General features: G+C 45.7%; 1 long non-coding RNA gene across 1 annotated transcript; it reads left to right on the top strand.

The window, feature by feature from the left end:
* The first annotated feature begins 24,637 nt into the window (after positions 1–24,637).
* Positions 24,638–52,631, top strand: LOC109895049 (uncharacterized). Its single transcript, XR_002255931.2, has 2 exons — positions 24,638–25,096; positions 52,049–52,631. It is a non-coding gene; the product is annotated as an uncharacterized LOC109895049 (long non-coding RNA).
* Positions 52,632–72,089: the final 19,458 nt, after the last annotated feature.

Genomic DNA, 72,089 nt, shown 5'->3' with positions numbered 1-72,089 from the left:
TCCTTGCCCTGGTGCATTGTTCATCAAGCACTCCCACTGGAGAGACTGGAGTCCCTGAACAAAATAACCTTGGAACTTTTTTGTTGTTGTTTGTTTACATATTTTCGACGTTTTCTATTTTCTTGTGTAAAAACTCGAGGTGATTCCATGAAGTGAGACATCTGAGCAGGCATTCTACAGGACTAATCTCCTCTTCATCACGGGATGTGATTGGTCATTTTTATAACATTAAAAATGTGCTCTCATTGACTTACCGTGTTAAAATGAGGTTGCTCATCACTGCTGAATTGAACCTGAAATGGACAGAGATCTTGCCCAGGTGCTGCTGAGAGTGTTTGGTTCGGTCTGACTGGGTTCCCGACTGGGTTCTGTTCTGCTCAAGCAGTCTGTTTCGGGAACTAAGATGGTGGGTTCAGTACTGTAGTTGTTCCTGATGTAGATGTCTTCTGCTCTGTATCTTTGTAAGTGGCTGAGGGTTTTGGCCAGAGCCCTCTGCCTTATCCGATTTGAGGTTTCCTATACATCACAGTCCAACCTGTATAGGCTTTATAGCCTTTGATGAGCCCTCAAATCGCACAGGCCATAGGAGTAGGCAGAGAGGGAAAATAGGATGGAGAGAGAGAGAGAGCGAGAGAGTGAGATAATATTCTACCTTAGTGTGTGGTGAGAGTGTGGTCTGTTTGAGTCTAGTTGAGTGATTTTGCCTGAGGTTTCGAAAGCGATTAATCCCGATCAAGGCCTCTTTCGTGCAAATGTCTTTCCCCTCCTGCCCATACCAAAACGCTCCCCTTATTGCTGTCAATACTTCTTTCTACCTCCATCAAACATCACCTGCTAGTGCCTAGTATACATGTCGTTTTTCCCCCCATTGACCCCTGTACATGACAACGTAATGCTATCCAAGCAGTGAATTAAGTTGACATAAATACTTGGTATGTCACAGCAGGCTAGGTACTGAACACCCTCTCAATGCTTATCTCGCTAAATGAGAATCTGTTTTTCGACTGTAATGAAAACCATGTTGGTAACATCTTTACATATCACATTCACTCAAACACGCTGTGAAACTCGATCTTAGTACCGCTGTGTCGAGGAGCTTTTTATAATGGGGGAAAATGTGGTAGAACGCAACGTTTTGCCCAAAGCACAAACCGCTGAGTGCACACAGACTACAAAGTTCCTTTTTATTTTAATTCTTTTCTCTCCAAGCGGACCATTTAAACAGACGATAACACAAGAGTTTTGTGCTTTAATGTTCGAAGCGATGTGTCTCTCTCACGTTTCCCGACTAGAAGAGGTTCCGATTACTTCAGGCAATTTGTTTCAGGTAACTGTAGCTTTCAACTGCAGCCGAGAGTATCCTGGGAACTATTAGGAAGAAGACGAAAAAAGAACGGTGTTCAAGCTTTTCAAAATGTTGATGGGTCCCGCATAGTGAGCGTATAACTGATCACAAAGATAGACAGATAAAGGGGGTGTTTTCTTGAAGAACCGAGCGCTGTGACACTAGAGAGTTTGGAGGGGAACACAAGGATAGCCAGGAGTGTCGTTAGTGAATAGCTAAAGAGGCTTTCCATCTCGCTCTGTTATTCACTTACTGCTCCTGTTGGGATCGCCAACGGGCTGAAAGAGACCGATTTCCCCGTCCCAACACTTGAATGAGTACAATCTCAGCGCAGTCATCGTGTACTGTATACTTTCAGCAAGAGCAAACTAAGTCGTCTGTCTCAAAGAAGTGGGCTCCTCTCACTGTCTCCACCTCTGGCTCAAATGCTTACCTGCTCACTGTACCAGTATCCATTGTCCAGATTTGATGTGTGTCTGTTTGCATTCTGTACTGTAACTTCACCTTTAGCTCTCCTTGTTTTTGAAATGGAGATTCATTGCTATACCGATAACCCCATTCATCTCCACTCTATGTTCTTCTGGGATCTGAGAGCAGGATGGTAGGAGAGGAGGAAAAGAAGGAGGCCTGCAGGTAAAACAGCTCTATTTAGGCCATGGAATCCATGGAGGAAGACAGACAGAGAGGAGTAGTAGGCAGGAGGGAGGAGAGGCAGGGAGGTTCTGTAATACAGACAACTTTCATTTAGCCGCCAGTCCCACCCAGACGGAGACAGTCATGCCCTGGTGTCTGTGCTACAGAGGACAGATGTTGAGTGATATTCATGGGACTAAGCCGCAGGGATCCCCACATAGACAGGGGCACATTTAAAACAGACTGTGCCACGAGTCATGTCGGGAATAGATACCATGGTTTCCCCAGGAGCTGATCCAGAGCCTGCTCTGTCATTGTGGTAATTATGGCCATAGCTAAGGCATCTGTAGGGAAAGCTGATCCTAGACCCGTGCTCTTAGGGTACCTTTCTTGTTCAACCATCCTTGTGGATGACATAATTTAGATGCTGTTGTTTTTTTAACAAAGCATAGACTCTCAGTGGTGGTCACATTGAGTACTCCAGTCCTGCAGGTTAACTGTGAGGTGTGGAACCAAGAAAAGAGTGACAGATTCATTGCGAGGCCAGTTTATACTTTGTCTGTAGACATTTAGAATGCGAGAAGACACAGTGTCACTGGTCAAAACGACATTCAAGTTATACTCCGGTGGAATGTCTGTGGACCGTTGCTGCGACTGTCAGTTTCCTTGTCGCACAGACATGGACAAGTTGAAGTCTCTGCGACTGCCCCAGTGTCCGTTGTTGTGGTTACCTGACTGTCACAGCAACCAGACCAAATCCTCCCGTGGCAAGATGACTTTCTCAGATAGAATGACCTGCTTTTATTTCGTCACACTGGAGCGGCAAGATTTCTTCTGTAAGCTCGCCATTACCTTTTAAATAATGATGTTGTTGTGGGTTTATTTTCCTGTAATTATGAAGTAAAAGCAGCTAAACTTATGATGTTGTCAGCTATACTCTGGTCTAACTAGATAGCAATGAACAAAACAATGTTTCAAAAATTGCTTTTAGATGCCTGGCTTGCTAGGTTGCCATTTACTTAATTCATTTTAAATGGACGGGTTTATTGGTGTTTAAATAGAGAGGATGCTATTTGGAGTACTGAGCTGCTGATGTCATGCAGAGGCTGTCGTTTTGTGTTCATACTTTTTCTTAACATGACAAGTTTGATGTCGGACGACAATAGAATGTCCATGATGTCGCTACCACATTTGTCTACAGACATGTACGGACTGTAAACCGGCCTTTAGTACACACTAGCTAGCCTCTACCACCTCTACCACCCCTACCACCCCTACCATCCCTACCACCTCTACCACCTCTACCATCCCTACCACCTCTACCACCTCTACCACCCCTACCACCCCTACCACCCCTACCTCCTTTACCATCCCTACCACCTCTACCACCTCTACCACCTCTACCACCCCTACCACCTCTACCATCCCTACCATCCCTACCACCTCTACCATCCCTACCATCCCTACCACCTCTACCATCCCTACCACCCCTACCACCTCTACCATCCCTACCACCTCTACCACCTCTACCACCTCTACCATCCCTACCACCTCTACCACCTCTACCACCCCTACCACCTCTACCATCCCTACCTCCTCTACCATCCCTACCACCTCTACCACCTCTACCATCCCTACCTCCTCTACCACCTCTACCATCCCTACCACCTCTACCACCTCTACCACCCCTACCTCCTCTACCACCTCTACCATCCCTACCACCTCTACCACCTCTACCACCCCTACCACCTCTACCACCTCTACCACCTCTACTACCTCTACCACCCCTACCACCTCTACCATCCCTACCACCTCTACCACCTCTACCATCCCTACCACCTCTACCATCCCTACCACCTCTACCACCTCTACCATCCCTACCACCTCTAGCACCTCTACCACCCCTACCACCCATACCACCCCTACCATCCCTACCACAGATGTTAGCAGATGTTAATGCGAGAGTAGCGAAATGCTTGTGCTTCTAGTTCCGACAATGCAGTAATAACCAACAAGTAATCTAGCTAACAATTCCAAAACTACTACCTTATAGACACAAGTGTAAGGGGATAAAGAATATGTGGATAAAGATATATGAATGAGTGATGGTACAGAGCGGCATAGGCAAGATACAGTAGATGGTATTGAGTGCAGTATATACATATGAGAATGTAAACAAAGTGGCATAGTTAAAGTGGCTAGTGATACATGTATTACATAAAGATGCAGTAGATGATATAGAGTACAGTATATACGTATACATATGAGATGAATAATGTAGGGTATGTAAACATTATATTAGGTAGCATTGTTTAAAGTGGCTAGTGATATACTTTACATCATTTCCCATCAATTCCCATTATTAAAGTGGCTGGAGTTGAGTCAGTGTGTTGGCAACAGCCACTCAATGTTAGTGGTGGCTGTTTAACAGTCTGATGGCCTTGAGATAGAAGCTGTTTTTCAGTCTCTCGGTCCCAGCTTTGATGCACCTGTACTGACCTCGCCTTCTGGATGATAGCGGGGTGAACAGGCACGGGTGGCTTGGGTGGTTGTTGTCCTTGATGATCTTTATGGCCTTCCTGTGACATCGGGTGGTGTAGGTGTCCTGGAGGGCAGGTAGTTTGCCCCCGGTGAAGCGTTGTGCAGACCTCACTACCCTCTGGAGAGCCTTACGGTTGTGGGCGGAGCAGTTGCCGTACCAGGCAGTGATACAGCCCGACAGGATGCTCTCGATTGTGCATCTGTAGAAGTTTGTGAGTGCTTTTGGTGACAAGCCAAATTTCTTCAGCCTCCTGAGGTTGAAGAGGCGCTGCTGCGCCTTCTTCACGATGCTGTCTGTGTGGGTGGACCAATTCAGTTTGTCTGTGATGTGTATGCCGAGGAACTCAAAACTTTACTACCCTCTCCACTACTGTTCCATCGATGTGGATAGGAGGGTGTTCCCTCTGCTGTTTCCTGAAGTCCACAATCATCTCCTTAGTTTTGTTGACGTTGAGTGTGAGGTTATTTCCCTGACACCACACTCCGAGGGCCCTCACCTCCTCCCTGTAGGCCGTCTCGTCGTTGTTGGTAATCAAGCCTACCACTGTTGTGTCGTCCGCAAACTTGATGATTGAGTTGGAGGCGTGCGTGGCCACGCAGTCGTGGGTGAACCACCTCTACCACCCCTACCACCCCTACCACCTCTACCACCTCTACCCCCCTACCACCGCTACCACCTCTACCACCCCTACCACCCCTACCACCTCTACCACCTCTACCACCTCCACCACCCCTACCAGCCCTACCACCTCTTCCACCCCTACCACCTCTACCACCCCTACCACCTCTACCACCTCTACCACCCCTACAACCTCTACCACCCCTCCCACCCCTACCACCTCTACCAGCCCTACCACCTCTTCCACCCCTACCACCTCTACCACCTCTACCACCCCTACCACCTCTACCACCCCTACCACCTCTACCACCTCTACCACCCCTACCAGCCCTAACCCCCCCTTTCAGGCCTACCACCTCTACCACCTCTACCACCCCAGTCCTGTGAAGTGTCCGTCAGTTGGCTCTAACCTTGATTATGGCAGAGAACTCTGCGTGACCTCAGGTTTTGCATATCTGTCCTTTACAATTTGCAGCTTTTGAATTGCACTGACTAAAAAGAGAGCACCCGCTCTATGATGTCAAGGGCATGCTTTGAACTCAGACAGATGCACCCCCCCCCCCCCTTTCTCTTCCCCCCCACCTCCAACATTTCATGCCTCATTGCTGTCTATCACTAATGATACTGATTTCATGGAATGTCAAAGGCATGTCAGTAGCTGGGCTCTAAAGTAATGCCAGGGCTGGGGGCATGGTCACATCTCTCTCCTGTCCTCTCCTCTCCACCTGTCCTGTGAGCAGGTGTCACAATGTTGGATCCGAGTAAAAAAGAGAAATCAAGACAGAGAGGAGAGGACGATGACAAACAGGTGACACGCCACGTCTCTCACCGTGGACTGAAATTGAAATAGTGCGAGCAGTGGCGTATCGCTGTCACTCCATCGCTCTGCCATGATTGATTCTGTGCCCGAGGCCAGTAATCCCTGAACCCTGCCCTCCGGACTCTCTCCTCCACGGGCCAATCCAACACCAGCGCCCCTCACAATGACATCATCAGCCGTGACAGGAGAATAAATCTGGGAGGGTCAGCGAGCGCGGCCCGTCAAGAGAGTCTGAGGGACGCCGCTGACAGCCCTCAATGAACTCGAATGAAGCTTCTTTTTTTTGTTGTTCGGTTTTTTAATCTCGGTGGGCAGACGCTGGAATCCAGCTGTCAGCAGAATGGGAGCATATTAGGAGGGTGCCCTGCCCCAGCACGCTGTTCCCCCATCCTCCCCCTCCCCATAATTATCCTCCTAGCCGATTCCCATTAACCTGCTCCTTTTGATCTCCATGCATGATGATATGCAAAACCAGCTGAATTGGAGACTAGCATAGCCCAGCATTCCCACTCGCACCCTACGAGTCTGATTCCCTCACTCCCATTTTTACTCTTCCTCAGATTAAATGAATTTTCAAAGAATTCTGCGAGGACGGAAAAAAGAAGAAGAGAAGGAGAAAGGGAGAAAGTAATAGTTTAGGAGAAAGAAGAAAATAGAAAATATTGGATAATTTTACAAGGGCTCTTCCAGTATAAAAACGTAACGGGGGGTGGGGGGGGGGGAGGCCCATCTCTAAAGACCAGTTTCATTCAATCCCAGCTTCCTGTATCAAGTAAAACGTCTTCATTAGGTCTGGGGGCCTAAAAGCAAATATCAGGGCTGCACAATGGTGACGGTCTGACACTGACCTTTCTTTGGTTTTAATCATTGGAACTCTTGACAGCTTAATAAGTTGAAGGTGCTGGATTGCAGCCTAACTTAATAAGGCCCACACCAGAGCCTTGGCCACCTATGATTGCTCCCATAAGTCTTGGCACATCTGGTGGTGTGTCCTTGGGTGAGAGATATTTTCCATAACTTTCCTTATGTTCAAACGGCGCCACCTCCCTTTATTAGGAGCGAGATGATACAGTGCATAGTGCTTCTCAGTGGCGGAGCCCGACCGCAAGGAGTCACACATTCATTACTCCACACCGCCTGCACCGACAACCACCACAGTAAAATGCTCTGCAGGCATGTGCCATGCCATTTTTGACTCATTAAATATTCCAATAATGTATAGGTGTACTTTGTAAATCATGCCGTCGTATTTAATTTATCCCACTGAAGTACATTGTTATGTAGGATATATTGCAGCCCATATTTTGTGGTTTATTACTGCTATAGATGAATTACCCGCCATTTATGATGAACATCAGGTGTATAATTCTATATGCAGTAAAGTCAAGTTTTATGGAAGCGTTATAGCTTTTCACATCTTCCCCTCCCAGTTCCACGCGGGCGCAGATGAATCCTTTAGGTTATAACAGTGCGTTGGTTCCTGCCACATGAGCTTCACACATTCATCCTCTGGACATGTGCAGCGATGTCTGAAATGATTGGCACCCTTGATAAAGATGAGCAGAAAAAGACTGTATAAAAGAAATGATAAGAATACTGAGCTACTCAGTATTTATGATCTGTGGTTTGAAGTGAAGAGGGCAGTACATAAGCGCACACAAAGGATATCAACAATCTGGAAACATTCTGTATGGAGGACTGGTCTAAGATCCCTCCCCGATGTGTTCTCCAGTCTCATTAAAGAGTTTAGATAAAGGCTCAGTGCCGCTAACCCTTGCAAGGCGGCCAACTATTAGTAAAACCATAATAAGAATGTATTTTTGCTGAATACATTCAATTGTAGATCCTTATATCTATTTTTTTATTTTATACAGTCTTTTTTCACGCCTCTTTGTCAAGGATGACAATCATTTCAGACCCCGATGTATAGACACCTACATGTTGTGTCAATGTTGAACATTGTTGAGTGAAACCTGAGCCCGAAACTGGGAAAGATTTCACCCTCACTCAGCGTTGACTCTCCCTGCATTCCAAATGGCACCCTATTCCCTATAGACAGGACTTTTGACGTAGTGCCCTATGTAGGGAATAGGGTGCCGTTTAGGAGAGCAGCACCTTGGCAGGATGTCTCAGAACAGAGAGAGAACAGGGAGGCAGAGAGACAACATTAGGAAACATTAGGTGTGGAATCATCATCCCCGCTCATGTCCTCTTCCTGGGTAACACCCATTGTGAGGCTATAACATTTGAGTCGGGACACAGGCGCTGCTCCCTGCCTCTGTGTCAACATAAAATGGGTAATTTAAGCAATAAGGTCTGAGGTGTGGTATATGGTCAACGTGGAATGCCTGGATGCAGTCCTTAGGTGTGGTATATTGACCATACAGTATACCACAAACCTCCCAGGTGCCTTATTGTTGTGTGGGCATTAATATGACATATACAGTGCATTCAGGAAAGTATCCTTGACTTTTTCCACATTTTGTTACGTTACAGCCTTATTCTAAAATGTATTAAGTTGTTTTTTTCCCCTCATAAATCTACACATAATACCCCATAATGGCAAAGCAAAATCTGGTTTTTCGAAATGTTGGAAAAATTTGAAATGCTGTTTTTTTTAACATTGGATAAAAGCAGAGACACAAAGCAACAAACAGGTATATAATACACGTTTTGGTACCAACAGCTCTTCGTTGTCTACACCCATTCAGCATCGTTCACACCCTCTTATGCTTTAGCCCCACCCATCTCTTTAATGGTTGATCCGAGTGTTTTGTCCTAACAACAGCAGTCAAGCACCCAGGCTAACTGGCTAACTTGCTAGCTACTTCCAGACACAAATGAGAGAACAGCTCACTGAACATTACTCGCCCTAGCAAAGCTGGTTAGGCTGTTTTTATGTTATCCAGAGCGTTGGTGACTGCAACTGTGCTGTCTGATTGTCCGTTCATAAATTTAGAGCGTTTCGCTCTCGAATGGTTCAAAGAGCGCACACTGGATGCTCTGGTCGATAAGTAGGGTTGATTGGAGCCTTTCTGACCTCACAATGGCAGTCAAGCACCCAAGCTAACAGGCTAACATTGGCTAGCTTGCAAGCAACTTCCAGACACAAATGAGAGAACACTCCACTCTGACCATTTTACTCGCCCTAGTAGAGCTGGTTAGACTGTTTTGATGTTATCCATGGTGACTGTAACTGTGCTGCTGGCAACAATTGAATTATGCTTTTTTTTGCCAATGTTTACTGACACCGGCCATATTCAACTGGTGTTTAACATTCATAAGATCATCAGTTATTCTGAGCTCTGGCACAATCAGATGAGAGTGCTCTGAAATCAGAATAGATGGCCAGACTGAATTTACCAGCTACGTCTATCAACGTCTATCGCAGTGAAATTCTACTGAAATTGATACTTGCATAGTGGAGTCTTTTTGAAGACATGTAGCTCGCTAGCTAAACAACAAACCATAATGCCAACTCATGACGTTACCACCCTGGATGAATCTGCAGGTAGCTAACCAACCAGGTTCAATGTTACATAGCTAACATTAGACTATAACTAGTTAAGCAAATAGCACCGGGGATATGAATAATAAGATCATACATACAAGCTAGCTAGCTAACAGTACACTAACTTGAAATGAAAACGCTTTTGTCAAAATTAGAAGTGTGTAATATCTTAAAATGTAGCTAGCTAGACTATCTTACCCATATACACTACTGTTCAAAAATTTGGGGTCACTTAGAAATGTACTTGTTTTTGAAAGAAAAGCACATTTTTGCCCATTAAAACACTCAGGGACATTCAGAGACTTGTACCGAAGCCACGCCTGCGTTGTCTTGGCTGTGTGCTTAGGGTCGTTGTCCTGTTGGAAGGTGAACCTTCACCCCCGTCTGAGGTCCTGAGCACTCTAGAGAAGGTTTTCATCAAAGATCTCTCTGCACTTTGCTCAGTTCATCTTTCCCTCGATTCTGACTTGTCTCCCAGTCCCTGCTGCTGAAAAACATCCCCACAACATGATGCTACCACCACCATGGTTCACCGTAGGGATGGTGCCAGGTTTCTTTCAGATGTGATACTTGGCATTCAGGCCAAAGAGTTCAATCTTGGTATCATCAGACCACAGAATCTCGTTTATCATGGTCTGAGAGTCCTTTGGGTACCTTTTGGCAAACTCCAAGCGGACTGTCATGTGCCTTTTAATGAGGTATGGCTTCCATCTGGCCACTCTACCATAAAGGCCTGATTCGTAGACTGCTGCTAAGATGGTTGTCTTTCTGGAAGTTTCTCCCATCTTCACAAAGGAATTCAGGAGCTCTGTCAGAGTGACCATGGGGTTCTTGGTCACCTCCCTAACTAAGGCCCTTCTCCCCCAATTTCTCAGTTTGGCCAGGTGGCTAGCTCTAGGAAGAGTCTTGGTGGTTCGAAACGTCTTCCATTTAACAATGAATGGAAGCAACTGTCTTCTTGGGGACCTTCAATGCTGCTTTTTTGGTACCCTTCCCCAGATATGTGATCTTGACAAAAATCCTGTCTCGGAGCACTCCGGACAATTCCTTGGTTTTTGTTCTGACATTCACTGTCAACTGCAGGACCATGTGTAGACATATGTGTACCTTTTCAAATCATGTCCAATCAAATTAATTTACCACAGGTAGGATGATCAACGGAAACAGGATGCACCTGAGCTGAATTTCGAGTCTCATAGCAAAGGGTCTGAATACTTATTTATTTTTAATACATTTGCTAAAATTTCAAAAAACTTGTTTTCACTTTGTCGTGTGAAGATTGATGAAGGAAACAAATAATGTAATAAATTTTAGAATATGTCTGCAATGTAACAAAATGTGTAAAAAGTCAAGGGGTCTGAATACTTTCCGAACGCACCGTATCATTCACAAAGGCTCCGGACTCAACAGAAATGCACTCACAGCTCTTTAAACATCTTCATTTTAATTTTGATAGTGCTTTTCAGGTGCTGTTGGTGAATATTCTGTACAGCCACAAAGGTAAACTTCCTTTCCATTGAAATTCAGCTGATTGTCAGGACTGTTTGTGGACCTGTTCTATAATTATTTGGACCATTTTCCCTGCAGATCCTGAGTCCATAACCCTAGCATGCACTCTGTTTTGAGTATACTGGCTCCATACACACTACTCTAGAGTTATATTACAATAATAGGGAATGGCAGTCTATTATCAATAATGGTGACATTCAAACAAGAGCTCAGAAAGGGCTTTGTTGTTCTTTAATTGGGCTGTGACACAGACACCATCAAAGGCCCTATCTGGACACCTCTGTCTGGGCAGCCAGGCGGGCAGGCATGCTTTCCTCTCTCCCTGTGTTCAGAGCCAACAGTCATCTGCCCACTCCACCTCACATCTTCATTAGTGGCCTGACCCAATATGGCTGCCATTGAATGTCGGGGCGCCGCAGCAGTGCGCTTTCCCAGTCTTCGAGCTGGAATGAGGCTCCTCTCTTTGCTGTGTACCTGCCGTTTGATTTGGGCGCACGTTGCGGAGAGAGGCTAATGTGGTCGATCTGTCTCCCCCCCTCTCTCTCTCGCTCTTTCTCTCTCCCTGTCTCTGTGTTCTGCTGGAGATGTTTTTAATGAAGGTCCTTTGTTTGGGGCGTCAGGTTTCCTCAGTGCCATCGCCATAGCGCCGTGCCAAGTCCTCGGCTGATTGGCTGCTCTTAAAGGTGAGGATGAAAGCTCTTGTGGGAGACACGGGGGGTTGGGGAGGACGAGGAGGGCGTGGGGGGGGGGGCGCACTGGGGTTTTAAAATGCAGCCCCCTTGCTCTTTTAAATCAGCCCTGTAACAGAGGACAGAGGACATTTAAATGTAAATTGCCTATTAGATTTCCATGTAAAGCAACTGTATCCCTTTTGTGGCTTCCACTGGACAATGTCTGTTCTCCTCGCCTGCTGCAACAATGAGAAGGGTCTGAGACGCTGGGCTGCCGAGTCACTGGGCTCATTTTCAACGGAACAAACGCACGGCAGTCATATTAGCTTGTTATAAAAGATCCCTGTCCATGTTGGGAGACATTTGATTGAATAGGTGGAGAAGGACGTACATTAAAAACAATGAAATATGCCTTGTGAGTTGGTTTTTATATGGAGATAGGGTGAGACATACAGTACACATACAGTACCACCTACAAGAAAACTCAGCAGGCTAGCAGATCTTTACATATTAGAACATCTATTTCAAGAGTCTTGAAATGAATCAAGCAATATTTTAAGCCTCTATCCGCTGCTAGTGATTGAATAAGCATAGATGAAAATTGTGGTCATTTTCATTTTGTGTACTGTAAATTGTCTGAGTACCATGTCATTCTATTTCTCTTTCAAAAAAGTTATTTCCAGATGCAGATCAATGCTCTTTGAACCAGAAATGTCCTAGAGTCATTGATTACTGGTCACTTTAATCATGTTTACATGCTGTTTTACCCACTTCATATGTATATACTGTATTCTAGTCATGGCTCATCCTATATAACTACTGCTGTACACACCTTTTCTATTCATATACTGTCCATACTGTCTTTACACACCATTATATGTATGTATATCTACATTCCGATCTCTGACATTGCTCGTTACGATACAGTATTTTTTCATTTCGTTATTTATCATTTTTCTGGATGTTGTGTGCATTGTTTTTGTTTGTTTTATTGCTAGGTATTACTGCGCTGTCTGAGCTAGAAACACAAGCGTTTCGCTGCACCTGCTACACTGACATGCAAATGCGTGTACGCAACGAATAAACGTTGATTTGGTTTGACGAGACTCACAATAATGTTTGTAAAAAAAATAAGTGCAAAGTACAGCATACAGCATGTGGGCGTGTAATAATGAATGCACTTCTTAATGCACCTTTTAATGCACTTCTTAATGCACCTTTTTTGAACACTCCTATTTCCTTCATTCACCGAGGCACTGAAACTCCTGTATTGTTTTCCTCTATTTTTCTACACTGCCCTCTATTCTCTTTCCTCTTTCCTCCCCGTGCGAGGACCAAATGAAAAGTGTGAGGCGTCTGTTTAAAGGGCCAGTCCCCGGTCCCTGCCTCCAGGGCTTCATACCGTCAGTGCTGACAGAGAACCCTGTGAACCATGGGAAATGTTTCATCGGTCACGACGCATTATGCGCCCGGGTGAAAGAAGCCATATTCAACTTTTCACTTACTCTGTCAATGCCTCACTTTTATTGTCTCGCATGGTCGATGACAAAGTCTGCAACCCTGGCCCACTGGAGGATTTAACAAGTCCAAATGTTTCCTCCAATTTGTGTAATTCCTCAGCTCTTTCAAATATGAAAACAAATCTGCTAAGAATGTATACTTTCACACCCCAATAGGGACGGTTGCCCATCTGCTCATTTGGTAAGAGAAAACATATCTAATTGTCTTTTTACAGTCACAGAATTACATCACCTGTGTGTATCCTATACATGTATTATCGTTATCAACATTCTTTAAATACATTGACCTCAGTGCTTTACCAAGTATGAAGGTAATGATTCTATTTGAACAACACATCGTTTCCCCTTTCATTAAAACCAGCCAATATCACACAGAGGAGTGTCAAGTTTCCTACTGGAACAATCTGGGGACACCAGTTATCAATAAATGAATAAGTGCCTTACTTCAAGCCTGATTTTGTTGTAGCGGTATATCATCTTGTGCCATTACTCCTCCACTTCCTATCCCTTTGCTTTCCCTCTCTTTTCTTCTGAAATCCCAGCTCCATCCTTAAGGGGGCTTAGTGGAGCTAGGCATCTCTCTCCACAGCATGGAAAGCCTGTTGGTGAGCTCATGCATATAGGCTAACTTCTCACTATTATTGTCTGTCCATTTGCCGTAGACTACTCTGATTTGATGTAGTACGGAAGGCTTGGGGGAGATTCCCATTCAGTCGGAACCCTGTCTGCTGGTAGGGATGGCAGGTTAGTTTGGGATTGATTCATTTGGATTTGGCTGTGGAACTGATGGGTTTAAGATTTGGAGAGAGAGGGAGAAGAGGGCTTCTGTGGCCGTGGATTGGTGTCGCCATAAGGATGGCGTTTTTTGGTCAGCGCCATAAACCATTACTGAGGCATGTAGGACAAGGATTTCCATCAGGATTATGCATGTGTGGAGCAGTCATCCTCCATCTCCTGTGAGACATACAGCCACGCAGCCCTCGCTGCTCAGGTCTGCCTTCGTGGTTGCAAGTTATTTTAGAAGCAATCTTTCTGTGCAATTTGGGTTACTTTTCAAGCAGCAGGCTTACAACATGGGGAAGGATGTGCATGTGGCTCGTCTGCTGCATGTGGCTTCTCCTTGAGTATGTATGCTGCAGCGTGTGTGTCCGTCTGTTTGTCTGTTCCTGCCTGCCTGTGCGCGTGTACTTATGTATCCACGTATATGTGCGTAGCTATCTCTGTTTTCCTTTCTCTAACTTATTAAGAGAGAGAGAACAAATTTAAGAAAAACACACACACACACAGACACCAGTCTGCCCCCAGCAGCAATTAAACATGGAGGCTGCACAATAACAGGGAGGTCAAGTACTGTATGGCGGGTTGTCAGGACCCCCCACCTCAGCAAGCCACATGAGGCCCTGCCTGGGCTAGTGAAGATGGCTGGCACGGTCTGTCAGGCTCAACCGGCTTTGATCACACCATCAAGCCGCTTGTTATGAAACCCACAATGGCCATTATATTTGGTATCAATCTGAATTTCTCTCAGCTGTGCAGGGGGAAAATGTTCACAGGGGTCAGCCAGGGGACAGAGGAGAGAGGGGAAGTCGGGGGAAGGAGATTATAAGGGAAATAAATGTAACGTGGACAAGAGCTTTATTAATAGGATTACAGTCTCACAGATTTCGATATATCATTGGTTGGAAAAGGGAGGGAAAAATTGTCAAGAAAGAAGAACAAGAAAATGTTCATGGTTATTTATTGAGGCTCAGTGGTTTGTGCGGATAAGATTTGTTTTTAAAGAGATGCTTTTCTAAGGACAGAGTGGGGGTAGCGCCCCATGCTACAGTATTTCCTTTGTAGACGATATTTCAATGTGATGAGGTGATAAACCGCCCATGTCACTGTAGACTGGCAGTTTAATGTTTGCTGATATCAACATTTATTTCACCCAAATAATTTAATCTGGCCTTTTCAGTTACTCGTTAGACAAATGAGCCCAAATCGTGTTGTATTGCATACATGCTACCCCATTTTTTAAAAAAAACGATAAACATGGCACTGCCAAACTCCAAGTATTGGGAGAGAAGGACAATAAAAGACACTGCCACCTTTCATAGGAGGAGCATTCTTGGGTTGTTACGAAACACAGCAGTAAAACCTCCTTTGCACACATTAGCCGAACCCGTGTTAAATCTTCCTTCTATTACTTTCAACTCACTTTATGATAGCTATAGCACTCTAAAAAAATACAAAAAATAGATACTGCTGTTTCCTAACGACCTTTTGCTTGGTTCATTAAGCATAAGCATAGCTTCACTGTTGAGGAGATCTAAGCCATTACAACGTGACAGACTACATCCACAACATAATCAAAATCCTACTATTTCCTCCTTTTCAATTATTTCTCACTTTGCTTATTACGCCGTATTACTGTGGCAATGGATAAATGCTCCGCTCCCATATCGGGTGTTGACGTAGTCGGAGACTAAACCAAACAGAACAATGACAGACTTGCAGTTCTGCTGCGGCACATGCAACACTTAATAAAGACCGGGTGTTGAATGAAAGGGGGAAGAGAAAGAGTGAGAGACAGAGAAAAATGGAGAAGAAAAAGATGACAACAGCAGGGTTATGCAAAAACGGGTCATAAAACAGATCCTATGTTTTCAGGAATAAATCTCCGCAAGAGGGAAAACCCACGCACGCACGCACACGCACACGCACACACACACACACACACATTTGGAAACAATCTGTCGATTGTTACGTGGGGTTTGCATCGCGGGAGAATGCTTCTCAAAAGCAGGAGGGAGGAGCACAAGCTGTTGGTGTCAGGGATGACGATTGTCTCTTTTTGTTGTCTGCCTGGTGGCTGTCCTATGGCATGGTATTAAGTGGGCTATATTGGTGGTGTCTACAGCCTGGACTGTGTTCAGCTTTTGTTTTCACACCCTGATTTACAGCCTGCCAACAAGCCCATCAATACTCCAGCAATGGCTGCCACCACAGATCATGTGGTCCTTAGCCAATCACGTGGGGGCAACATTTCGTTTCGCAGCAGTCCTGGGCATTTAGCTTCTTTGCTCTGTTCATCTCCCCTCATTCGTTGTCTCAGTGTCTTATTTATTCACTTTCCCACAGCCCAGAACCTCAAGTATGTCCTCCACCATATAATTTTTTTTTTAAACGCGCTCCTCTTGTGTGATTTGGAAGAGTTTCAAACACACTGTTCACTGTGAAGTGTAAGTTACAGCGATGGCTGGGGAATGGATCGCTTTCTAAATCATTTTAAACATGAAGTATCAATCTGAACTATTCTACTACATTTAACTGGAGTTATTATAGTCTGCCTGCCCAGCATAACCTTTGTAGAGTACAAACTGGGACGTTCCACACAGATCATGTTCGCTAAGACCTATCATTTTATGTCCATCTTATTTGTGTGTGTGGGGGAGGGGTGAAATAACCATCTCGTTTTGACGAGATTGGACAGTAATGTAGACACATTGGCCACGTCAGCAGATTTCTCTGACAGCCATATCTTTGTGTAGGGGATGTATGTGGTTATGACTGTACTCCATCATTAAGGGGAACTTCTAAGTGAGACAAGTGAAAGGGAGTAATGGTGCTAAAGCCAACTAGTGTAAACATGTCACAGAGCAGAATAGTTCTCATGTCATCGAGGTATTCCACTCACATAGTTCCACACCGATAAGTACAGATATTCCACTTGCTAACACATCAACGCAAACAAACCACACATTTTAGTTAGTGGTAGGTTTGAATGCCTTAGAAATGCAGCTGGTTCATTCCTTGGTGTTGTTAGCTAGCTAGCTCTATCTTCTCAAGCACCCTGCTCTTGTTAGCCAGACATGTTTAAAAATAAAAAATGTTATCTTCCTCTTCCTCTTTTCCTTCCTTCTCTGCAGGCGTGGGTTTGGAAGAGGTGATGAATGACTGGAAGTTGAATCGTTATTAAAGGTGTGGGATGATTAATAATGACCATGTGTGTTCTCCTCTGTAGTGTAAATAAAATATATCATTCACGTAACACACAGCCGGACCCAGTAGAGTGATTTACGGTGTGTGAAAATGCGTGGAAAGCCAAAGGCTGAAGCCCCCTTTTCAGACACACGCCCATGGCAGTGCTCTTCCCCGACCTCACCGTCGTAACATGCTGCGGAGATCTCACTCTCCTGCTCTCTCTCTCTCTCTCTACCTCGTGCTATTCCTTATCTTCACTCCTTTTATTGTAGCTTACTCCCTCTGTTTTTATCTTCTTCCAGAGACCTTACCAGTGGAAAGAGAAGGAATGGAGGAATTGCCTATGTAAATGGAGAGTGTGTCGCCAAACCAGACCACATCTGGTTTCGGATCTGTTTTGATGTGGACAGTAAGGAGGCCCAATTTGGCTCCTCTCTCTCTCTCTCTAGTATGAAGGTGTGGCTATTTGAAGGCATGTAGATCTGGCTCTCAGGCCTCAACTGTTCCCAAACCACAACTACAAGTCTTTGTTTGAGCATCATATTCCCACCAGCCATAATGTGAACAAAGCAGTGATTTAAAAAAAACAACAACAACATCTAATGTTGTCGAGAGAACTGCTCATTCTCTGATAACTCTGGTTTCACTTAAAGTCGGATTCTTCTGGCTTAGAAGACTTCCACCGCTTGCAGGCTTAAACAGTCATTGTCCTTTTCCGCAGCTAGCGTTCTTAGAATAATATGGAGAGAAAAAAAACCACAGTGTACCAAGGAACAATATCAGTGCATTAACTTCTGCTAAGGCCAGAGCTGCAGACGGCTCTGTGTATTTTCCACAGCTGTAAACACTCCCAAAGTGATGGAGAGCGAACGGAATTTGCAAAGATGTGCAAAAGTTGTCACACAGGCATTTTATTGAAAACCTTCAAGCCTATACTCTCCCTGGTGCCGATGACCTCAAATTCATTTCCTGATTTTTTTTCCTCTTCTCCCATGAAGCATTTCTTTACAGAGGATGAAACTGGCCTTTCTTCTTTGCTTAGTTTTTCCCCCCAATGTGCACACATGCATTTTCGCAACAAAAAAAACCCCACAGTTGTTTAACCGATTTTCCTCAGTACTGTACACATTTTGCACTTAAGCATGACATGGGAGTATGATTGAAATAGCATTCTACGCGATAAGCATGAAAGGGCCTAGTAACATCAGACAACAAACGATGGTGCCTAACCCGGATATGTGTCTTCTAAGATAGAACGCTACATCAGTTGGATGTCAATACTACGCTGCAAAATAAGACATCTGGAAAATCTGTTTTGCAGTCTCCAAGTGTGTGTGTGTGTGTGTGTGTGTGTGTGTGTGTGTGTGTGTGTGTGTGTGTGTGTGTGTGTGTGTGTGTGTGTGTGTGTGTGTGTGTGTGTGTGTGTGTGTGTGTGTGTGTGTGTGTGTGTGTGTGTGTGTGTGTGCGTGCGTGCGCGTGCGTGTGTGTGTCCGTCTGCATGTGTGCGTGTGTCCGTCTGTATGTGTGTGTGCGTGTGTCCGTCTGAGTGTGTGTGTTTTTGTCATCACAGATCTGAAAGGAGGCTTCAAGGGGTGCGTGACACAGCATCCTGCCAGTTCCCCATGGTAACTTACCTTAGGGAATGAGCCATCTCTCTTACAGGAGGCTCCACCACTAATGCCCTCCCCACACAGATATCACTGGTTTATTTTCAATCACTAAATAAGGTCGCCATCTCTGTCTCTCACCCCTCGCTGAGCATTTTGTGGGTCCATCCTTCCTGGTCTGCTCTCTATGGTGTCTGCTGTGTATTCACTGGCGGCACTGGCTAGAGTGTGTCAGTCCGCCCCGACCTCAACTGAGGTGACACACTTACTGGCCGCCTTGTCCAACCGCCACAGGATAGTTGCTTTTCACCTCATAACGGGAGCGCAGGAAGGAAACCTGTTGGAGAGCCCCTCCTAAAGCACACTGAAGGAGACGGAGGGGAGGATGTTCATATTGAGGCCCTCGCTGAGTGGGGCTCTAAGGCAGGGGCTTCTCATATCCTTTGTTTACACAGCATGTGGAGTGGGACTACTCTACCTGCACCACTAAGTTCATTCGTGCAAATCCGGCAATATGTAGAAGTGAGTATAAGGAGCTTAGTCTAGGGTGGGCAATTCAGCCCTCACCCCCTCCTGGAAATGACAAATTAGATATTTAAAACAGGCTGGCATGGTATTACAAGTCGAGAAGCATTTTTGGGAAGGCGATTTGTGAAGATGCATTACTGCAAGCACCCATGTTTAAGCTTAGGCTTAGGTTGAACTGTTTACTCGTTTGATAACACCGAGCTGGTGAGGCAAAAATGTTGCTGTCTTATTACACGTCAATAAATAAAAAAATCTCTCTCATGCAATGGACGATTATAACTATTCATTTACTGTAGTAGAACCACTTCAGAAGTGAACTGAGTTCCCATTCTATGAGTGGAGCTGGGGGAAAAATACCTCACTCTTACAGACAACCCCAGATACTGGGCTGTGTGTATACTTATTCTGTAAACTGTAACACGTTCTGCCTGGCATGTGTTCTCTCCCCTACTCCCTCCTCCCTCCCTCCCTCCCTCCCCCTCCTCTCTTCTCACTCTCTCATCACCAGACGTAGCATACCCACACAGAGCCACAGTAGTAAGAGCCGTACTAAAGCTAATAGAAGGTATTTAAATGGGAGTGGGTGTAACTGACACCAATCCTGCTGGGGCAATTACAGGAAATTAATTACCCACCCATTCCTATATTAATGGTTTATTTTGAAATAAAGCAAGCTAATTAACTTGTTTTGACACAGAAAATGGATTCAATGAGGATTTAAAAAAAAAAATCTATTTAGCAAAGAACTGAAAAAGGAGAGGTTAAAAAAAGAATCTAACTAAATTAGGCTTAGTCATTTTGGCGGTGATAATGCCTTGTGTACCAGACTGTTGAAGAACTCACACTCTAGGTATTTTATTGGCATTTCCCAGCCGTGGCTCACATTTCCCCTTCCTGTTTACCCTCTGTTGGATTCCCCTACCTCCAGAAAAGGAGTGGAATCTTGGTTGAGGGTGAGGAGTGTTAGGCACAGTAGGCCAGGCCTTGTGGAAGGGAGAGAGAGAGAGAGAGAGAGAGAGAGAGAGGGAGGCTTTTGTAGAGGCGACAGCCTGGGAAACCTAGAGGTGCCATCTGGCTTGAGGGGCCAAAGGACAGAGCTCAGTGACCTTTGACCCAGATCCCCATTTTAGCAAACATCTCCACTGTGCAGATATATGGGCTGCTGAGGAACAATAACAGACCAGCCGCGGCTGCCAGAGGCAGGGGTAGAGGCTGGCAGGCCACACGTCGTCAGGTGACTGGAGACACACCAGAGAGAGAGAGGGACAGAGAGAGATATGACTAGGGACAGAGCAAGGGAAGAGGGCAGCAATAATGATATCTACCCGCAAGAAGAATGATGCAAAACATTTCAAAGGATTGGTTGACATTCAGTCCATATTTGCTCACATTAAACAGCATGGAGGCAAAGTCTAGCTTGGAGACTATTACCATTTATTTAACCTTTATTTAACTAGGCAAGTCAGTGAAGAACAAATTCTTATTTTACAATGACGGCCTACCTTGGCCAAACCCTCCCCCAGCCCGGACGACGCCGGGCCAATTGCCCTATGGGACCATACACCACATATAGGGATGTTTTACAGATATATGTATAAAAGGGAAAGCTGTTTTTAGTACAGATATCTTTGTGTCTTGTTTACATGTTTACATTATTACTGTCGTAGCAGTGTGGTGTGGTCCATCAAAGTGAGAGAGTCTATTAACCAGGGTTGAGGTTATGTCAGGGGCAACATGTTAGGGGGCACAGTTGAGCCTAGTTTGTGCTCTCTGCGTGTGAGACATAACCCCTCTGAGTGACTTCTGAGAGTTGTGTCAGTAGAAGAAAGAGTGGGTTTGGGTTGGTGAGTAGAACTTAGTTTTACACACGCACACACACACACACACACATGCACGCACGCACACACACACACACACACACACACACACACACACACACACACACACACACACACACACACACACACACACACACACACACACAAACACACACACAGAGGCAGACTCCCCAGTTGACTAATAACAACAGCAGCAGTAGCTAGCAGAACACTGCTTGAATCAATAGTGCCTGCTGAGCTGGGCAGGACTCCCTGTAGCAGTAAACCCCCTGAACAAGTGGCTCCCCAAACGACCAACCCCCCCCCCCCCCCCCCCCCCCCCCCTGGAAGAAAAAAATCTAACCAAATGAAAATACCTGAGAACAAAGGATGAAACGAGGAACACAGGGCTTATGACAGCCAGCTGTCATTCACCGTGCCTTACTTACCCTCAGACCTTTCAGACCTTTTCTTCCATTCATTCTCTGTAATTCGCTCTCTTTTCCCTCCTTTTTTTCTTGTTTTAAGAGGGGGGATGGGTGAGTCCAAAAGAGGATTCAGGCGTGAATAGACTTTTGTTTTGCTCTTTCTTCTTCCTCCTGACTGTGTCAATTGCGAGGTGCCCCTGGCGAAGGCCCTGGCTCCCTGAGACACAGCCTGGTAGGCTAGTTAGCATTCTAGGGAGCCCCACTAGGCCCTGACAGAGAGAGAGGGAGAGGTGCCGGCCGGCCATGGGGGCCAGGCCAGGAATGGCTTTCACAGTCAGAAAGAGCAGCCCATGACTCAAGCTTCCAATTCCTGTGGCGTCAATAAAACACTACTTCTCTCTCTCTCTCTCTCTCTCTCTTCTCAGTTCTATGGCAAGAGCGTTTTGTGAAATCAAAATGAACCTCCGCTAATTATCCACCTCTGCAGACCTATGCTCTGGCCAGAGATGACGAGATAGCGACGGTCACATGTTAAGTGTGTTGATTCTATCTGATGCTACTCAAGGCCTGATCCCTCGACGTTGTTGTTTTCCCCCTTCTTTAATTACCTCATGGTGGGAATGCATTGGCAAAGCCTAGTGGTCATTCCAGGACTGGCACAAGTAATATCTGGTGCAGCACAAGCCTCTCTCCACTTTCTTTCCTCGCTTTCTTCTCTGCTTCTTTCTTTTCTCTCTCTCTCTTCTCTCTCTTCTCTCTCTCTCTCTGTTCTCTCTGCTCTCTGCTGTCTCTCTCGTCTTGTTTCTCTCTCGTCTCTCCTCTCTCTCTCTCTCTCTCCTCTCTCCTCTCCCGTCTCTCTTCTCTCTCTCTCTCTCTCTCTTCCTGTCTCTCCTCTCTGTTCTCTCTCTCTCCTCTCTCTCTCTCTCTCTCTCTCTCTCTCTCTGTCTCTCTCTGTCTCTCTCTCTCTCTCTCTATCTGTCTCTCTCTCTGTCTCTCTCCTCTCCTCTCTCTCTCTCTCCTCTCTCTCTGTCTCTGTCTCTTCTCTCTCTCTCTCTTGTCTTCTCTCGTCTCTCTCTCTCTCTCTCTCTCTCTCTCTGTCTCTCTCTCTCTCTTTCTCTGTCTCTTTCTCTCTCTCTTCTTTCTCTGTCTCTCTCTGTCTCTCTCTGTCTCTCTCTCTCTCTCTCTCCTCTCTCTGTCTCTCTCTCTCTCTATCTCTGTCTGTCTGTCTGTGTCTCTCTTTCTTTCTCTCTGTCTTATATGGAGTGGTGACATCACACATGTAAATGGTCCAGACCGGCATGGCATTCAGCAGTAGGGAGGCGAGAAATTCCAGACATTTTATTTCATGGGGAAGCAGCCGGATCAGTAATGTGAACTATGTGGATAATTCAGAGAAAATTGGACCTGCCGTCAGGCCTCATAATAACGCTCTGTTTCAGCGTACGTCTCAATCGAGCGCAACAATCCAATGGCCCCTTTGTTCTTCCCCTTTTGTGATGGAGTCAGAAATGTCGGCCGGCATTCAAATTTCATTTCTTTCTAACGGCATGAAAAGATTCCATTGAAGTTCAGATTGAGTGTGTGGCGCAGTGCAACCAGTGTCCGGCACACCATTCCAGAGCTCTCAGCAGCGTCACGGTAACCGGCGGAGACGCACATGACATGTCAGCTGAGCAGAACACCCACAGCTAGTCACATATACTGTACACCAGGGAACATCAACTAGATTCAGCCACGGGCCATTTTTGTATTGAGCGGATGGTCGGAGGGGCTGGAACATAAAAATTTAAATCATTTGTACTCTGCAAAATTTTACAAGAAGCCCAAACAGATATTGTATTTGACAAAAAAATAATGATTATAATGGTACACAATCACGACTCTCTATTTAAAAGGTGAAATATTGGGAATAGATTTCCTAAATTAAAATCATTTTGAGCTGAATTTCTAGTGATTTTACAGTATTTTATGTCCAATAACAAAAGTATATATATTTTTTTAAATGAACTTTGGGAACTGTTTAATGCCAAAAATATGGCATTAAACAGCAAGTTTCTTGCTCTTATATATCTCAAATATAGGAGAGGCACTTCAGAACAAACTTTCTTTTGGTCGTTTTTGGGACTCTCTGTTGTTCCATGTAGTGAATTTGTTATTCAACGCGTTTGTAATGGGCTAACAGCGGTAATGCCAAAAATCATTTGCACATACCAGAGGAGATATGCTCCGCTCTGTTGATTCACGTCTGGTTCATCTGCTCATGTTAAGCACAGGCAATTAACTATTGGCGCAATGAGAGATCTCCCTGACCAGGAGACATGACCAGCAAGCCTATGGCTTCTGTTGAACTAGAAACCCTCCCGTCCTGTCTCTCCCCCGCGTGCACTATTTTTATATGGCCACACCGACGGCAGCATGCTCTGCCACTGTGGGGGGAGAGGGGAAGGTGAGGCTGGTCTCCTTGCCGGTGTGCATGGCGATAATTAGGTTGAAATAACTTGCCTTGTGGCCGGCTGGCTATGCAGCAGTGTGCGGCCACAAACCTCACATACCGCCCTCTCCTCCACGCACGCGTACCCTCACACGCCACGCCGTCCTCTCTCCCACACACACCCTCACACATCATACCCTCCTCCACACACATCCTCACACACCACACCAACCTCTCCTCAACACCCTGAGCCTCCAGCACTTCTCTGACTCTCCTTGATAAAATAGGAGAGAGGGTGATAAAAATGTGCGTGTGTTTGCAATGTGCGACGGGTTTGTGTGCGTGCGTGCGTGCGCGCATGTGTGTGTGTGTGTGTGAGAGAGAGAGAGAGAGAGAGAGAGAGAGAGAGACAGAGAGAGAGACAGAGAGAGAGACAGAGAGAGAGACAGGAGAGAGAGAGAGAGAGAGAGAGAGAGAGAGAGAGAGAGAGAGGAGAGAGAGAGAGAGAGAGAGAGAGAGAGACAGAGAGAGAAGAGAGGAGAGGAGCGGGTGAGAGAAAAAGCAATATTGTCCTGTAGGGGCTCAGACACTCATGGAATTAATCTATTATCTTCCTCTGCAGCTGCCATGTATGACACAAGGTGCTTGACAAGTCCCCTCGCCATTGTATCTCTGTGACATTTTGCCATTCAGCGGGGCCTGCTGACACCGGCAGGATCCCACCGGCGCCAAATGAAGGCACCAAGTGGGAAAATGAGAGGGGCGGGTGGTGAGGAGAGTGGGTTGGGACGTGGCCGAGGCCGAGAGGCAGGATACATTTCTCCTTGTGTTTAAAAGCCTGACCTCAGCAACTTGCCAACGGCCTTTGATCAGCAGGGACTAAAAACACCTATAGGTACGGCGACCATCCTGCTACAGCCTCTCCTAATGGCCTGACGGACAGAGCAGGGTTGTCCTTGCCCTCTGTAACTCCCTCCCTCCCGAGACGTGGCTGGAGCTGGGCACTGTCTGCACGTCCTGTCCACCCAGGAAAGGGCCGGCTTTGAGCGCCTGTCGTCAGAGGCTACCGGGTGTCCTGTGTCACCAGATGGGCCAAGCTCCCTGTCAAGGACAAAATGTATCCGTTGGAGGGAGAGAGGAATATTGCAAGGTATGATGAATAAACTGGAGGCGTACAGGCATTCCACACAAAGCAAGGGAGGAGCGGAGAGGTAGGGAGGGAGGAAAGAAGGGGGGTCTGGCTGCTGTGGGCTTGGGTTTACGGACAGCGGCTGTCAAACGAGCAGGGTTTTATTTATTTATCGTTGGGCTGGTTAAGAGATGGTGAAGGTCAGGCTATGTGTCTACTCCCCAGTTTTGTTGTGTGAGCCGGATCAATTTATGAAATATGTCTGTTAACAATACTGAAGATGTAATCTCTCACTCTCTCTCTCTTTCTCTCTGACTTTCTCTCTCTTCCTCTTTCTCTCTTTATCTTTCTCTCTCGCTCTCTCCCCTGTCTCTATCTTTCTCGCTGCGGTCACCGTGAATACCTCTCCTCTTCTGGTTGTTGTTTATGCCTGGGATGAAGAGGTCACTGTCTTTCTGAGGAGGAAGGGGAGACTAGTCTAACTTATAGACTTTAGGTTTTGTCAATACGGTCGTTGTATGGGTTCATGCCATTTAAGCTGCCTTTTACTTGATGCTGATGGACGGGTCTTCATCGATGATTCATGTGAGATATGAGTTTCTCAAAGACCATCACACTAGAAAATATCCCTCTTGCGCTCCGCAGAATGCGATATACACTGAGTGTACAAATCATTATGAGACAAAATATTGAAGTGCCTTTGAACAGGGTATGGTAATAGGTGCCAGACGCACCAGTGTGTGTCAAGAACTGCAACGCTGCTGGGTTTTTCACACTCAACAGTTTCCCGTGTGTATCAAGAAGGGTCCACCACCCAAAGGACATCCAGCCAACTTGACACAATCTTGGGAAGCATTGGAGTCAACATGGGCCAGCATCCCTGTGGAATGTTTTCGACACCTTGTAGAGCCTGTGCCTCACGAAACTGAGGCTGTTCTGAGGGCAGAACTCAATATTAGGAAGGTGTTCTTAATGTTTTTGTACACTCAGTGTAGCTATCAGACCAATTTTCCTAGCTCTTAGTATTTATTAATGATCTTTAAAAATCTGAGTTTACGTAACGCATGTACAGGTTCACTGTAGGTACTTTCAGCCTCTGTCTATGAATGGACAGGGCAGTGACATCACAAATAAACCTGGCATGAACAACAACAATACTAGCTAGCTAGTCTAAAAGTGAAAGAATCTCGGGCCCAGTTCCCTATGCAGTCTTAGCAGAAGGATGAATAGGGAAGACTGAGTATCACCCTCGTCTGCTCTCCTTCTCCACAGTGCCTGACAGGGATGGGCCGCTCTCAGCACAACCACACGGCTGCCTCACTGTCAGTTTGTGTGTGTCAACTCTGCGCTGAGCCGTAGCATAATTCACCCCATACTGTATATTTATCCTCTCTCTTTCATTGTGTTTCCAAAGAGAGCACTTCCAGGGTAAGTCCTGTCTGTCTCTCTCGTTCAGATCGTCTGATTCTCCGGCCCCAGACAGGCCTGTGGCCTGGATGACAGCCGGAGCTCCGGGCCCCGTGGGCCCTCCTCGGTTAGGGCACCAGAATGGTATACAGTTCCCATTTATCCATCTCTCCCTTCCTCTCTCCTTCCTTCCACCCTCCCATCTGACAGTTCAGCTTTCGCATAACTTGGGTCAAACCCCAAAGCAGAGACGACGATCTGCCCTCCCAGATACCATAGAGGGTTTGACGGTCTCCCTCGTTCTTTCTTTTTATTCTGTTCAACCAAAATGAAGAAGTAAAAGAGCATGTTGTTTGGAAAGTGTGGTCGAAACATCTGAGTTTAATAACGTGGGTCAGATTGTGTGTCTCCCTTCAAATGAACTGAAGGTAGTCTGGGAGGGGTGTAAGGGGTGAGGAACGTAAACAGTTTGGGATGAGCGAGCAGACCGGCAGGGGGAAGTGCAGGACGGCTGGTTTGTTTTGGCTGCGTCGAGAGGGCAATTTATAGACATAACTATAAACACTACACTGGAACAACTAATCCCCAAAACGCAAGATTAAGAAATTAGGGATTGGGTTCCAAAATGACCCCTGATCACAGGGTTCCTAGGGAGTTGATTGACAGGACACATGACAGGGATACATTGCAGTTGGTGGAGGAAGAGATCAGAGTGGAAAATAACAACAGGGACACGCAAGACATTTGCATATTGTAAATAGAGGCTTTGGGGATTTCAGGGTAGAAAATGACGATGCGATTTTCACAACTTGCAGATCAAAACGCTCCTTTGCAATACAAAACAACAATCTAAGTTCCGCCTATCAGATCTTTACTTCTAGCTGACCCGGATGAGTTTGACGGGAACTCTTTATGCCCAGGGTTGAAATAACTTCCCTCCTTCTCATAAAATTGTGCTCTGAGCACAATACTTACCGTATTCCCATTACACCATACTCAAGATTCAACATACTACAATTAACCCCTAGAAATGAAGAGATTGGTAAGCGGATAGTGAGTCTATTTCATCCATGTAGCCCTATCCACACTGTGTGTTCATCTAAATTACATGGAAATAATCCACAGCAACTCTTTTTCTCTCTCTTTCTTCCCCAGACTTCAGAAGCTTTGTAGATCTTTAATTATGTATCGCATTCTTTTGCCCTGTTTTATGGAAACTCCAGACTGGATCCACTCAAGTCATCGACTTGAAAGTTTGAAAACCTCCAGTGACAGGAATACTAATATCTGTTTCGGCTCATGCATATTCAATGTCCACCCGGCTCCCCAAGATTTATGTCAGCCCGAGCCGGAGTGTAGTTTTCCACCATTGGAGATAATAGCATACTAAATTGATGTTATCGGGAGCAGGTTTTTTCCCCCTCCTCTCCAGGTCGGGGTTAGGAGAAGACCCACTAGCGGGAGGAGACATTCAGGCTGCTGGCATCGGTAGTGAACACCTATGCTCCGCCGCTCCCCCCACTCTCCGTAGTAGGGACTCAAATGCTGTCATGGAGAAAAATAGCATATTTTCTAAGGAGATTAGGGGGGATCCCGTGGATTATCTTTTAATTAAGGACGGTTGAGTTGTGCCCACTCTGGTGGAGCAAACGCCCAGCTGCTAATGAAGTTTAAACAGACATACTTTATTTAATTAGGGCTAATTGTTGGGGCCCAAAGTCCGGCCCTGCTTTGATCTGCCTGTCCCACTGTAATCTTCCTGGCAGATAGCATCTCTCCCGTTCTCCCCAGCTCCTTAAGAGATGCTGCTACAGGAGGTCCACGGGTTAATTGAGACCGCCGGGATGGAAGTGTGTGCGGTGTGTGTTTGTGCGTGAGCGCATGTACGTATTAGAGCGGCAAAAAGAGGGAGGGCAGTGGAGGGAAGAAGAGATTGATGGATGTGTTTGTGGCCTCAGTCATTCTGTTTTCTCAGGCCCTCCTCCCCTCCGTGTTGAAGTCTCTGTTGTCTGCTGCACCAGGGCGTGTTGGATTCTCCCTCCCTGTCTGACTGTTTGACTTTAGGGACACAAGGGGGCCACCGATCTGCTTCATCCTCTGTGTGTGTGTGTGTGTGTGTGTGTGTGTGTGACGGTGGTTATTTTAGAGGGGGCACAAAGTACGTAAGGATTGAGGTGGGTGGTCAGGAGGTGTCCAACTCCCAAGTCGAAGAATTTCAAACACCTGAAACATATTTTTTTACCTGCAAATTGGAGCCATGATAATTATATCAAATTGTATGTTTAAAAAAATATATATGTCTATTGTTCTGCATAGGTTATGTAACGGTTCTCTTGTGGTGAAGGAGAGTCGGACCAAAATGCGGCGTGTAGATTGCGATCCATGGTTAATAAACAAACGTAAAAACACGAATCAATACAAACACTACAAAACAAAGAACGTAACGAAAACCGAAACAGCCCTATCTGGTGCAAACACAGAGACAGGAACAATCACCCACAAACACACAGTGAAACCCAGGCTACCTAAATATGGTTCCCAATCAGAGACAATGACTAACACCTGCCTCTGATTGAGAACCATATCAGGCCAGACATAGAAATAGACAAACTAGACATGAAACATAGAATGCCCACTCAGCTCACACCCTGACCAACCAAAACATAGAAATATACAAAGTAAACTATGGTAAGGGTGTGACAGGTTATCTAAGCATACCTGTTCAATTGTGATTTAAATTAATGATGCACATTGATTCATTCAACATACAGTGCCGTTTTGTTACAACATTAATAAAAAATGTATTCAATTAATTTGTCACTGGCCTACACACAATACCCCAGAATGTTAATGTTTTATTTTGACTAATTCATTTTTTTTAAATGATCTGAAATGTCGTGAGTCAATAAGTATACCCGTTTGTAATGGCAAGCCTTAATAGAATCAGGAGTAAGAATGTTCTTAACAAGTCACATAATAAATTGCATGGACTCACTCTGTGTGCAATAATGGAGTTTAATACGATTTCTGAATGATAATCTCATCTCTGTACCCCACACATAAACGTATCTGTAAGGTCCATCAGTCGAGCAGGGAATATCAAACCCAGATTCAACCACAAGGACAGGGGAGGTTTTCCAATGACTCGCAAAGAATGGCACTTATTGATAGGTGGGCAAAAAAAAAAAAAAGATATTGAGTATCCGTTTGCACGTGGTGAAGTTATTAATTACACTTTGGATTACATTACACCCAGTCACTACAAAGATATAGGTGTCCTGCTAACTCAGTTGCCATAGAGGAAGGAAACCGCTCAGGGATTTTGCCATGAGGCCAATGGTGACTTTAAAACAGTTACAGAGTTTAATGGCTGTGATAGGAGACAACTGAGGATGAATAAACAACATTGTAGTTACTCCACAAAAATAAACTGATTGACAGAGTGAAAGCAAGGAAGCCTGTAGAGAAGAAAAATATGACTGTATGCAACAAGGCACAAGGTAATACTGCTATGTTTGGGGCAAATCCAGTTCAACACATTACTGAGTACCGCTCTCCATATTTTCAAGCATTGTGGTGGCTGCATCATGTTATGGGTATGCTTGTCATCGTTAAGGACTGGGGAGTTTTTCAGGATAAAAATAAATGAAATGGAGCTTAGCACAGGCCAAATCCTAGAGGAAACCTGGTTCAGGCTGCTGTCCACCAGACACTAGGAGATGAATTCCCCTTTCAGCAGGACAATAACCTAAAACACAAGGCCAAATCTACACTGGAATTGTTTACCAAGAAGTCAGTGAATGTTCCTTAGTGGCCGAAATTACAGTTTAAACTTGAATCTACTATGGCGAGACCTGAACATGGTTGTCGAGCAATGATCAACAACCAATTTGACAGAGCTTGAAGAATTTAGAAAATAATAATGGGCAAATGCTGCACAATCCAGGTGTGGAAAGATCTTAGACACTTACACAGAAACATTCATAAATGTAATCACTGCCACATTTGCTTTAACAAAGTATTGACTCAGGGGTGTGAATATTTATGTAAATTAGATATTTCTGTGTTTAATTTTCAATACATTTGCAAAAATGTCCAAAAACATGTTTTCACTTTGTCATTATAGGGTATTGAGTGTAGGTGCGTGATCATTTTGTGATGTTGAATTCAGACTGTAATACAATAAAATGTGGAATACATCAAGGGGTATGAATACTTTCTGAAGGCACTATATGTGTTAAATATTCTTATTTCGGAAAAGTCATGGGTGGAGGGGGGGCATGACTTTAAAAATGGTAGAGATATTTGGATATTGCATATTGCATATTGACTCAAAAGGCTCTTCTTTTATGCCTTAGGAGTTTAGCACACCTGCCACCTTGGTATATAGCATCATAACCCTAAAGACTAGCAACCTTGCCAGCAAGCATGCCAGCTAAGATAGACAAGCTACTCCAACATGATTGATAGCCTGAAATAGCTTGATAGCTAGTTTTGAGGTTGAGGATTGGGAACCTATTTAGCTGGCTTAGCTAAAAAGCAACTTTGTAAAATTGCTAGGTGGCTAGTATTACAGAAGAACAATATTTATTTTATTTATTCATGAAGAAGGAATCAATAGGCTACATGCACTGTAGCTTGATTCATTCATTTGCACACATACCTCCTGCGAATCCTGCCCATCGCCAGCAGCTACTTTTAGAAATGGATCACTAGCCAATTGAATAATGTCTCCGTATCTAGCATTACCCACCTCATATGTATGAACTGCACTCCACACTGTTCTACGGTATCTTAGTCACTTTGAAATTGTGTTTACATATGCATCACCCATTTCATATGTATATACTGTATTGTATTCTATATTACACCACTGACTGTTAAACAGCCGTTCTCCAGCACATCAGAGGCTGCTGCCTATAGACGTAGATTATGAATCACATTCCACTTTAAGGAAATGAAACACTAGCCACTTTAATAATGTCTCTGTATCTGGCATTACTCATCTCACATGTATAAACTGTACCCTATCCTATTCTGCGGTATCTTAGTCACTTTAATCGTTTGTAAATATTGCATCACCCATCTCATATGTATATCCTATACTCTGTACTGTGCCATTGTATCTTAGTCCAATGCCGCTTAGACATACATATTCTTATTAATCCGTTCCTTACTTAGATGTATGTGTATTTTGGCTACATGTTGTCAAACTGTTAGATATTGCCTTGTTAGATATTACTGCGCTGTTGGAGCTAGAAGCACAAGCATTCCGCTACACCCGCAATAACATCTGCTAAACACGTGTCTGTGACCCCCCCCCCCCCCCCCCCCCCAAAAATGGATTTGATTTTGATTTCAAATCAAATCAAACACAGTGTGTGTCACTTGACACTCTCTCCTCCACTGACAACTGTCTGCACGCATATCTTTAGTCCGCGGTGAACCACTTACTTAGGGAGAATAGGGTTCCCCCTCCGCAAAATACCACTGGCAGATCTTTTTTTAATAAATAATTAGGATCAAACAATGGGCTTAAAAATGTATTTTAGTCATTAATTTAACATCTGAAAAATTCAAAAAACAGGACAAATCCGGGCATGATTCCTCTGAAGTGTGTGTGTGTGTCTGTTTGTATATGCATACACATGTTCATATGTGTGTGTGTGTGTGTGTGTGTGTGTGTGTGTGTGTGTGTGTGTGTGTGTGTGTGTGTGTGTGTGTGTGTGTGTGTGTGTGTGTGTGTGTGTGTGTGCGTGTGTCTGTTTGTATATGCATACACATGTTCATATGTGTGTGTGTGTGTGTGTGTGGAAGAGAGTATTGCCATGTTTTTGTTTCTCAACATGTGTCTATACATATATATGCACTATATCTCCCTGCATATGTTTTTTCGACCATTGTTTCCCAACATAGTATTGTGTGCATAGTACTGTACGTGTATTTGAGAGAGAGACAGAGGGAGAGGGAATGAGGCGGAGGGCGGTAGAGGTGCAGAGAGGTCAGCGGGGGCAGCAGAAAGCAAGGCAGAGCAAGAGGGAGTGGGGGGGGGGCTCTCTCTAACTGGTCTGATGGAGCCATGGGCTCTCTGCTAATTGGGTCAGTGCAGCGGCAGGCAGGCAGGGACAAACCCTGGGCTGGAGAACAACACCCAAACGAGCCCAACAAAACCCTGAAAGCTACTTTAGTCTGGGTTGAGCCATATGGCAGAGGAGCAGGACGCAGGCTCACTGAATCTCTTGCTTCGCTTTCATCTGGTGCAGGGAGAGACCGAGAGAGAGAGAGGGAGAGATGGCTCCCCTGACTAATGTAATGCCCCCAAATCACTGGTTGAGCAGGAGAGAGAAAGAGAGAGAGAGAGAGAGCCAGAGGAAACAAACACTCGTTGAGGTAAACACAGGCTCACGCTCTCTCATCTCTATCTCTCTCCCTCGTTCTCGCTCACATAGACTCCCTGAATCTCTGTCTGCCTCTCACTCTCTCTCTCTCACTCTTACTTTCTCTCTCTAACCCCCTCTCGCTGTCTGTTTTTCTCTTTTTCTCTCCCGCCCCCCCCCCATCTCTCTTTCTCTGTCTCTGTCTCTCTCTCTCTCTCCGAGCTTGCCAATAAGTGAGTGATTTATATTCTGATAAGAGATGTTAACTAAACTGCCGCATGCATATTCATACCTGAAGCTGTTGATTAACAGTTGCTATGTTATAGCAGAAAATGTATTTTGTTTTCTTTCGAATGGAACGCGGCACGAAATAGTCAGTCAAGGCCGTTCCACATCTCCACAATGAGATTTACTGCTTTAATTATCCAAAGTAAAATGGCCAAATTATTCATAGGCTGCTTAAAAACCCAGTTGATGGAATTATGCATCACAATTTGTGAATAATCTAATATTTCCTTCAGATTGTGACGGAATAGTTCATTTATTAATAGCCGTACACAAAGTTGAGTCAATACGTCGGTCCTGGGGGGTAGGAGTGCTTTACTTTCAAGAGAATGAACCCCTTATTAAATATGTCAAAGGGAAATGGGTGTGCTCAGCCGTGTGAGTTTGTAAACAAACAGAGGGAGAGAAGGAGAAAAAAAGGGAGAGAGAAAGAAGGGGGGGGCGAAAAGGAGCAAGAGAGAAGGAGAGAGAAAGAAGCGGGGGGCGAAAAGGAGCAAGAGAGAAGGAGGAGAAAGAAGGGGGGGCGAAAAGGAGCAAGAGAGAAGGAGAGAGAAAGAAGGGGGGGCGAGAAGGAGCAAGAGAGAAGGAGAGAGAAAGAAGGGGGGGGCGAGAAGGAGCAAGAGAGAAGGAGAGAGAAAGAAGGGGGGCGAGAAGGAGCAAGAGAGAAGGAGAGAGAAAGAAGGGGGCGAGAAGGAGCAAGAGAGAAGGAGAGAGAAAGAAGGGGGGGCGAGAAGGAGCAAGAGAGAAGGAGAGAGAAAGAAGGGGGGGCGAGAAGGAGCAAGAGAGAAGGAGAGAGAAAGAAGGGGGGGCGAGAAGGAGCAAGAGAGAAGGAGAGAGAAAGAAGGGGGGCGAGAAGGAGCAAGAGAGAAGGAGAGAGAAAGAAGGGGGGGCGAGAAGGAGCAAGAGAGAAGGAGAGAGAAAGAAGGGGGGGGCGAGAAGGAGCAAGAGAGAAGGAGAGAGAAAGAAGGGGGGCGAGAAGGAGCAAGAGAGAAGGAGAGAGCTGCTTACAGTGTTAAACACACTGGCCCCTGGGTAACGGATGAAATATTTAAGGCAGTGTTTATTAGCAGGATGAAAGACAAAGGGCTTCTTCCCTTTGACTTGTGCACATTGACACTTGGCACATAACAAACACAACCAGATCGGGTCTTGATCCATAATGGATGACTATCCCACTTTCAAAAAGAGCATTATTAAAGAATGAAAGAAAAGAGAGGAGAAGGGAGATGCTTTCTCCTCTGTAAATAAATATGAACATTTTGTTGACAGCATCGATGACACAAAAGTTTGGTTTAAATAACTACACCAGTCAAACACAGGCACAAGTGTGATAGTATCAATTGCACGTCAGTATGATATCGCTAAAATAACATTGGCGGAATCGCCAGTGGAAGTAGCCGCTACTAAAGATGACCCATGTTGAAAATGAAAATGGAACTTTGATTTTGAAACGCAGGCTAACTCGCTACACCTTCTATACTCTCCCCATCAGCCAAACATGTACTGTACCCAACATCAGAAGTGCCTGGGAGAGCTGACAGTAAGTATTAATACAATTCTTAATATCACTCCTTCCTCAGTGACAGTTGTCTTTCATAGGAGCCAGAGGCCTGGGTGACGTTTAATGTTGTTAGCAGTTTAACCCTTAACCTCTGTCCTTGAGTCCCTGTCATGTCCGAGTGGCAACCCGAATAAGCACTTTTGACATGGGGGCTCCCGACCTGCGGCCCCTGCCTCTGCTGACAGATCCACACAAAGGGCCCCTCCACCATTGATTTCCCTTTGCTGTTATGCAAATGAGAGGGCCTCGCAGTCTCTGCCCGGCGCTCAGAGGAAGGTGGGGGTAACAGAGAGGAGCCACCTTCAAAAGTTTGTATTTGTCACAGTCCTTTTCATCCTTACCTCCTCTCATGACTGTTTCTCCCTCCTAGCTGGGGATTAAATGCTCCATAACACAGACAAAAGCATGCGAAGCACAAACACACACACACACACACACACACACACAGAGACACACGAATGGATGAGCCACACACGCTTACACCCACTCGCACATACGTACACACATGATAATGATACACTCGTGTTTCATCTCACATTCTTTCGGACCCACGCTCAGTCATTGGACACAAAAGCGCTCCCCGTAGTTGTGGTTGATATGTTACCCTGCCTAATGCCTCTACCGGCTGTGTGTTTGTGTGTCCCTGGGGAATCCAGGCTTGGCTGGTGTGGTGACCTGATAACATCTGAAAATAACTGATGGCTTTGCCCACATGCTTGCAGCCCTGCTCCAGAGCTGCAGGACCCCCACGGCTGTCCTCCCAGGGCCTGTCACCCTCGCACTTTTCAACACCTCCACGACACCCGCTTAATACAAATTCCAGTGGTGGAAATCCAAACACACTCTGTGTTTTTTTTTCTTTAAGTATACCTCCAGGACAATTTCTCATGATGTTTGAAGTAAAAGCACTGTACCAGTCGTGTAACCATCTGCAATAGGCTTGGAAATGGATGAACCATGAAGACCCTGGAGTCGTTTTGAACTTGAGTGTCTCTCATCAACCTCCTTAACCAGAGCTAAAAGAACTAGCTATGCTATTTGAAGAAATTAACCACACGAAAGAACTTGACAGGTAGCTGTCTAAGTGTGTTGTACATTTCCGCAAAATATTTTCCAAAAGGATTTGATCGTTTCAAGCCAGAAGAGGTTTTGCCTGAAAATGAGATTTGAGTTATCGAGGCTTTCTTATACAGTTGACTTGCTTTTCTTTCCAGCTTTTAAAAACTCCTGTAAATGATGGTGTTTCGAAAGAGACAAGAGAAGAAGAAAAAATCTGTAAAAACACGAGTTGGAGGCTGTTGCTCTTGAAATATTTCACCGTAGCCCTGACCTTCAGATGACATGGGGTTATCAAGGCATCAGAACATGCAGTCCAGGGACTGTAAGACATGACATAAAACAAATGAGGGAGACTGTTTATGCAAGCCTGATGTGGTGATGAAGTTCTCTTGTTTTTTTCCCACCCAGTTGTTCAGAAACTCCTTCGCATTCCATTTACATATAGTTACAAAAACCCTTGAGAGAGTTGGAGTGAGAGAGAAGGGGGCGATTGGAGGGCTCTTACAGTCAACTTGTGTGCGTTGTTAGTCTGAGAGTTCTGCTGAACCAGCATCCCCAGGGTTTAGATAACTCTCTCACATACACACACACACACAGAACCCTGGACCATGTGTGTGCGTGTATGTGTGCGTGCGTGTGTATATACGTGGATGCGTGTGAATGTGTGTGCTTGTGTATCGTAACACAAAGCCTTGGAACCATGACATTTCACACCACATACCAATGTGCTTGTGCTGTGTGTCGTCTTCCCCAAATTCTCACGGCACCAGAATGCGAGAGAGAGAAAATGAGAGAGAAGGAACTTGGGGAAAAAGAATGCATCACAGCCAGTGAGGAGATGGACGTGATCCACTCAGAAGGAGGAAAAATAAACAAGAACAGAATGGTGGGGGGGGGTTACTAAAAACAGAAAAGACGTGTTTCCATCCCTTTCCCAGCTGTTTTCCCATGGAAAAGGACAGGTTGTCATACAGCGTGTTACAGATGATGGAATTGTCGGGATCTGGAATTGACAACTTGTGTCTGCTTAGCTACGTAAGTTAATGACCCAAATTAGCCTACTCCTTACTGTGAACAGTCAATGAACAATTAGCACAGCTAAAGACGTTTCTCATTTAGTCCTGTTTGGGCAAAGGCATTTAGTCCTGGTTGGGCCGAATACAATAAATTGTATTATATACAGTGTTTTCAGAAGGTATTCACACCCCTTGACTTTTTCCACATTTTGTCACGTTACAGCCTTATTCTAAAATGTACATAAAAAAATATCCTCACCAATCTACACGCAATACCCCGTAATGAAGAAACAAAAACAGGTTTTTATAAATATTTACAAATGTATTCAAAATAAGTATTCAGACCCTTTGCTATGAGACTCGAAATTGAGTTCAGCTGCTTCCTGTTTCCATCGATCATCCTTGAGATGTTACTACAACTTGATTAGAGTCCACATATGGTAAATTCAATTGACATGATTTGGGAAGGCACATACCTGTCTACATAAGATCCCACAATTGACAGTGTATGTCGGAGTAAAAACCAAGCCATATGAGGTTAAAGGAGCTGTCCGAGACAGGATTGTGTCGGGGCACAGATCTGGGGAAGGGTACCAAAAAATTTCTGCAGCATTGAAGGTCCCCAAGAACACAAAGACCTCCATCATTCTTAAATGGAAGAAGTTTGGAACCACCAAGAATCTTACTAGCCCTGGCCTCCCGGCCAAACTGAGCAATAGGGGTAGAAGGGCCTTGGTCAGCGAGGTGATCAAGAACCCAATGGTCACTCTGACAGGGCTCTAGAGTTCCTCTGTGGAGATGGGAGAAACTTCCAGAAGGACAACCATCTGTGTAGCACTCCACCAACCAGGCTTTTATGGTAGAGTGGCCAGACGGAAGTCACTCTTCAGTAAAAGGCACATGACAGCCCGTTTGGAGTTTGCCAAAAGGCACCTAAAAGACTCTCAGACCATGAGAAACAAGATATATATATATACACTCTCGAAACATAGGTTTTAAATCTCAATGAGCCCTTCCTGGTTAAATAAAGGTTTAATAAAATAATAATAATAACAGTGCCAGTCAAAGGTTTGGACACCACCTACTCATTCAAGGGTTTTCTTTCCTTTTACTGTTTTCTTTATTGTAGAATAATAGTGAAGACATCAAAACTATTAAATAACACTTACGGAATCATTTAGTAACCAAAAAACTGTTAAACAAATCAAAATATATTTTTAGATTCTTCAAAGTAGCCACCCTTTGCCTTGATGAGAGCTTTGCACACTCTTGGCATTCTCTCATCCAGCTTCATTGGGTAGTCACCTGGAATGCATTTCAATTACATTGTTAAAAGTTAATTTGTGGAATTCCTTTCCTTCTTAAGGCGTTTGAGCCAATCAAATGTGTTGTGACAAGGTAGGGGTGGTATACAGAAGATAACCATATTTGTAAAAGACCAACTTTAAGACGTGAAGGTCAGTCAATATTTCAAGAACTTTTAAAGTTTCTTCAAGTGCAGTTACCTCTGCTGCAGAGGATAAGTTCACTAGAGTTAACTGCACCTCAGATTGCAGCCCAAACAAATGCTTCACAGAGTTCAAGTAACAGACACATCTCAACATCAACTGTTCAGACTGCGAGAATCTGGCCTTCATGGTCAAATTGCTGCAAAGAAACCACTACTTAAGGACACCAATAAGAAGAAGAGACTTGCTTGGGCCTAGAAACACGAGCAATGGACATTAGACTGGTGTAAATCTGTCCATTGGTCTGATGAATCCAAATTTGAGATTTTTGGTTACAACTGCCGTGTCTTTGTGAGACGCAGAGTAGGTGAACGGATGATCTCCGCGTGTTTGGTTCCCACCTTGAAGCATGGAGGAGGAGGTGTGATGGTGTGGTGGTGCTTTTCTGGTGACAAATTCAAGGCACACTTAACCAGCATGGCTACCACAGCATTCTGCAACGGCACGCCATCCCATCTGGTTTGCGCTTATTGAGACAATCACACCTCCAGGTTGTGTAAGGGCTATTTGACCAAGACGGAGAGTGATGGAATGCTGCATCAGATGACCTGGCCTCCACAATCCCCCAATCTCAACCCCATGGAGATGGCTTGGACCGCAGAGTGAAGGAAAAGTAGCCAACAAGTGCTCAGCATATGTGGGAACTCCTTCAAGACTGTTGGAAAAGCATTCCTCATGAAGCTGATTGAGATAATGCCACAAGTGTAGAAAGCTGTCATCATGGCAAAGAGTGGCTATTTTAAAGAATCTAAAATCTAAAAATGTTTGGTTAGAACATGATTCCATGTGTTTTATTTCATCGTTTTGATGACTTCACAATGTAGAAAATAGTAAAAAAATATATATAAAGAAAACCCCTTGAATGAGTATGTCCAAACTTTTGACTGGTACTGTATATATTGTATGTAAATAGCACTATATACATCATAACTGTAGCAGTGACGAAGAAATAAAATGTCCATTGGGTGGAGACAAATGAAATACTGTTTGGGGGGTGTGGGGGGATATGACCATAGGTAGAGTAGTATGTAAGGTAAGTGACCGTTGAGGGGTTGTGGCGGGGGAAATGTCCATATGGGGAATAGAGGGGGGGGGGGGTCCATTGGGGAGTAGAAGGGGGAGGGGACAGCAGGTAGCTGACTCGTGGTGGCTATTCAGCAGCCTGATGGTCTGAGGGTAGAAACTATTGGCCAGTCTTCCAAGTTTTGCCATACTGCCTGCTTCTGTGTGATTGAAGCGGGGAGAACAGGACATGGCTTGGGTGGCTGGGGTCCCTGTTGATCTTCTTGGCCTTCCAGCGACATCTGGTGTTGTCGGTCAAATCAAATCACAATTTATTGGTCACATACACATTTTTAGCAGATGTTATTGCGGGTAAAGTAGTTCGTAAACATTATTAAATCGACCAGTGTTATTGACCGTCTCCACTGTGGCCTTGTTGATGAGACAGTCAATATCTTCAATTTCCTCAGAGTACAAACACTAAGCCTGAGCTCTAACATCAACAAAGTGATAGAGCAATTCTCTTGGTAGGACTTCACTTAACTTGGTAGCTTGTTGAAGTGCGTGTACACACGCTTATATCCTTGGGATTTGAGAGGAGTTGTATGTCTTTCTAACCTCAATGCAGATGTGTGTCAGGGTATCTCCTGTAGTAAATGGCCCTCATGTTGAATTCTGGGTTTCCATCCTCCTTGAACACACATACTCACATCAAGCAAAAACTGTTTTTATTTTATTTTTGCTGTCACGCCCTGACCTTAGAGATCCTTATTTATTCTCTGTGTTTGGTTAGGTCAGGGTGTGACTCGGGTGGGAAAATTGATGTTTTCTATTTCTTTGTTGTTTTGCAGAGTGTGGTTCCCAATCAGAGGCAGCTGTCTATCGTTGTCTCTGATTGGGGATAACTTGGGATTTTCCGTTTGGGTTTTGTGGGGTGTTTTTTTCTGTTTAGTGTTTTTCCTGACAGAACTGTGCGCTTTCGTTTTCTCCTTTTGTCATTATTTGAGTGTTTTTTGAACATTTAATCATGAATACTTTTTACACGCTGCGCTTTGGACTCATTCCGAACACAGCCATTACATTTGCAAATGTATTAAAAATAGAAAACTAAAAAATTACATTTTGGCAGCGATTACATCCTCAAGTCTTCTTGGGTATGACGCTACAAGCTTGGCTCAACTGTATTTGGGGAGTTTCTCTCATTCTTCACCTGAGATCCTCTGAGGCTTGTGGGGTTAGATGCAGAGCGTCGCTGCACAGCTATTTTCAGGTCTCTTCAGAGATGTTTGATCGAGCTCTGGTTGAGCCACTCAAGGACATTCAGAGACTTGTCCCAAAGCCAATCCTGCGTCTTGGCCATGTGCTTAGGGTCATTGTCCTGTTGAAAAGTCCTTTCACCAAGTTTGAGGTTCTCTGGAGCAGGTTTTCATCAAGGATCTCTCTGTACTTGGCATTCAGGCCAAAGAGTTCAATCTTTGTTTCAGCAGACTAGACAATCTTGTTTTTCATGGTCTGAGAGTCCTTTAGGTGCCTTTTTGGCAAACTCCAAGCGGACTGTCATATGCCTTTTACTGATGAGTGGCTTCCGTCTGGCCACTCTACCATAAAGGCCTGATTAGTGGAGTGCTGCAGAGATGGTTGTTCTTCAGGAAGGTTCTCCCATCTCCACAGAGGATGTCTGGAGCCCTGTCAGAGTAGCCATCGGGTTCTTTGTCACCTCCCTGACCAAGGCCCTTCTCCCACGATTGCTCAGTTTGGCTGGGAGGCCAGCTCTAGGAAGAATCTTTGTGGTTCCAAACTTCTTCCATTTAAGAATGATGGAGGCCACTGTGTTGTTGGGGGCTTTCAATCCAACGTTTTGGTACCCTTTCCCAGATCTGTGCCTTGACACAATCCTGTCTCGGAGCTCTACGGACAATTCCTTCGACCACATGGCTTGATTTTTGTTCTGTCAACTGTGGGACCTTACATAGACAGGTGTGTGCCTTTCCAAATCATGTCCAATTAATTGAATTTACCACAGGTGGACTCCAGTCAAGTTGTAGATACATCTGAAAGGATGATCAAAGGAAACATACTTATGAATACTTATGTAAATAAGGTATATTTTGTTTTTGATTTGCAATACATTTGCAAAACAAATCTAAAAACCTTTTTTTGTCTTGTCATTATAGGGTCCTGTGTGTAGATTTATGAGGGGGGGGGGGGAATGAAATGTATTCAATTTTAGAATAAGGCTAACAAAATGTAGATAAGGGGAATGGGTCTGACTCTGAATACTTTCCGAATGCAAAGTATAGCCTTGATTTCACTGGATAGATGGAAATCAAGGTTGGGACAGAATAAGGTCAGATTTGATCAGTTGTTGCAGGTAGGCTCTTAGAAAGAAAAGAGTGTACTGTAGCACCATGTATTGTAGCACCATTTGTCCCTGTAGGAGAACACCCTGAAAATAAGCTCCAGATAGAACCCTTTTCGGTTCCAAATAGAGCCTTGTTTCCTATTTGAACCTGTTAAAAATCATAAATGGTTTGAAATGAGTCGTATAAATGGGACATTTGTCATTTCAAAAGTTTGGAACACTAATACCATATACCAATAACATACTAAATTCAACAGGTTTTTGATCCAAATCAAATCAAATCAAATGTTATTTGTCACATGCGCTGAATACAACAGGTGTAGACCGTAGAGTGAAATGCTTACTCACAAGCCCTTATTAACCAACAACGCAGTTTTAAGAGAAATACCTAAAAAAAACAAGAAATAAAATAACTAATAATTAAAGAGCAGCAGTAAAATAACAATAGCGAGGCTATATACAGGGGGTTCCGGTCCAGAGTCAATGTGCAGGTTAGTCGAGGTAATTGAGTTAATATATATACATGTGGGTAGAGTTATTAAAGTGACGTATGCATAGATAATAACAGAGAGTAGCAGCAGTGTAAAAGAGAGGGGGGGGGGGCAATGCAAGTAGTCTGGGTAGCCATTTGATTAGATGTTCAGCAGTCTTATGGCTTGGGGTTAGAAGCTGTTTCCAAGCCTTTTGAACCTACACTTGGTTCTCCAGCACTGCTTCACATCTGGTAGCAGAGATAACAGTCTATGACTAGGGTGGCTGTAGTCTTTGACAATGTTTTGGGCCTTCCTCTGACACTGCCTGGTATAGAAGGAAGGAAGCTTGGCCCCAGTGATGTACTGGGCCGTACGTACTACCCTCTGTAGTGCCTTGATGCAACCAGTCAGGATGCTCTCGATGGTGCAGCTGTAGAACCTGTAGCTGTGCAGCTGTAGAACCTTTTGAGGATCTGAGGACCCATGCCAAATATTTTCAGTCTCCTGAGGGGGAATAGGTTTTGTCATGCCCTCTTCATGACTGTCTTGGTGTGCTTGGACCATGTTAGTTTGTTGGTGATGTGGATACCAAGGAACTTGAAACTCTCAACCTGCTCCACTACAGCCCCGTCAATGAGAATGGGGGCGTGCTAGGCCCTCCTTTTCCTGTAGGCCACAATCATCTCCTTAGTCTTGATCACGGTGAGGGAGAGGTTGTTGTCCTGGCACCACACGGCCAGGTCTCTGACCTCCTCCCTATATGCTGTCTCGTCGTTATTGGTGATCAGGCCTACCACTACTGTGTATTTGGCAAACTTAATGATGGTTTTGGAGTCGTGCCTGGCCGTGCAGTCATGAGTGAACAGGGAGTGTAGGAGGGGACTGAGCACACACCAATGAGGGGCCCCCGTGTTGAGGATCAGCGTGGCGGATGTGTTGTTACCTACCTTTACTACCTGGGTGTGGCCTGTCAGGAAGTCCACGATCCAGTTGCAGAGGTAGGTGTTTAGTCCCAGGGTCCTTAGCTTAGTGATGAGCTTTGAGGGCACTATAGTGTTGAAAGCTGAGCTGTAGTCAATGAATATCACTCCCACTCCAATGTGGAGTGAAATAGAGATGACATCATCTGTGGATCTGTTGTAGCGGTATGCAAGTTGGAGTGGGTCTAGGGTTTCGGGGATAATGGTGTTGATGTGTGCCATGACCAGCCTTTCAAAGCACTTCATGAACACAAATGTGAGTGCTATAGGTCGGTAGTCATTTAGGCAGGTTACCTTAGTGTTCTTGGGCACAGGGACTTTGGTGGTCTGCTTGAAACATGTTGGTATTACAGACTCAGACAGAAAGAGGTTGAAAATGTCAGTGAAGACACTTTCCAGTTGGTCAGCGCATGCTCGGAGTACATATACTGGTAATCCGTCTGGCCCTGCGGCCTTGTAATGTTGACCTGATTAAAAGTCTTACATCGGCTGCAGAGAGCGTGATCAGACATTTGTCTGGAACAGCTGGTGCTCTCATGCATGTTTCAGTGTTACTTGCCTCAAAGCTAGCACATAAGTTCCTTAGCTCATCTGGTAGGCTCATGTCACTGGGCAGCTCTCGTCTGTGCTTCCCTTTGTAGTCCGTAATAGCTTGCAAGCCCTGCCACAACCGACGAGCGTCGGAGCCTGTGTAGTATGATTCGATCTTAGTCCTGTATTGATGCTTAGCCTGTTTGATGGTTTGTCAGAGGGCTTAGTGGGACTTCTTATAAGCTTCCAGGTTAGTGTCCCGCTCCTTGAAAGAGGCAGCTCTACCTTTTAGCTCAGTGCTGATGTTGCCTGTAATCCATGACTTCTGGTTGGGGTATGTACGTACAGTCACTGTGGGGACGACTTCATCAATGCACTTATTGATGAAGCAGGTGACTGATGTGGTGTACTCCTCAATTTCATCGGAAGAGTCCCGGAACATATTCCAGTCTGTACTAGCAAAACAGTCCTGTAGCTCAGCATGTGCATCATCTGACCACTTTTTTTTTGACCGAGTCACTGGTGCTTCCTGGTTTTATTTTTGCTTGTAAGCAGGAATTAGGAGGATAGAATTATGGTCAGATTTGCCAAATGGAGGGCGAGGGAGAGCTTTGTACATGTCTCTGTGGGTGGAGTAAAGGTGGTCTAGAGTTTTTCCCCTCTGGTTGCATATTTAACATGCTGATAGAAATTCGGTAAAAAATATTTATGTTTTCCTGCATTAAATTCCCTGGCCACTAGGAGTGCCACCTCTGGATGAGCGTTTTCCTGTTTGCTTATGGCAGTATGCAGCTTATTACCTTGGTATCAAGGTCTTTGAACTGATATATAAAAACAACAATTGACACATCAATTTGTTTGTTTCAATGTAAGCTATTATATACTGTACTTTTGTCTTTTGCAGACTCTGCCATGAGGAAACAGAATCAATAGGACATATTTTCTGGTACAGCCATCGGTGGCTGACTTTCGGAGTCAGGTCCAGAAAATGGTTGTTATGTCATAATATCAGGGTTCAGATGAACCTTTAAACTGTATTGTTAGGGGATCTGAAAAACCACGATCAATCAGTGGGACATATCATTATACTCTTGGGCAAAAGTATTTCTTTTTAGGCCATTATCTGTAGAAATGCTACAAATAAAGGAGTTTCAGGACCGTCGTAAGACGTCGTAGTAAAATGGAATTATTCTGGGAAAGATGGGTTGACCTGTGGGTTTGTAGTTAAGATCAGAATGAGTGGTGGATTTGCCACTGTAGGTGAGAATTCTGCGGTTGAAGAAAGAGGAAATGTGAAAAATACTGTATATATAATTATTATCATTACAGGTTCCGTAGCTGTGAGCAAAATAGCTGTAAGTTGGAGTAGAAGTATTGTGGTCCATTAGTTTACTCCGATTAGGGAAGGGATGATAGGGTAAGGGATAAAGAAAGTGTAGAAAAAATATAATTATAATAATTTCCAACATTTGCTGAGCATATGGACACCAACACTGTGTTTCCCATCTGCAAGACTGTGCCTTCTCCCTCTGTTGCCTATGTGTAAATGTACAGTACCCTTCCCTGAGGCATGTGGCGATTAGAAGACAACGGCAGCTAAAATCAATGGTTAACCATTCAAAGGTAGAAGGACTGGATAGGTTTCCAAGTTGTTTACACCTTTCCAATCATCTGAGATCAGTGACTACGAGTTGATCGAGACCAGGAAATCAAGCTATTTTGGGAGACACTGACTCGACTCAGCCTTGAAGGTTTTGGCCGTTGGCTTGTACTGTGTGTGTCTTCTGTATTATAGCTGCCTGTCAGGTAGGACCTTGAGAGAACTCTGTTTGGTGTTTATGGCTTCTCTCTTTGAATTTCAATTTATCTCTCCATTGAAAAGCTGCAGGGAGAATAATCCCCTTTGAATAAGGAGAGACTCAGGTGAACTAAACCTGAACCCTGTCTGTGATGGCTTTATCGAGAGGTGTTTCTTTTTCTTCCAGCCACCATCAAAAGTTCAAGAGGCAGGGTGTTTTGTATTCACGGAGGAGAGAACCTTTGAAACCCTCTGGATGAAAGAGGCGCACAGTGTCAATCTTAAAGGTAAAGGAAAGGGAGGAGGAGGAGGGCTACTAAGGGTACAGGGTATACAGGAGGAGGAAGAAAAAAGGATGAAAGTATACACTTCCGTAGGGGGGCTTAATTGTTGGGGCCAACAGGTGTGGTCAAAAGTGCACACTTCTTCAGGAATGACTTGAAATGGGTAAGGCTTCCTTTTGCGGAAGCGAAAGGCAAATTGCTTACTTGGACAGCAGTGGGTCAGAAAGTGCATACTTCCTCTGGTCATGTTTGTTTTCATGGATGAATGTGTTACAGGTAGGTCTAGCTGTACACGTCTGCATTGGGGTGGCTTATAAATCTTCCTCCCAACTGGTACCATATTCCCTACATAAGCGCACTACTTTTTGATCAGAGCGATATGGGCTATAGTGCCCGTAGGACACTATATAGGGTGCCATTTGGGACACAGGGATACTGTATAACCCTCCACGTTGTCAGATACGGTAGGCTTAGAGAAGTGTCTGGGATGCCATTGAGTTTGGCAGGGAACCATTCAGTTGAATTCCCTGCTGATTGAGTTAATACTGTGTGTTTCCATACATTGTGTTTTGATTGTCTTACTCCCATGTCATAATTTTTTGGGGAAAAGCCTAAAGTGGTAACTGATATAATTATGAGAAGAGGAATATCTCGATTAGTTCATCCTTGTAATCAGAGAGTTTGTGTAAATGAACACCTTTCGGGAACGTTCTTTAACGTTTTTTTAAAGATTTTCTTTAGCAAAACATTATTGTTCCATTTTCTACCCCAATTACAAAATGCATTCGGATTACAATATAAACCACTTTAAAGGCCCTGTGCAGTCAAAATGTGTTTTATATACAGTACAAGTCAAAAGCTTGGACACGGCTACTCATTCAAGGGTTTTTCTCTATTTTACTATTTTCTACATTGTAAAATAATAGTGAAGACATCAAAACTATGAAATAGCACATGGAATCATGTTAAAAAAAAGTGTTATTTGAGATTCTTGAAAGTAGAAACCCTTTGCCGTGATGACAGCTTTGCACAATTGTGGCATTCTCTCAACCTCCTTCATGAGGTAGTCACATGAAATGTATTGAAATGAACAGGAGTGCCTTGTTAAAAGTTAACTCGTGGAATTTCTTTCCTTCTTATAATGCGTTTGAGCCAATCAGTCGTGTTGTGACAAGGTAGGGGTGGTATACAGAAGATAGCACTATTCCATATTATGTCAAGAACAGCTCAAATAAACAAAGAGAAAAGGCAGTCCATCATTACTTTAAGACATGACAAAAACCATCAAGCGCTATGATGAAACTGGCTCTCATGAGGACTGCCACAGGAAAGGAAGACACAGAGTTACCTCTGCTGCAGAGGATACGTTCATTGGCGTTAACAGCACCTCAGATTGCAGCCCAAATAAATGCTTCACAGAGTTCAAGTAACAGACACATCTCAACATCATCTGTTCAGAGGAGACTGCGTGAATCAGGCCTTCATGGTCAAATTAATGCAAATAAACCACTACTAAAGGACACCAATAGAAGAAAAGACTTGCTTGGGCCAAGAAACACGAGCAATGGACATTAGACCGGTGGAAATCTATCCTTTGGTCTGATGAGTCCAAATTTAAGAATTTTGGTTCCAACCGCCTTGTCTTTGTGAGACGCAGAGCAGGTTAACAGATGATCTCCGCGTGTGTGGTTCCCACCGTGAAGCTTGGATGAGGAGATGTGATGGTGTGGGGGTGCTTTGCTGGTGACACTGTCTGTGATTTATTTAGTATCCAAGGCACACTTAACCAGCATGGCTACAACATTATACTCCATCCCCTCTGGTTGGTGTTTAGTGGGACTATCATTTGTTTTTCAACTGGACAATGACCCAACACACCTCCAGGCTGTGTAAGGGCTATTTGACCAAGAAGGAGAGTGATGGAGTGGTGCATCAGATGACCGGCCTACACAATCACCCGACCTCAACACAATTGAGATGGGATGAGTTGGACCGCAGAGTGAAGGAAAAGCAGCCAATAAGTGCTCAGCATATGTGGGAACTCCTACAAGACTGTTGGAAAAGCATTCCTCGTGAAGCTGGTTGAGAGAATGCCAGAGTGTGCAAAGCTGTCATCATGGCAAGGGTGGGTACTTTGAAGAATCTAAAATCTCAAATATATTTTGAATTGTTTATCACCTTTTTGGTTACTACATGATGTAGTAAACAAATATGTCATCCATATGTGTTATGTTAACGTTTTGATGTCTTCACTATTAGTCTACAATGTAGAAAATAGTTTTTAAAAAATAAGAAAAACACTTGAATGAGTAGGTGTGTGCAACCTTTTGACTGGTACTTTATATTTCCACACAATAAGGTAGGTATAATACTGTGAAAATGACGATAATGCCATTTTAGTGTAAGAGCTGTTTGAAAAGACCGCCTGAAAGTTAAACCTGTTTTGTATTGAGTGAGATTGTACACTGAGTGTCAAAAACATTCGGAACACCTTCCTAAAATTGTGTTGTACCCCCTTTTGCCCTCAAAACAGCCTCAATTCGTCAGGGCATGGACTCTACAAGGTGTCGACATGTTGACTCCAATGCTTTACACAATTATGTCAAGTTGGCTGACGTCCTTTTGGTGGTGGAGCAACCTTGATTCACACAGAGAACTGTGGAGCATGAAAAAACCATGCAGCGTTGCAGTTCTTGTCACACTCAAACTAGTGCGCCTGGCACCTACTACCATGCCCCATTCAAAGGCACTTCAATATTTTGTCTTGCCCATTCCACCTGGAAATGGCACAAATATACAATCCATGTCTGAATGGTCTCATGGCTTAAAAATCCTTATTTAATAAGCTGTCTCCTCCCCTTCATCTACACTGACTGAAGTGGATTTAACAGGTGACATCATTAAGGGATCATAGCTTTCACCTGGATTCACCTGGTCATGGAAAGAGCAGGTGTTCCTAATATTTTGTACACTCATAACTCACATAACTCACAAATAAAACTATGATCTGTGAATATATAAACATATTTTGTAAATTAAAACATAATCAGTAAATATGCTTCACAAATTAAACCTGTGAATATGTAAAAAAAAACATCCACCTTAAATCACAAATAAATTGATCTGTAAATATATTCTTCATAGCTCACAAATTAAACAAAAATTTGAATTAATGTGGAATGATTTGTGAAATGTGAAACATTTACTACTGTGGGATGTGCATTTGCACATTTAAAAAGTGCTTGTGGGTCTGTATTCTGTGTTTACAGATGATATATTTTTTTATTCCGCCTGTCAACTCATTACAATCCACAAATGTGTCTTCAGATGAGCGTCGGACATTTATTCATTCAACAAATTATGTTAAAATATTCAATAAATGACATTCAAACGAATGTTAAATTCCACCATTGGGGCTACTGTAACTAGCTAGCTTGTCTAGTGGGCCAATGTTGGACACTACAGTTAGCTAGCAGGCGATCTCGTCAGCTTTGTTCATTTCAGAATGTGCCAATGATGAAGAACCGCTCAGTTTTAAAATCCTGCATTAGGGATCTGGCTTGAGAAATTTTGCAAATAGTATTTGTCTATCTCTTGTCTTTCAGGGACAAAACAAAGCAATCGATGCTTTGGCAGGACAACACACACTTTCCCAATTGGTGTGGTTATAAGAAAATGTAACATTGTCTGGTGAAAAACATTAGAAATTCAGCTTGCTAGCTTAGCTAGCCAAATCATTTTTATTTGCATCCTTAGCCACGTTTATCTTATGTTGTTTCCTAGTCAAAACATGTTCTCTGTGGCTGATTACTTTGGGTTTCCCTCCCTCTAGTCTCTGTTTGTGTTGCACGATTGGATTGAGGGGCTGGGCAATGTTACCAGTTAAATAAAAGGCCAAGTTATTTTATTCATACTGTCAAGCCTTTTATCAGTACAAATGATTAACCTGACAATAATAACACGATGGTGTAATTGTGTAACAATGCACAGGCCATGTTATGAGGATATTTCCCAGATAACCTGATAATTGTTATGGAGAAAATGTTTTCAAGTGTGAAATTACCTATTAAACGTACACCTGTGACAACTTGATCAAGCTTATGAATATGTCAAATTGCACATTGAAATGCATAAAACAGTACATGCTCTGATCCACACACATTGACACGCCATGCCATCCTTCACTCACACACACTGAAAAGGAGGTAGCAAGTCATCAGGAACAGCAACCGGGACTTGGGTTCCAGCATGTGGTCCTCTTGCCTCCTTTAATTGAGTGACTCCTGTTCCAAATGTCTTGTTCGGTGTAACAAGTGGTGTGTGCCGCCCAGTTGACATCTAACTCAATATTATTATTCTATTCCTACTGCTCCCACGGACCGGTCCAATCTGAGTCAACCTAGAACCAGGACCACGCTTAGCCTGTTCTACCGCTGACCAGCTGCTTTTAGGACCTGATTGGAACTTCCCACTATTCAAGCTCCCATTTTTTTTCAGGACATTCCTGAATTGTTTGATCTGACTACTGACTTGGCCAAGGACCTATTGCAGAGCTTCCCAACCTCGGTCCTGGGGACTCCAACGGGTGGACGCTTTGGGGTTTTGCCCAGGGCACAACTACACAGCTGATTCAAATGATAACTAATAACGCTTTGATTATTATTTTACACAATGAGCAAAATATCCCTTAAAGGTTATACACCGGACCACACTACTGACATCTTATCATATTCTTTAGGTCAGCTTTTCCAAAAGGATTTTGGATCAGCTATGTATTTGAAATAGATTCCCAGCGTGTGTATTTGGGAATGGGTGACCTGGTGTGTCAATGTGTGTGAATTGGTGCATGTATTCTTTCCGCATTTCAATGTGCCATCATTACGCAGTTTTACATATTCATGAACTTGATCAAGTTGTCACAGGTTTGCTTTTAATTGGTCATTTCATACTTCAAAACATTTTCTCCATAACAATTATCAGATTATGTTGAACCTATGACATGACCTGCACATTGTGTTTACGGTATGAGAAGAATGTATGTGTCTTTTATTTATCACAATACAGAGACAAGAGGGAGGGAGAGAACTGACAGTAACCAGACACTGAGCACATGTATTGACTAGGAAACAACATTTTGATAAATGTAGCTAAGGATGCATAACACATGATTTGGCTAGCTAGCAAGCAAGCATAGATGAAACATAAAACAGTTATCTGAATTTATGTTTGTTTTTTTAATCAGATAACGTTACAATTTCTTACCTCCACAACAGCCAGGAAATAGTGCTCTGTCCTGCCGAAGCATCAATTGCTGTGTTAAGTCCCTGAAAGAAAACAGATTGAAAAACATGATTTCCAACATTTCTCATTAGTTGGCTAGCCAGATCACCAATTCTGGATTTTTAGAACTGAGCGGTTCTTCATAATTGACACATTCCTGAATCAACAAAGCTGATGAGATTGCCCGCCAGCTAACTTGGCTAGGGGGCTGATGTTGAAAGGACACACTTGGCATGGCATGCCCCAATGGTTGAATTTAACATATATATGAAAGTCATTTGTTGAACATTTTAACATAATTTGTTAAATAAATCAAATGAAGTTGTTCTTCATTTTTCTAGCCAGAAAGTCTTCTCCAAAGAAGGAGATGCTTTGCTTCACGCTGCGCATCACGTGACACAAACATTATCCCAATGAATGGAGATAGGTGGCAGAAAAACATGTATAGACATCTGTAACCATGGAATACAGATCCACAAGCACTTTTCTTTTTTTTACAGATCATCAATTTTTTTTGTGGGTTATGGTGAATATTTGTGAAATATTTGTTTACATATTTACGGATTATGGCTTTATTTACTAAATACTTCAATATATTCACAGATCCTAGTTTTATTTGTGAGTTATGTTTAATATAAACACGGATCGTGGCAGACACATTTACCAAATAAAGAAGCAAATCTCACCACATAGTTTTTTCCTTCCATGTTGACCACCATGTGATGAATTAATTATTAAAAACCGGGTAGTTTGGATACTGGATGCTGATTGGCTAAAAAAGCATTTAGCCGTGTGTATTTGTGACCGTATACCATGACTATGATGTATACAGAAGGACACCGAATTCACAACGAGTAACAATGTGTCTTTCAGCGTAATGAAAAAGTTGAGGAAAGAGGGGTGCGACAAAGCTGCCCACCAGTGAATGGATACATATGGTATATAACTGTTAGCTAGCTAGTTAAATCATTTTAATGTACCCAGAAAATATAAGCTGTAGTTTTGGAGGCCTAACTTTTAGCTAACGTTATTTTGTCTTATGTGTTTCAGGTACACAGAAGAGCCGATGGGAGTGAACAACCTCACAACAATGCTGCCAATGTCCTGCAAAATAGCTGGTCCATCGCAGATTTACACAAACCACTGCCTCCGAACCACCATGATCCGGAAACTGTTGGATGCTTGACTAGTGGCACAAGAAATACTGTCTATCAGACACAGATTCACAACCTCTCTTCAAAGTTACTGGAGGCCAAATCTGGAAGCGAGGAAGCACCGTTCTTCAACAACACAGCAGCCCCCACCCCCCCCCCCCAGCTAAAAGAACGGCATCCATTTCCAGCAGCGTGGAGCCAACACGACAACATGGGAAAGCCAACAACAACCATTTTTTTCATTTTGTGCACAATTAAATGGCAACACTCAGATCAACATTAATAAATAATTGGAATGTGTTAGTCACTCTAGAAGTGGCGATAATGCTTTTTTTTGCATACATTTAATGTAAGCTTGCTAGCTAGCCTGTGATTATGTTTCATAGCAACCAGTCTAGCAATAAGACTTTTGTCTGGACTACTTCTTCAGGCAAAATGTATTTATTTTGAATTATTATTAAAGCAACATTTTCAATCTAGATGTGTCGTTCCTTGCCTTACTGTGTTGGCAACAAGTTTATAAAAGCAATAAGGCACCTCATGGGTTAATGGTACAGCATATGGCCTATATACCACAGCTAAGGGCTGTATCCAGGCACTCCGCACTGTTGGAAGCACAGAATCGTCAAGAATGTCTTTGTACTGTATGCTGTAGAGTTAAGATTTCCCTTCACTGGAACTAAGGGGCCTAGCCCAAAACATGAAAAACAGCCCCAGACCATTACTCCTCCTCCACCGAACTTAACAGTTGGCACTATGCATTGGGGCAGGTAGCGTTCTCCTGGCATCCGCCGAAGCCAGATTAGTCTGCCGGTCTTCTGGACTGTCAAATGGTGAAGTGTGATTCATCACTCCAAAGAACGCATTTCCACTGCGCCAGAGTCTAATGACAGCGAGCTTTACACCACTCCAGCCAACGCGTGGCATTGCGCATGGTGATGGTGAGGCTTGTGTGTGGCTGCTCAGCCATGGAAACCCATTTCATGAAGCTCCCGATGAACAGTTCTTCCAGAAGCTGTTTGGAACACGGTAGTGAGTGATGCAACCGAGGACAGACCATTTTTACGTTCCACGGGCTTCTGCACTTGGTGGTCTTGTTCTGTGCGCTTGTGTGGCCTACCACTTTGTGGCTGAGCCGTTGTTGCTCCTAGACATTTCCACTTCACAATAACAGCACTTACAGTTGACCGGGGAAGCTCTAAGAGGGCAGAAATTTGCTGAACTGACTTATTGGAAACGTGCCATCATATGATGGTGCCACGTTGAATGTGACTGAGCTCTTCAGTAAGGCCATTCTATTGCCAATGTTTGTCTATGGGGATTGCATGGCTGTGTACAAAATTTTATACACCTGTCAGCAACGGTGTGGCTGAAATAGCCGAATCCACTAATTTGAAGGGTTGGTTTTCCAGAAATCCTTGTTGGAGGATCCGGATTTCCTGCTTATTGCGTCCCGATTGCTGGAATTTATTGAAAGTTCTCGGGATTTCACAACCCTACACAGAAGTTATGTGATATTGAGATAAAAACAGCTGCATTGGAACTTGAAATACTATTTTGAGGTGTAGTATTATTGTGGCTCAGTGTGTCTGTTATATTAAAAATCGCATTAGCATTTTGTTGAATTGCTCCGTCTAGCTAGGGGAAGAGGGAATGTACTCCTGAAAGAGGATGCTCTGCAGTTGAAGCTTATGTAACTGTCCTCTATGGGCGTTTGATAAGACGCTGCCATTCTGTTTTATCTTTGGCACAATGTTTTTTTACTCATACAGCAAATATTCCCTTGCTTATTACGATAAAGCTCCACACGGGCTCCTTTTGTAGGACTTGGTACCTGAATGTATCATCTAAATGCTATGTTGCATGCTACCTTAGTAGGCATAGTGGTAAGTGCAGTTTGACTGATCCCCAAAACTCAGTGCCTCAATGTAGGAGTCTATCCTTTGTTGCATGGTTGGCTAACACTTTGAATTATGCATCACTATTTGTTGATAATGAAATCATTAATACCAGGACATAAAGGGTAGGCTTTCCTACAGACTGAGGGTGCAGGAGATTATCCAAAGAGAGTTGGAGACTTAGTGGTGGGGTCTGTGTGAGCTTCTTTTGTCTCCTGTGGTCACAAGTGTAGAGACTCACTCAAGGCCTTCCCTGTGCCTCTCCACTTCACGACCTGGAGAATTAGCCTCATTGTGTGTTGGGCGATGGAAAAAGACCACTGCCCCACCCAGCCACTTGGGCCCCTGGAGTGTGTTTTAGGGACTCCGTGAACAGTGCTCATCACAACACTCCTCTCACACAAGCGCCTCTCCACTCAATGAGCAGGGCACCCAGCTGGGAGGGTCATTGATTCCCCCGTAACAGGCCGAGTGTTCCCATTAGGAGAGAGGTAGAGAGAGTGGGGCGGCTCAAACTCCACGCCCAGGCATTGAGTTGGGCCTAGCAGGTGTAAACATCCAGCACCTCTCTCCCCATGAGTGGGCAGCAGACCCCAGGTAGTCACTAACACTGCCTTAGATTAATTACGAAATGAAAAGGGAGAAGAGGAGAGGAGTATAGGGTTTGGGCCAGGTGTTCTGCTATATAATATGAGCTGCCATGTCCCTGAGAGAGAGAATCTCTCTATTGACCGCTTCACAGGACAAAAGACAACAAACCACTTCTCATGTTCTGCAGTGAAAGCCATATTGTGCTGCGCCACTAAACGCCGCTGAGAGAAGGGAACCACGGCACCTAATGTTATTCATCTCTACTTACTTGTGAACTCACTTGCCAGTTGAGAAAATGCAACCGAGCAGCAGCTTCTAGCGCGGTATTGAATGTGTGGGGGAAATCGCAGCTCTTCTTTTGCTTGCTTGCTCAGTAGGGCTGCTGGGATTAGACAGAGGGGCCATTTCAGACCAGCACATTGTTTATCCTCCGCTACACATACACAAAACAAAAAACCCGGTAAACAGACCCCAGTTTGGAGAGGCTTAACACCTGTGTTTTTTACTCCGTATAAACTCGTCTGATGAAAGCGGTTATTATATTTTTGTATTTTTTTTCTTCAAAAACATTATTTACTAGAACGATATCATCCTAGCTTTAATCCTCTTAGCGGTGGATTGTGGTTGTACTTACAGCACCATGCACCTGCTAAACGGGCTCCTCTTAAAGCTGTATAAACACAGCCGGAGGACCCACGCTAGCTTCCCAGGCCGAATCTCATCCCCACACTACATTCAAAAGCAGCTAGCTCAACAGGAAGTTTAGAGGACACCTTATCGGGGTGCCTCTCTCTCCCACTTTCCGGATTCAAAAAAAACACTGTGGAGACGGAGAGTCCCTGTTGTGTCGTATAGCGAGGGGCCCAGGAGCGAGGGCCCCACACCAGGAGCCACAGAATGGCTCATGTGTTGGACTGTTTAGAGGTCTCAAATAGCTACCAGCTCTCAGCATGGTCACTAGCAACAGGAAGTGCACATCAAGGTCTTCCCCATCAACGTCCTTCCTGGAGTGGATTACATGTGACTGGCTGTTGGCATCCTTGCTCTCATTTAACTCTCATAAGGTTTATTAAACCATATTAAACTGTTTGTTTTTTGTGCGTTTTTGTGTGGGGTTTTTCCATGACTGTAATAGCATTTTGAGGAATGGTGCCCAAGGTGCTCTGAATTATAATAATATATATTATAGTCATGCCGGTCGGCGCGACCATAGTAGGGATTGATTGAAGCGCAATGATACATTAAAATCTCTTTACCATCAAATCAAATCGGAGTCAATATGACACCAATGTCGATGAGAATTCGAGCATCAACTTGATTGGAGATACACAACCCACTCCCCACTTCTCCTCATGAGCCTTAAAGGCCATTACCGAGAACCACATAGCAGATTTTTAACAAGGTCGCATTAGCATTAGGAAAAAAAGAAAATTTCTTGCCCAGACCTAATGTCTAGGTGTTGGATAAGAACGAGGCAACAGCATCCAGGAAGTGACCATTAAAGTGACCATTACAATTGCACCTTCCGGACTGAAACATTTTGAAGAGGCAACAGTTTTAATACAGTCTATAATTTATCCCTCTCACATACTAATTTCTGTCCATTAAGAACCAATGATGTGCTACCTATGTGTTACCCCACTCATCCATGAGATGCATGCCACCCCTACTGCCCAGGGACAGAGTGCTTTATGGAAGAGTGGCAGAGTGTGGGCAGGCGCTTGTCACAGAAAAATGCAAACACCAGCTGGTTGACAGAGCGCCGGGCCTTCTCTATGTTGATGTCCCCCCCACTGAACATCCATCTCCTCCGCTGTGTGATGTCAGGGTAGACGCACCGTTGTCCCGGGGTACATTCGGATAACTAAAGCTGTCATCAAGGCAAAGGGTGGCTACTTTGAAGAATCTCAAATATAACATGTATTTTTACTTGTTTAACACTTTTCTGGTTACTACATTGATTCCATGTGTTTTATTTCATAGTTTCGATGTCTTCACTATTATTCTAGAATGTAAGACAATTGTAAAAATATAGAAAAACCCTTGAATAAGTAGGTGTGTCCAAACTTTTGACGGGTACTGAATACTTGTACTTGTTCCTTTTATTGATGAATTATGTTATAATTTTGTATAATCACCTTCCTGTGTAAAAAAACAAAAAAGGACAGTTTAAGTGAGACATTGATCTGAAGCCCCGAAAATCAGTTATTTCTGTTGTTATGTTTAATACATTTGAAGATTAAAAAAAATAATAAAAAAAATAAACTGTTATGACTTTGTCATTATGGGGTATTGTGTGTAGAATGAAGGGGCTAAACATGATTTGATCCATTTTACAATAAGGCTGTAGCGTAACAAATTGTGGGGAGAGGGGATGGGGTCTGAATACTTTCCAAGTGCACTGTATGTCACTGAGGAAAATATATTTTTCAAAATCACATCTTTTTTTTAAACTTTTTTTTTAGGTCTGTAGGTTTGCAACATAAAAATAGGTGGTGGTGTGTTGGACACAGTCACTCATATAGATAGACGTCCCTAGAACCTGTCTGCATTCCTGATTTCTGGAACCATTAGCTAAACGGTGTAATACTGGCATAAACTCAAAAACACTTGTTTTGCAAACATGGTCTTGTTTTATCAAATCAAAATCAAATCAAATTTATTTATATAGCCCTTCGTACATCAGCTGATATCTCAAAGTGCTGTACAGAAACCCAGCCTAAAACCCCAAACAGCAAGCAATGCAGGTGTAGAAGCACGGTGGCTAGGAAAAACTCCCTAGAAAGGCCAATACCTAGGAAGAAACCTAGAGAGGAACCAGGCTATGTGGGGTGGCCAGTCCTCTTCTGGCTGTGCCGGGTGGAGATTATAACAGAACATGGCCAAGATGTTCAAATGTTCATAAATGACCAGCATGGTCGAATAATAATAAGGCAGAACAGTTGAAACTGGAGCAGCAGCACAGTCAGGTGGAAGTTGAAACTGGAGCAGCAGCATGGCCAGGTGGACTGGGGACAGCAAGGAGTCATCATGTCAGGTAGTCCTGGGGCATGGTCCTAGGGCTCAGGTCAGTTGAAACTGGAACAGCAGCATGGCCAGGTGGACTGGGGACAGCAAGGAGTCATCATGTCAGGTAGTCCTGGGGCATGGTCCTAGGGCTCAGGTCCTCCGAGAGAGAGAAAGAAAGAGAGAAGGAGAGAATTAGAGAACGCACACTTAGATTCACACAGGACAATTTTATCAATTGCTGGGTTGATCAATGGACAGTTCATTACCTCTGTCTAATGAATATGTAGCTTAAAGTTATTTTTGTATTTGAAATGTCATTTTACACCACAATAAAACACATTTAGGCCTACAATAGGCATATATCTAAAACCAAACACATACAGCCTAATGATTTATACAATATACATTATTATTATTATAGACATTGTTTTTTATAGCAGGACACTGGAAAGTCCATTACCCTTCTGAAGAGTATAGATTAGGCTGTTTGAGATGGTTTAAATCCTTTGCAACCGGCCTACACATTGTTTGAAGTACAATAGACGAACATAGCTACTGTAGCTGTGTGCTGGAAAACCTTGGTAGAGCATGGGTGAAGTATGCATTGTGGTGCTCAAGTGAATTTCCTTCCTCTTATAGCTTCAGACCCATGCTTACTTCTCACTTAAATGTTTTTTGTTTCTGTTTTTTGGGGGGGTTTAGACACTGATGCTTCAAGAGGGCCACCATTGTTCCTGTTCCCAAGAAAGCTGAGGTAACTGAGCTAAACGACTATCGCCCCGTAGCACTCACCTCCGTCATCATGAAGTGCTTTGAGAGACTAGTCAAGGATCATATCACCTCCACCCTACCTGACACCCTAGACCCACTCCAATTTGCTTACTGCCCCAATAGGTCCACAGACGACGCAATCGCCATCACACTGCACACTGCTCTAGCCCATCTGGACAAGAGGGATACCTATGTAAGAATGCTGTACATCGATTACAGCTCAGCATTTAACACCATAGTACCCTCCAAACGTGTCATTAAGCTCAAGACCCTGGGTCTTGACCCCGCCCCCTGCAACTGGGTCCTGGACTTTCTGATGGGCCGCCCCCAGGTGGTGAGGGTAGGAAACAACATCTCCACCCAGCTGATCCTCAACACTTGGGCCCCACAAGGGTGTGTTCCCAGCCCTCTCCTGTACTCCCTGTTCACCCATAACTGCGTGGCCATGCAAGCCTCCAACTCAATCTTCAAGTTTGCAGATGACACTACAGTGTTAGGTTTGATTACCAACAACGACGAGACGGCTTACAGGGAGGAGGGAAGTGTGGTGTCAGGAAAATAACTTCACACTCAACATCAACAAAGCAAAGGAGATGGTCGTGGACTTCAGGAAACAGCAGAGGGAGCAGGTGGAAAGATTTAAGATCCTCAGCGTACACATCACGGACACACTGAAATGGTCCACCCACACAGACAGCGTGGTGAAGAAGGCGCAACAGCGCCTCTTCAACCTCAGGAGGCTGAAGAAATTTGGCTTGTCACCAAAAACACTCACAAACTTTTACAGATGCACAATCGAGAGCATCCTGTCGGGCTGTATCACCGCCTGGTACGGCAACTGCTCCACCCACAACCGTAAGGCTCTCCAGAGGGTCGTGAGGTCTGCACAATGCATCACCGGGGGAAAACTACCTGCCCTCCATGACACCTACAACACCCAATGTCCCAGGAAGGCCATAAAGATCATCAAGGACAACAACCACCCGAGCCACTGCCTGTTCACCCCGCTATCATCCAGAAGGTGCGGTCAGTACAGGTGCATCAAAGCTGGGACCGAGAGACTGAAAAACAGCTTCTATCTCAAGGCCATCAGACTGTTAAACAGCCACCACTAACATTGAGTGGCTGCTGCCAACATACTGACTCAAATCTCTAGCCACTTCAATGATTAAAAATTGGATGTAATAAATGTATCACTAGTCACTTTAAACAATACCACTTTATATAATGTTTACAGACCCTACATTACTCATCTCATATCTAGAAACTGTACTCTTTACCATCTACTGCATCTTGTCTATGCCACACGGCCATCGTTATATGTACATATTTTTAATCATTCCTTTACACTTGTGTGTATAAGGTAGTTGTTGTGAAATTGTCAGATTACTTGTTAGATATTATTACACGGTCGGAACTAGAAGCACAAGCATTTCGCTACACTCGCATTAACATCTGCTAACCATGTGCACGTGACCAATACAATTGATTTGATTTGATGCACGGTCGTTTTACTTTACACCATATGAAAGAGACAACAATGTGTTGTCTTGTCTTACGATTCTTTGTGAGAAAGTGAAGCGACGCGTTACCTCTCCCTTCTGTCAATCGCTCTTGCGCTAGCAACATCCCGAAAGGGGACACCCGTCTGCCGGTATGACACCAGTGCTGTGGATTGTTAAAGTTAACTCCTCTCTATGAGGGTTCAGACATACTCCCTGCATTGCACTCCCCCATGGGAAGGGGGGAGTGCAATGGGGGGGGGGGGGGGGCAAACAACATGGAATTTGAAACATGGAATTTGAAACATTAGTTGGTGCTGTGATTGAACATGGCTCTCTTATCACTGAGTTGCCAGGTAGGCGAGCCATAACGATGACTTATCACCCAATGTGAGGATCACGGAGTATATAACAAGATTCCCCCAACATGACAAACGCCACCCTGAGGAACCAGCCAGCCACACTCTAGACCTGGTGTCGTAAGCCAGTCTCACTGGTCCACAGCTTCTCTCTAGGTCTCCATCTGTGGGGAAGAGCGATGAGGTTGTAGCAGGGAAGAGACAGGGGGTTCTAGTCCTTCCTTAGGGGAGAGAGGGGTTCCCCAGGCACCCAGTGTGGCAGACCCCCCCCAAACCCCCAGCCCCCCCCACTTTTCATCCTGAAAGTTTCCATATTAAATTGATCAAACAATGAAATATTGGAAGGTCAGAAAAGTGTACAGTAGGGGTTGAACAGTAGTCCTATAAATCGACCCTCTTAATCCTCACCAATCTTGCAACTGTGATGACAAGTGTCCAGTCGTCATGAAACGTGTGCCAGGCTCCAGGTTTAAACCTCTACCTATGGTCTGCGTTCAATAACGATTCAAACAGGCTACATTTCCCTAATGATTGCACAGTTTAGCCCAATATAATCCACTATTGCTAGCGATCCTCAGGAACAACCACACGAACGTGACAGAAAGGTAAAGGGAAGGAAGGTCAAGTAACTACGTAACGGAAGGACGCAAAATGTAAGGAAACTAACACTATAGTGACAGTTATTCATGTCATAAATCAACTCGGTAGATTTGACGCTACACTGTCACGTCTGCATGGTTACAGAAGCCTACACTGAAGCTAGGGCCTCCCAACTTCACTGTGGGAAAGTTGATGTGTTGATAGGCTTCAATTTGCTTACAATCCCTGTATCCAAACGGTATACTCATTTACCTGGCTCTTATCAATAGCTTTTATCAATGTGTAAATTACAGGGCATGGAGAATGTTTGTTTTTTTCCTATCGGGGGAAAGAAAGTAGATGTTGTTCCACTTGGAACCGACAGGTTGCACAACCTTATTCTTTGTTTCGTCGCGCGTAAACGTGGTGAAATTGAGGGCATTAAGTCAGAGTCAGAATGCGGTGTATCTGTGTCACACCTCTATTTCTGTCATCTCCACCATGAAGAAATAGCTGGATGAAACATCCGAGACCTCAAACGTAAACTCACGGTCAGAAAACGTGTAGATTAAAAAGAGATAAAAAAGGGAATTAAGTTCCATTTATAAGTGATGTACTAGTCCCTCTATGGGGAGAGAGAGGGGTTACTAGTCCCTCTGTAGGGGAGAGAGAGGGGTTACTAGTCCCTCTGTAGGGGAGAGAGAGGGGTTACTAGTCCCTCTATGGGGAGAGAGAGGGGTTACTAGTCCCTCTATGGGGAGAGAGAGGGGTTACTAGTCCCTCTATGGGGAGAGAGAGGAGTTACTAGTCCCTCTATGGGGAGAGAGAGGGGTTACTAGTCCCTCTGTAGGGGAGAGAGAGGGGTTACTAGTCCCTCTATGGGGAGAGAGAGGGGTTACTAGTCCCTCTGTAGGGGAGAGAGAGGGGTTACTAGTCCCTCTATGGGGAGAGAGAGGGGTTACTAGTCCCTCTATGGGGAGAGAGAGGGGTTACTAGTCCCTCTGTAGGGGAGAGAGAGGGGTTACTAGTCCCTCTATGGGGAGAGAGAGGGGTTACTAGTCCCTCTATGGGGAGAGAGAGGGGTTACTAGTCCCTCTATGGGGAGAGAGAGGGGTTACTAGTCCCTCTATGGGGAGAGAGAGGGGTTACTAGTCCCTCTATGGGGAGAGAGAGGGGTTACTAGTCCCTCTATGGGGAGAGAGAGGGGTTACTAGTCCCTCTGTAGGGGAGAGAGAGGGGTTACTGGTCCCTCTATGGGGAGAGAGAGGGGTTACTAGTCCCTCTGTAGGGGAGAGAGAGGGGTTACTAGTCCCTCTGTAGGGGAGAGAGAGGGGTTACCAGTCCCTCTATGGGGAGAGAGAGGGGTTACTAGTCCCTCTATGGGGAGAGAGAGGGGTTACTAGTCCCTCTATGGGGAGAGAGAGGGGTTACTAGTCCCTCGGAAGGGGAGAGAGAGGGGTTACTAGTCCCTCTATGGGGAGAGAGAGGGGTTACTAGTCCCTCTATGGGGAGAGAGAGGGTTACTAGTCCCTCTATGGGGAGGAGAGGGGTTACTAGTCCCTCTATGGGGAGAGAGAGGGGTTACTAGTCCCTCTATGGGGAGAGAGAGGGTTACTAGTCCCTCTATGGGGAGAGAGAGGGGTTACTAGTCCCTCTATGGGGAGAGAGAGGGGTTACTAGTCCTCTATGGGGAGAGAGAGGGGTTACTAGTCCCTCTATGGGGAGAGAGAGGGGTTACTAGTCCCTCTATGGGGAGAGAGAGGGGTTACTAGTCCCTCTGTAGGGGAGAGAGAGGGGTTACTAGTCCCTCTATGGGGAGAGAGAGGGGTTACTAGTCCCTGCTGTAGGGGAGAGAGAGGGGTTACTAGTCCCTCTGTATGGGGAGAGAGAGGGGTTACTAGTCCCTCTATGGGGAGAGAGAGGGGTTACTAGTCCCTCTATGTGGGAGAGAGAGGGGTTACTAGTCCCTCTTGGGGAGAGAGAGGGGTTACTAGTCCCTCTGTAGGGGAGAGAGAGGGGTATACTAGTCCCTCTATGGGGAGAGAGAGGGGTTACTAGTCCCTCTATGGGGAGAGAGAGGGGTTACTAGTCCCTCTATGGGGAGAGAGAGGGGTTACTAGTCCCTCTGTAGGGGAGAGAGAGGGGTTACTAGTCCCTCTGTAGGGGAGAGAGAGGGGTTACTAAGTGCCCTCTAGTGGGGAGAGAGAGGGGTTACTAGTCCCTCTATGGGGAGAGAGTGAGGGTTACTAGTCCCTCTGTATGGGAGAGAGAGGGGTTACTAGTCCCTCTATGGGGAGAGAGAAGTGTTACTCGTCCCTATATGGGAGAGAAGGGTTAACTATCCCTCTACTATGGGGAGAGAGAGGGGTTCTAGTCCATCTGTAAGGGGAGAGAGAGGGGGTTACTAGTCCCTCTTTCGGGGAGAGAGCGGGGTTACTATTGTCCCCTCTATGGGGAGATATAGGGTACTAGAGTGGCCCTCTTGGGGAGAGAGAGTGGTTACTAGTCCTCTATGGGAGAGAGAGGGTTACTAGTCCCTCTATGGGGAGAGAGCGGGGTTACTGTCCTCTATGGGAGAGGAGAGGGGTTACTAGTCCCTCTATGGGGAGAGAGAGGGGTTACTAGTCCCTCTATGGGGGAGAGAGAGGGGTTACTAGTCCCTCTGTAGGGGGAGAGAGAGAGGGTTACTAGTCCCTCTATGGGGAGAGAGAGGGGTTACTAGTCCCTCTGTAGGGGAGAGAGAGGGGTTACTAGTCCCTCTATGGGGAGAGAGAGGGGTTACTAGTCCCTCTGTAGGGGAGAGAGAGGGGTTACTAGTCCCTCTATGGGGAGAGAGAGGGGTTACTAGTCCCTCTATGGGGAGAGAGAGGGGTTACTAGTCCCCTGGGGGGGAGAGAGAGGGGTTACTAGTCCCTCTATGGGAGAGAGAGGGGTTACTAGTCCCTCTGTAGGGAGAGAGAGAGGGTTACTAGTCCCTCTATGGGGAGAGGAGAGGGGTTACTAGTCCCTCTGTAGGGGAGAGAGAGGGGTTACTAGTCCCTCTATGGGGAGAGAGAGGGTTACTAGTCCCTCTGTAGGGGAGAGAGAGGGGTTACTAGTCCCTCTATGGGGAGAGAGAGGGGTTACTAGTCCCTCTGTAAGGGAGGAGAGAGGGGTTTACTAGTCCCTCTTAGGGGAGAGAGAGGGGTTACTAGTCCCTCTATGGGGAGAGAGAGGGGTTTACTAGTCCTCTGTAGGGGAGAGAGAGGGTTAACTAGTCCCTCTATGGGGAGAGAGAGGGGTTCTAGTCCCTCTATGGGGAGAGAGAGGGGTTACTAGTCCCTCTATGGGGAGAGAGGAGGGGTTACTAGTCCCTCTTGAGGGGAGAGAGAGGGGTTACTAGTCCCTCTATGGGAAGAGAGAGGGGGTTACTAGTCCCTCTAGGAGGAGAGAGAGGGGTTACTAGTCCCTCTATGGGGAGAGAGAGGGTTACTAGTCCCTCTAATGGGGAGAGAGAGGGGTTACTAGTCCCTCTAGGGGAGGAGGAGGGGTTACTAGTCCCTCTATGGGGAGAGAGAGGGTTACTAGTCCCTCTATGGGGAGAGAGAGGGGTTACTAGTCCCTCTGTAGGGGAGGAGAGAGAGGGGTTACTAGTCCCTCTATGGGGGAGAGAGAGGGGTTACTAGTCCCTCTATGGGGAGAGAGAGGGGTTACTAGTCCCTCTATGGGGAGAGAGAGAGGGGTTACTAGTCCCTCTATGGGGGAGAGAGAGAGGGGTTACTAGTCCCTCTATGGGGAGAGAGAGAGGGGTTACTAGTCCCTCTAGGGAGAGAGAGGGTTACTAGTCCCTCTATGGGGAGAGAGAGAGATGGAGAGAGAGGGTTACTAGTCCCTGTAGGGGAGAGAGAGGGTTTACTAGTCCCTCTATGGGGAGAGAGAGGGGTTACTAGTCCCTTGTAGGGGAGAGAGAGGGGTTACTAGTCCCTCTATGGGGAGAGAGAGGGGTTACTAGTCCCTCTGTAGGGGAGAGAGAGGGGTTACTAGTCCCTCTATGGGGAGAGAGAGGGGTTACTAGTCCCTCTATGGGGAGAGAGAGGGGTTACTAGTCCCTCTATGGGGAGAGAGAGGGGTTACTAGTCCCTCTGTAGGGGAGAGAGAGGGGTTACTAGTCCCTCTATGGGGGAGAGAGAGGGGTTACTAGTCCCTCTGTAGGGGAGAGAGAGGGGTTACTAGTCCTCTTGGGGAGAGAGAGGGGTTACTAGTCCTCTGGGGAGAGAGAGGGGTTACTAGTCCCTCTATGGGGAGAGAGAGGGTTACTAGTCCCTCTATGGGGGAGAGAGAGAGGGGGTTACTAGTCCCTCTATGGGGAGAGAGAGGGGTTACTAGTCCCTATATGGGGAGAGAGAGGGGTTACTAGCTCTATGGGGAGAGAGAGGGGTTACTAGTCCCTCTATGGGGAGAGAGAGGGGTTACTAGTCCCTCTATGGGGAGAGAGAGGGGTTACTAGTCCCTCTATGGGGGAGAGAGAGGGGTTACTAGTCCCTCTATGGGGAGAGAGAGGGGTACTAGTCCCTCTATGGGGAGAGAGAGGGGTTACTAGTCCCTCTTGGGGAGAGAGAGAGGGGTTACTAGTCCCTCTATGGGGAGAGAGAGGGGTTACTAGTCCCTCTATGGGGAGAGAGAGGGGTTACTAGTCCCTCTATGGGGAGAGAGAGGGGTTACTAGTCCCTCTGTAGGGGAGAGAGAGGGGTACTAGTCCCTCTATGGGGGAGAGAGGGGTACTAGTCCCTCTATGGGGAGAGAGAGGGGTTACTAGTCCCTCTATGGGGAGAGAGAGGGGTTACTAGTCCCTCTATGGGAGAGAGAGGGGTTACTAGTCCCTCTATGGGGAGAGAGAGGGGTTACTAGTCCTCTCTATGGGGAGAGAGAGGGGTTACTAGTCCCTCTATGTGAGGAGAGAGAGAGGGGTTACTAGTCCCTCTATGGGGAGAGAGAGGGTTACTAGTCCCTCTGTAGGGGAGAGAGAGGGGTTACTAGTCCCTCTAGGGGAGAGAGGGGGTTACTAGTCCCTCTATGGGGAGAGAGAGGTTACTAGTCCCTCTATGGGGAGAGAGAGGGGTTACTAGTCCCTCTGTAGGGGAGAGAGAGGGGTTACTAGTCCCTCTATGGGAGAGGAGAGAGAGAGGGTTACTAGTCCCTCTATGGGGAGAGAGAGGGGTTACTAGTCCCTCTATGGGGAGAGAGAGGGGTTACTAGTCCCTCTGTAGGGGAGAGAGAGGGGTTACTAGTCCCTCTATGGGGAGAGAGAGGGGTTACTAGTCCCTCTATGGGGAGAGAGAGGGGTTACTAGTCCCTCTATGGTGAGGAGAGAGAGGGGTTACTAGTCCCTCTATGGGGAGAGAGAGGGGTACTAGTCCCTCTATGGGGAGAGAGAGGGGTTACTAGTCCCTCTATGGGGAGAGAGAGGGGTTACTAGTCCCTCTATGGGGAGAGAGAGGGGTTACTAGTCCCTCTATGGGGAGAGAGAGGGGGTTACTAGTCCCTCTATGTGGAGAGAGAGGGGTTAGTAGTCCCTCTATGGGGAGAGAGAGAGGGGTTACTAGTCCCTCTGTAGGGGAGAGGAGAGGGGTACTAGTCCCTCTGTAGGGGAGAGAGAGGGGTTACTAGTCCCTCTATGGGGAGAGAGAGGGGTTACTAGTCCCTCTATGGGGAGGAGAGAGGGGTTACTAGTCCCTCTATGGGGAGAGAGAGGGTTACTAGTCCCTCTATGGGAGAGAGGGGTTACTAGTCCCTCTATGGGGAGAGAGAGGGGTTACTAGTCCCTCTATGGGGAGAGAGAGGGGTTACTAGTCCCTCTATGGGGAGAGAGAGGGGTTACTAGTCCTCTGTAGGGGAGAGAGAGGGGTTACTAGTCCCTCTATGGGGGAGAGAGGGGGTTACTAGTCCCTCTGTAGGGGAGAGAGAGGGGTTACTAGTCCCTCTATGGGGGGAGAGAGAGAGGGGTTACTAGTCCCTCTATGGGGAGAGAGAGGGGTTACTAGTCCCTCTAGGGGAGAGAGAGAGAGGTTACTAGTCCCTCTATGGGGAGAGAGAGGGGTTACTAGTCCCTCTATGGGGAGAGAGAGGGGTTACTAGTCCCTCTTAGGGGAGAGAGAGGGGTTACTAGTCCCTCTAGGAGGGAGAGAGAGAGGGGTTACTAGTCCCTCTATGGGGAGAGAGAGGGGTTACTAGTCCCTCTATGGGGAGAGAGAGGGGTTACTAGTCCCTCTGTAGGGGGGAGAGAGAGAGGGGTTACTAGTCCCTCTATGGGGGAGAGAGAGAGGGGTTACTAGTCCCTCTATGGGGAGAGAGAGGGGTTACTAGTCCCTCTATGGGGAGAGAGAGGGGTTACTAGTCCTCTATGGGGAGAGAGAGGGGTTACTAGTCCTCTATGGGGAGAGAGAGGGGTTACTAGTCCCTCTATGGGGAGAGAGGAGAGGGTTACTAGTCCCTCTATGTGGGGAGAGAGGGGTTACTAGTCCCTCTATGGGGAGAGAGAGGGGTTACTAGTCCCTCTGTAGGGGAGAGAGAGGGGTTACTAGTCCTCTATGGGAGAGAGAGGGGTTACTAGTCCCTCTATGGGGAGAGAGAGGGGTTACTAGTCCCTCTGTAGGGGAGAGAGAGGGGTACTAGTCCCTCTATGGGGAGAGAGAGGGGTTACTAGTCCCTCTATGGGAGAGAGAGGGGTTACTAGTCCCTCTATGGGGAGAGAGAGAGGGGTTACTAGTCCCTCTGTAGGGGAGAGAGAGGGGTTACTAGTCCCTCTATGGGGAAGAGAGGGGGTTACTAGTCCCTCTTGGGGAGAGAGAGAGGGTTACTAGTCCCTCTATGGGGAGAGAGAGGGGTTACTAGTTCCTCGTAGGGAGAGAGAGGGGTTACTAGTCCCTCTATGGGGAGAGAGAGGGGTTACTAGTCCCTCTATGGGGAGAGAGAGGGGTTACTAGTCCCTCTATGGGGAGAGAGAGGGGTTACTAGTCCCTCTATGGGGAGAGAGAGGGGTTACTAGTCCCTCTATGGGGAGAGAGAGGGGTTACTAGTCCCTCTATGGGGAGAGAGAGGGGTTACTAGTCCCTCTATGGGGAGAGAGAGAGAGGGGTACTAGTCCCTCTATGGGGAGAGAGAGGGGTACTAGTCCCTCTATGGGGAGAGAGAGGGGTTACTAGTCCCTCTATGGGAGAGAGAGGGGTTACTAGTCCCTCTGTAGGGGAGAGAGAGGGGTTACTAGTCCCTCTGTAGGGAGAGAGAGGGGTTACTAGTCCCTCTATGGGGAGAGAGAGGGGTTACTAGTCCCTCTATGGGGAGAGAGAGAGGGGTTACTAGTCCCTCTATGGGGAGAGAGAGGGGTTACTAGTCCCTCTATGGGGAGAGAGAGGGGTTACTAGTCCCTCTATGGGAGAGAGAGAGGGGTTACTAGTCCCTCTATGGGGAGAGAGAGGGGTTACTAGTCCCTCTATATGGGGAAGAGAGGGGTTACTAGTCCCTCTATGGGGAGAGAGGAGGGGGTGAGGCAGTCCCTCTAGGGGAGAGAGGGGGGTTACTAGGGGTTACTATGGGGAGAGAGAGGGGTTACTAGTCCCTCTGTTAGGGAGAGAGAGGGGTTACTAGTCCCTCTATGGGGAGAGAGAGGGGTTACTAGTCCCTCTGTAGGGGAGAGAGAGGGTACTAGTCCCTCTATGGGGAGAGAGAGGGGTTACTAGTCGCTCTATGGGGAGAGAGAGGGGTTACTATTCCCTCTATGGGAGAGAGAGAGGTTACTAGTCCCCTCTATGGGAGAGAGAGGGGTTACTCGTCCCTTCTATGGGGAGGACAGAGGGGTTACTAGTCCCTCTGTAGGGGAGAGAGAGGGTTACTAGTCCCTCTATTGGGAGGAGAGAAGGGGTTACTAGTCCCTCTATGGGGAAAGAGAGGGGATACTAGTCCCTCTATGGGGAGGACAGAGGGGTTACTAGTCCCTCTGTAGGGGGGAGAGAGGGGTTATAGTCCCTCTATGGGGAGAGAGAGGGGTTACTATTCCCTCTATGGGGAGAGAGAGAGATTACTAGTCCCTCTATGGGGAGAGAGAGGGGTTACTAGTCCCTCTGTAGGGGGGAGAGAGGGGTTACTAGTCCCTCTATGGGAGAGAGAGGGGTTACTATTCCCTCTATGGGGAGAGAGAGGGGTTACTAGTCCCTCTATGGGGAGAGAGAGGAGAGGGGTTACTAGTCCCTCTGTAGGGGAGGAGAGAGAGGGGTTACTAGTCCCTCTGTAGGGGAGAGAGAGGGGTTACTAGTCCCTCTGTAGGGGAGAGAGAGGGGTTACTAGTCCCTCTATGGGGAGAGAGAGGGGTTACTAGTCCCTCTATGGGGAGAGAGAGAGGGTTACTAGTCCCTCTATGGGGAGAGAGGGGGTTACTAGTCCCTCTGTAAGGGAGAGAGAGGGGTACTAGTCCCTCTATGGGGAGAGAGAGAGGGGTTACTAGTCCCTCTATGGGAGAGAGAGAGGTTACTAGTCCCTCTATGGGGAGAGAGAGGGGTTACTAGTCTCTCTATGGGGAGACAGAGGGGTTACTAGTCCCTCTATGGGGAGAGAGAGGGGTTACTAGTCCCTCTATGGGGAAAGAGAGGGGATACTAGTCCCTCTATGGGGAGACAGAGGGGTTACTAGTCCTCTGTAGGGGGGAGAGAGGGGTACTAGTCCCTCTATGGGAGAGAGAGGGGGTTACTATTCCCTCTATGGGAGAGAGAGAGGTTACTAGTCCCTCTATGGGGAGAGAGAGGGGTTACTAGTCCCTCTGTAGGGGGAGGAGAGAGAGGGTGTTACTAGTCCTCTTATGGGGAGAGAGAGGGGTACTATTCCCTCTAGGGGAGAGAGAGGGGTTACTAGTCCCTCTATGGGGAGAGAGAGGGGTTACTAGTCCCTCTGTGGGGGAGAGAGAGGGGTTATTAGTCCCTCTGTAGGGAGAGGAGAGGGGTTACTAGTCCCTCTGGAGGAGAGAGGAGGAGAGAGGGTTACTAGTCCCTCTATGGGGAGAGAGAGAGGGGTTACTAGTCCTCTATGGGGAGAGGAGAGAGGGGTTACTAGTCCCTCTATGGGGAGAGAGAGGGGTTACTAGTCCCTCTGTATGGGAGAGGAGAGGGGTTACTAGTCCCTCTGTAGGGGAGAGAGAGGGGTTACTGAGTCCCTCTGTAGGGGAGAGAGAGGGTCACTAGTCCCTCTTAGGGGAGAGAGAGGGGTTACTAGTCCCTCTATGGGGAGAGAGGGGTTACTAGTCCCTCTTTGGGGAGAGAGGGTTACTAGTCCCTCTATGGGCAGAGAGAAGGGTTACTATTCCCTCTGTTAGGGGAGAGAGAGGGGTTACTTGTCCCTCTGTAGGGGAAGAGAGGGCATTTTTGGTCCTTCTGTAGGGAGAGAGGGTGTTCTAGTCCTTCTGTAGGGGAGAGAGGGTGTTCTAGTCCTTCTGTAGGGGAGGAGGGTGTTCTAGTCCTTCTTTAGGGGAGAGAGGGTGTTCTAGTCCTTCCGTAGGGGAGAGAGGGTGTTTTAGTCCTTCTGTAGGGGAGGGAGGATGGTTACTAGTCCCTCTATGGGGAGAGAGAGGGGTTACTAGTCCCTCTATGGGGAAAGAGAGGGGATACTAGTCCCTCTATGGGGAGACAGAGGGGTTACTAGTCCCTCTATGGGGAGAGAGAGGGGTTACTAGTCCCTCTATGGGGAGAGAGAGGGGTTACTAGTCCCTCTATGGGGAGAGAGAGGGGTTACTAGTCCCTCTATGGGGAGAGAGAGGGGTTACTAGTCGCTCTATGGGGAGAGAGAGGGGTTACTATTCCCTCTATGGGAGAGAGAGAGGTTACTAGTCCCTCTATGGGGAGAGAGAGGGGTTACTAGTCCCTCTTTGGGGAGACAGAGGGGTTACTAGTCCCTCTGTAGGGGAGAGAGAGGGGTTACTAGTCCCTCTATGGGGAGAGAGAGGGGTTACTAGTCCCTCTATGGGGAGAGAGAGGGGTTACTAGTCCCTCTGTAGGGGAGAGAGAGGGGTTACTAGTCCCTCTGTAGGGGAGAGAGAGGGGTCACTAGTCCCTCTGTAGGGGAGAGAGAGGGGTTACTAGTCCCTCTATGGGGAGAGAGAGGGGTTACTAGTCCCCTCTTTGGGGAGAGAGAGGGTTACTAGTCCCTCTATGGGGAGAGAGAAGGGTTACTATTCCCTCTGTAGGGGAGAGAGAGGGGTTACTTGTCCCTCTGTAGGGGAGAGAGGGCATTTCGGTCCTTCTGTAGGGGAGAGAGGGTGTTCTAGTCCTTCTGTAGGGGAGAGAGGGTGTTCTAGTCCTTCTGTAGGGGAGGGAGGGTGTTCTAGTCCTTCTTTAGGGGAGAGAGGGTGTTCTAGTCCTTCCGTAGGGGAGAGAGGGTGTTTTAGTCCTTCTGTAGGGGAGGGAGGATGGTTACTAGTCCCTCTATGGGGAGAGAGAGGGGTTACTAGTCCCTCTATGGGGAAAGAGAGGGGATACTAGTCCCTCTATGGGGAGACAGAGGGGTTACTAGTCCCTCTGTAGGGGGGAGAGAGGGGTTACTAGTCCCTCTATGGGGGAGAGAGAGGGGTTACTAGTCCCTCTATGGGGAGATAGAGGGGTTACTAGTCCCTCTATGGGGAGACAGAGGGGTTACTAGTCCCTCTGTAGGGGGGAGAGAGGGGTTACTAGTCCCTCTATGGGGAGAGAGAGGGGTTACTATTCCCTCTATGGGGAGAGAGAGAGGTTACTAGTCCCTCTATGGGGAGAGAGAGGGGTTACTAGTCCCCTCTGTAGGGGGGAGAGAGAGGGGTACTAGTCCCTCTATGGGGAGAGAGAGGGGGGTTTACTATTCCCTCTATGGGGAGAGAGAGGGGTTACTAGTCCCTCTATGGGGAGAGAGAGGGGTTACTAGTCCCTCTGTAGGGGAGGAGAGAGGGGTTACTAGTCCCTCTGTAGGGGAGAGAGAGGGGTTACTAGTCCCTCTGTAGGGGAGAGAGAGGGGTTTACTAGTCCCTCTATGGGGAGAGAGAAGGGTTACTATTCCCTCTGTAGGGGAGAGAGAGGGGTTACTTGTCCTCTGTAGGGGAGAGAGGGTATTTGGTCCTTCTGTAGGGGAGAGAGGGTGTTCTAGTCCTTCTGTAGGGGAGAGAGGGTGTTCTAGTCCTTCTGTAGGGGAGGGAGGGTGTTCTAGCCATTTTGTAGGGGAGAGAGGGTGTTCTAGTCCTTCTT

The sequence above is a fragment of the Oncorhynchus kisutch genome, linkage group LG8, assembly GCF_002021735.2.
Source record: "Oncorhynchus kisutch isolate 150728-3 linkage group LG8, Okis_V2, whole genome shotgun sequence".
Taxonomy (NCBI): domain Eukaryota; kingdom Metazoa; phylum Chordata; class Actinopteri; order Salmoniformes; family Salmonidae; genus Oncorhynchus; species Oncorhynchus kisutch.
This window is presented reverse-complemented; position numbering and strand designations above follow the sequence as displayed.